The following is a 52,190-nucleotide window of genomic DNA, read 5'->3' on the forward strand; positions in this document are numbered from 1 at the left end:
GAATTAAATTGGAGAGTAGTTTTTTTTTTTTTTTCTGTTTTTTACAGTTGAAGAAAAGGAGAGTAATTATGAGGCTAAAAAGAGAGTTATTATTATTGTTGTCACACAGCAACAGTCTGAGATGGGTAATGGGTTAAATAGAAACAAAAGAGTAGTACTGAAAACTGAAAACTGAAAAGAAAGAAAAAAGAAAATGAGAGTGGTTTCTGAGCTTATGAGAAGGGTGGGGTTTATCGAGGCACGTCTTTTATTTGTGCTGCATGGGTAATATGTAAAGTGGGTACTAAAAGAACAACGACAACAACAATAAAAAATGACAAATGGTAAATGGTAAAAGACGGCTGTGAAAAAGGCCTGGCTACTGCAAAACATAAGTCTGCAAGAACCCATTTGGCAAAGTTTGAGGCTTTTGGATTTCATCGAATTTTGGTGGGATTTTTCAGATCTTTGGAGGGTTTTCTCTGCCTTTTTGTTTTGTTTTTAAATTCTTTTGGGTTTTTTTTTTTTTTCTCTTTTTTTGTTTTTGGGTTTTTGAATTTTTGGGTGTTTGGAGAGAGAGGTGTTGTTGCAGGAGGGCAGACTGCAGAGAGGGAAGGAGCGAAAAGCACGATGGGGAAGTACTCAGACCGCACGTGACCGCTGCGTAGGAAAGAGGGAAAACATAATTTTGGTTTTAGAGAGAGAGAGACAGAGAAACAGAGAGGAATGGACGACTTAGCCCTGATTTTGAGAATAACTCGGTTAATTATTATTATTATTATTATTATTATTATTTCACATGAGAATGAATTGCCTTGGCCAGCAAATCCTTTTTCACCTTTTTGTCTTCTCTAGTAGAAAAGAATAACAACAAAAGTGGCCAACTGGGGGTGTTTTGAATTCGCTTGTTAATCAAATTGAGAAAAAGGAGTCCATTTAAGAATCCAACAGGGAGAGAATAATGAGAATTATATATATATATATATATTTGACTGAAATGTAATAACAATATTTAAATTTTGGATCCATATTAGTAGAAGAACTACAATGAAAGAAAAGTCAAAACATTCATAATTTTGTCAGCAATTGAGTTCGAAGTAGTGAGGGGGCATTAGTTACACAATTTTTAAAGATTATTTGCCATCTCTTTTTTTTTTTTTTGAAATTCTAAGGTAGGATACCGAAAAAAATTACTAGAAAGAGTTAAAAGAATTAACGGATTAAGACATAATAAATATAAACGGTATAATCAGCAAGAAGAAATTTTTTCCTACTCAATTAGAAAGGATTTTTTTTTCTTTTACAATTGTATTTCAGTAGTTTTCCAATGATCTAATCTGTGAGTGTTTAGATTAAAAAATTTACTACGCGTGATAAAAGAAATTATTCCTACTCATAGTTCAGATTGTGAAAAACTAATCTTAGTTAAAACAATAATTTCTACCAACAGGCTAAAACAAAATAGCAGTTTCTACCGCAATTAAAAAAAAAAAAAAAATTTTGGAGAAATGGTACGTGGATATTGGGTTTAGGCTATATCAAGTTTGGGGCTTGTGTTGTAGTTCAAAGTCCATAACCTTTCTTTCAAGAAAGCCCAAATAATGTCATAAAAGGGAAAAATGGAACAATATGCTTTTTTTTTTGAATCTTGAAGAAGAATATTAATATTAAGAAACGTTTCATTCATAAATTTAAATTATAAGATTAAAATTATTTTTAATTTATATATATTTTTTATAAAAAAAATATTAGACAGAGAAACAGAGAGGAATGGACGACTTAGCCCTGATTTTGAGAATAACTCGGTTAATTATTTATTTATTTTTATTTTTTTCACATGAGAATGAATTGCCTTGGCCAGCAAATCCTTTTTCACCTTTTTGTCTTCTCTAGTAGAAAAGAATAACAACAAAAGTGGCCAACTGGGGGTGTTTTGAATTCGCTTGTTAATCAAATTGAGAAAAAGGAGTCCATTTAAGAATCCAACAGGGAGAGAATAATGAGAATTATATATATATATATATATTTGACTGAAATGTAATAACAATATTTAAATTTTGGATCCATATTAGTAGAAGAACTACAATGAAAGAAAAGTCAAAACATTCATAATTTTGTCAGCAATTGAGTTCGAAGTAGTGAGGGGGCATTAGTTACACAATTTTTAAAGATTATTTGCCATCTTTTTTTTATTTTTTTTGAAATTCTAAGGTAGGATACCGAAAAAAATTACTAGAAAGAGTTAAAAGAATTAACGGATTAAGGCATAATAAATATAAACAGTATAATCAGCAAGAAGACAATTTTTCCTACTCAATTAGAAAGGATTTTTTTTTTCTTTTACAATTGTATTTCAGTAGTTTTCCAATGATCTAATCTGTGAGTGTTTAGATTAAAAAATTTACTACGCGTGATAAAAGGAATTATTCCTACTCATAGTTCAGATTGTGAAAAACTAATCTTAGTTAAAACAATAATTTCTACCAACAGGCTAAAACAAAATAGCAGTTTCTACCGCAATTTAAAAAAAAAAAAAATTTTGGAGAAATGGTACGTGGATATTGGGTTTAGGCTATATCAAGTTTGGGGCTTGTGTTGTAGTTCAAAGTCCATAACCTTTCTTTCAAGAAAGCCCAAATAATGTCATAAAAGGGAAAAATGGAACAATATGCTTTTTTTTGTTTGAATCACGAAGAAGAATAGTAAGAGATGTTTGGTTCATAAATTTGAATTATGAGATTATAATTATTTTTAATTTACATATATTTTTTATGAAAAAAAATACTATAACGAATCATAAATAATAATTTAAATCATGATATAAATTATAAATTATGATTCGAATTATAATACGAGTCTGTTAAAGACACACAAGACCGAAGATTGATTTTATGGTTCGGTTTCCTGTGAAAGATGGATAAATAGGAATGGGAATAGTGCAACTTTGGTATCCAAAGTTGGACATTTTTTGTGCTCTGACATGAATTCACAGTGTCGCTGTCATTTCAACCCACACTTTCTTTTTATCTGCGGTCATTCATTCATCCCGATCATGATCAATCCTATGTCTCCACGTCAGCAATAACATGGCCCCACCACAACTGGACCCCAGGCCCCACTTGGGTTTGGTTCCGTACACGAGTGGAAAATCCACGCGCACCTTCGGCTTCGCTCGATCGGCTCGAGCATCGTGAAGCACGCACCACGAGGTGGGCCCACCTCTACCTGCGAAAGAAAAGTAATAAAAAAAGAGAGAATGGTGGGGTCGTTGGGGGTTGGTCAGAAGCGACATATCATTTCAGTCAGATGTATTGCTTGCATGCCGCTCTTTCCCAAAGTACCTACTGCCGCGTGAATTGAAGGATCAACTGTACCATTAGGTGTCGTTTGGGCTCACCTGGGCTGTGCACTTGTTCCACTCTCAAGGCCCAAATTTTAGAGTCCAATCCAGAGCCCGGTTATATTCTTTAGGGGGAAAAAAACATGAGTGCTTTCAAGTATACCAATACACTCTTTTGTATAGTTGTATAGATACAGGGATTAATTGTGTGCTCACACTCTAACCTAATCACACTTTCAGAATCTATTGAGATTATAAGTGAAATGATAATAACACTGACTCAAGATTTTGTCACCTAATATGTTTGGTTAGTAAATTCGTACCATGATTCGAATAATGGTTCGTTACATTATTTTTTCTCACAAAAAATACACGTAAACAGAAAATTATTCTGAATCATGAACCAAACATCCAATAAGTAAATTCAAAGTCACCTCATCTTAAACCATATTTAATAAGCTAATGACAAGTACGATTGCAGTCTCATTACAAATAAATGGGAATTGATCTCGAAATACGGTTACAAACATGATTTTCTTTGTAAATCTCTTTTCTACTAGCAACCTTGGTCAAAAAAAAAAAAAAAAAAAGAGACGTCAAAAGTACGATTTAGCTCTAAAATACGGCATTTAATAGGTGTCAATTGGGATAAGGTTTTTTATATCTAAACGTGCACTTATTTTCACTTTGCCCCTATTCATATGCAATAATCATTCTTCCCTCTTAGTCCTCCACATCCAGCTTTTCCGTCTATTTCTAGCAAGTAACAATAAAGGTATAACAAATAGGGTAACATCAGATGGTTAGATGATTTTAATAACAGTGAAGTGGGGGTTTTGGAGTTTAGGGGGGGGAAAAGGTGAAAATGAATACAAAGTACAAATAAGAGGGTAAGATTCCCTTTACAATGAATATATATATATATATATATATTTAAAAATATAAGAAGACAATCTTTTTCCTTACTAATTATCGTTTTGGTCACCTTCTCCACGACTTGTATTCTAATTTCTCCCTCTATCTCATTTCTTGTTACACATAAAGTCTCTTTTTATTTTTAATTAGCGCGTGATTAGGAAACAAAAATTTAGTGCTAACTGCAGAAGTTATTACAAAAATGTATTACTGACGGATAAGCAAAGTTCAATGATTGGGTTATTATACTAATTTTTTTTTTTTGTTCTTTTCATTCTTGCAGTGAAGTATAAGATTATTGTAATAACCCTTTTATTTTTCTTTTTAAATAGCCTAAACTGGTTTTGTTACGTGTTTGAAAGACCACAGAAATTAAAGGAGAAGGAAAAATATGATGAGTGAATCCGGATTGGATAATCACTTCTAATTTTTCTTTCTTGATCTTAACACTTTTTAGGCGAATTTGGCTAAAATAACCGAGTAAAAAAGTAAAATTAGAAAAATGACTTTTTAATTTTAATTTTATTTAAATAAATTCTTAATTATATAATTAATAGGTATTATTAACAGATGTGGCCTCCTTCCTGAGGCCAAATACCAAATTCGAGCTCTCTTCCTTCTCCTCCCTTCTTCGAGCCCTCACGAACGACCAAGAAGGACCCAAAATCCTCATCTTCCTCTCTCTCCCCCTTCAGAACCTCCAAGATCTCCTCTTCCCTTATGCTGGAGTTTCCAAATTTTGTTCTCCAAAAAGTTCTTCCAATAATTTCTTCTTCTTCAAAGCACTTAATCAAACAAAATATGACAAAAATTTCTTCAATCTTGCGGATCTAGAGCTTTGATAGCTGGGGAGAATGAATGTGAAGAAATCAAAAAAAGTTGCCATGACTGAGCACTTCGTGAGGGAGGAGAAACGAAGCTAGCTTCAGAGAGGGTTTTGGGTTTCTTTTTTTTTTTTTTTTTCGTTTTTCTTTCTTCTCAGAAAGTCATTTTGCAAGTAAAAATTTTTGAATTGTCATTTTATGAGTAAAGTTTTTCTATTAGATTATTTTTATAAAGGCCTCCCTTTTAAGTTGGCACATGATAAGGACATTTTGAATGTCGAACTAATGGATGAGTTCAAGAGAGCGAGAAAATATTAATAATCGCAATGGATTAATTAATAGATAATCATGACATTGAGGGTGACCGGCCATACGTTAACCAATTCAACTACTAGTCTAACTAGAGATGCCCTAAGGCCTTAAATTACTCAAAGAAATTGTACCCAGATTCTCATTCACCAGAAACAACTCAACAAGGTTTGAAATCTCTGAAAATATTCCCTTCTTTTAGTTGTTGAGCTGCCAAATTTCAAAAGTCACACGAAGCCCGTTTGAATTTCTTGATTGATTACTTCTCAAAGATTCTTGATCTTTTTCTCTTTATTCCCAAAGCTTAAATATTACAACACTGCTGTTTTAAAATTATTTTAAATTAAAAATATATTTTTACAACTTCTGTAGCTTAATGATTATGAAAAAAAAGATGATATATTATTTATTGGGTACAAATCAGAATAACATCTCAAATATCCCATTTTCTCATTATTTAGTGTCAAATACAACATTGCCATTACATTCACACTCGAGATGGTCTCAAGGTGCTCTTTTGATTTTAAAGAAATTTATAAATGTTAATATTGTAATGATAAAATGGAAAAAGTAAATAGATCAACTAATAGTAATTAAATGTAAAAATTTAACATATATGTATCAAATTTATCATCAAGTATTCATATATTAATTTAGCACCAGAAATAACATAAAATTATAGAATAATTTTCTTATTCAAATACTAAAATTTAATTTTGACACGTCAATTTAACATTTTATTGGAGATTCTCTAATCCTTAGTTGAGTAGTTCTCAAAGGTTCTTCTTGTAGTTCTCAAAGGTTCTTCTTTTTCTCTTTGTCCCCGAAGCTTAAACATTGTGCTCATAACTTGAAACCAATAATTCCATTCGTCCACGCTCTCTCTCTCTCTCTCTCTCTCTCTCTCTCTCTCTCTCTCTCTCTCTCTCGTGTGAACTAACAATCATCCTCTTCCACAAGCAAGTTTGCTTTACAACACATATATATTAAGTCTTACACGACTTTCAATACGTGTTGCACCACAGTCAAACTTTCGCCAAACCTTTGAAATGAGCAACCTCACTTTTGTTATGTTTATTCTTCTTCTTGAGCTTAGTTTTCATAACGTTTCTTTTTTCTTTCTATATAAAGAATGTTTTGTATGAATCATGCTGCAGAAACTTGATTATTGTTGCCCATTACTATACTAAGAGGCAATTAAGGTAGAGTTAGCAAACATAAAATTATCGATATCAAGGAAAAACAATCAAAATATTTTTGGTATGGCAATTGTAAGTAAGATATATTGTTCATCTTCTCAATTGGTGTTCATGGTAAGGAAGAGGCCTCATGTGGTAAATGGAGGAGGTTTTGTGGCGACAGATTGTAGCCAGAAGGTTGTTTTCAGGGTTGATGGCTGTGGAATTCTTGGCACAAAAGACGAGCTCATTCTGAGAGGTTCCGATGGAGAAGCATTGCTTCTCATTCGTCGAAAGGTATACCTAGATTATTTTCACATGCAAATTAGCTGGAAGAAAATTAAATTTTCAATTGTATATAGATATTTTTAAACATGACGTTTATCAAGGTTAAATTCTTTAATTAGTTTCATATTATTCGATTTTGATATAATTCTAACATAATCCAACATAATCCAACATAAAACGAGCAACGCCAATAAATTGTATTTTATAATTACAGAACCCCTCATGTGCATGTAAACATACATGCATACGTAAATCATAAGCATGTTCTAGGACTTTTGGTCGTCTATGCACATAGTGACGGAGTCAGTTTTTCACTTCAGGGGTGTACACTAAATTTTTTTTAACAAATTATCTTAGTGGGGGCATATAAGAAAATATATTTATTTTAGTAGAGACATATATTATTTCAGTGGATATTTAAATATACAATTTTAAAATTTTTAAAGGTAATCTTTTTTTCAAAAAAATTTGAGTGGGGGCAGGCTCCCGCTCATCTTCAAGTGGCTCCGCCACTATATGCACATAACATAGTGAACTGTACATGCGTCGAGGTATTGAGAATGCTTTAGATGTGAGGCAAAAATTCATGTAAATAATATGCATATAAGTAATCATGTTTTTGCTAATTTACACATATATATGCATGCAGGGAGCGATGGTTGAGGCCTTGAGCATTTACAGGACATGGAAGGGCTACACTTTTGACTACGAAGGAGCAGCAAAACTGGTTTTCAGCTTAAAAGAGCCCAAGTCATGTTTGGCAAGGAGCAATGCCATCAGAATCTGCGTGGAACCAAAGGAAAGAAAGAAGGATTGGGATTTTGAGATCAAGGGCTATTTCCCCGATCGCGATTGTAGCATCGTTGATTCTAGAGGCAATATTGTGGCACAGGTAATGCGTATATGCCATGTTTAGAATTGATCTCGTTTTTGTTTTTCACGTTTTTTGAGAAGAAAAAAATAAAAACGTTTCTAAAACGGCGTTTGACGCACTAAAGACAAAAAATGAAAATAAAAACGATTTTTTAGTTTAGTGTAAAATGAGAGAGAAATAAAAAACGACTTTTAATCATTTTTTATTTTTTGTTTTCATTTTCTCCTCTCTCGAGTAGGGAGAGAGAAATAGAGATATTAATGAGTTTTTTTTACATTAAAAACAATCTTTTAATAAAATTACTAAATATATTTTTAAAAATAATTTATGTCTGAAATTAAAAATATTTTTATTTTTATTTTCATATAAAAAATAAAATTATTTTTAAAATGAGTTCTGAACTCGCAGATTAATTCGGTCGCATTTCATGCTACGAGAAAAAAAAAATAGTTTTTAGCGAGAAAAACTTTAAAGTTATGTAATGATTGAATTTCATAGGTTGGAGCGAAGAAAGAGGTGGACGAGTTAATGGCAAGCAAGGATCTTTACCGTGTAGTGGTAAAACCTGGCATGGATCAAGCTTTTGTTTTCGGAGTCATTGCCACTTTAGACTACGTACATGGCGAATCCACTAGGTGCTAGTTAATTAGTGATCTCTTGATCATCCCAGTCCAATAATTGGGTTTAGTTAAAAATAATAATAATTAAGATGTAATTCGCTAATCATGCTTGTATCTTTCCTTCCTAAGCTTGTAATCATTGATTTAATTAGTGGATAGGATAGCTTAATATTCTCTAGCTCCTACAGTAAGCTTTTGCGGATTAAGATGCTTAAAGTGTAATTGGTTTTCTCTTTTTATGACTTTTAATGTATTCTTATTCTTCAAGACTTTTTCATTATGATTCGTGATTAATATATAATTTGGAAAGGGAAAAAAATAATTAATAGTGAGCACTTAACATGATTTTAATTGTGGCATATTAGTATCTTTGTTTTCATTAATGGAGCATCACTTGCTAGCTAATTGCTAGCTCAACCTATAACAATAACCCATATGTGTTTTATATTCGCCTTTGCTCTGAATTTAATTCAAGCAAAACAAATAAAGATTATTAAGAAAAGTATATGATTTATCATATTGTGCATATCTATTTGTCATTCTAAATTATTGGATGTCTTTGTGGGCTCTTTTTTACTATTTATTAATTGAATATCAATTATTTAGTTTTTAGTGGAATGAAATAAATAATAGTTTTTATCATTTTGAGTGGTATTTTGATTTTTTCCGTATAAGAGACATAACTCATAAAAGAAAGGGTAAATTTCGACCTCGTTCGTTTCGTTGATTCGAGTTTAGAATTCGAGTTGAGATGTGATTTTATGTGAGAGCTTTTTACTGTAGTAAAAAAATTAGATATGACTGTTTGTGAGAGTTTTTTACTGTAATAAAACTCAAATTCTAAACTCGAATCAACGAAACGAACGAGGCATTTTTCATTCTTACTTCTAATTTGTTTGTCACGAACAATTTAACACTCTCAATTACCAACCACAAACTAGTGAGAGATCAAATGGTATATTTGATTTTCGGTTAAAAAAAAAAATGGTATATCCGAACAGAGCTTACGATTTAACAGAGGAAAGAAAAATCTATCTTTGATTAATATGAGGTAAATAATAATATTATTATTATACAGAGAAACAGAAACGAGGAACAAAAATGAAAATTCTTAACCCCAAGAAAAAGAAAAAATTAATAAATAATAATAATAATAAAAATATTCGGTCAAGCACAAGCGCAGGGATTATCGACGATGACGATCTCTTCATCAGCAGCCCTAAAGAAGAAATAACCGACGGATAACCCCAAAACGACGGCGACCAAAACGCCGCCGTTGAACGACATGACGGCCAGCATCAGGAGGTATCCGATCGCCGAGTTGATCCCGAACATCACGGCCGACGCGATTCGTGCCGGACCGAAACCTCGCCGGCCGCCAAGCTTAAAAAGGAGCGGCGCGTCGATCGACGGCGGAGATCGATCGGCGGCGAGGGAGGCTTTGAATCTGATCCGTCTATCCTCCAGGTACTGGTGGAAAGCCGAGACGAGGAAACAGGCTAGTAAGGTGAGGAGATAACTCGTCCATGAATCGGTCTTCCATGAGTCGATGAGGAGAGTCACGGCCTTGCTCCAGTATAAGGTCATGTGCATCATTTTCGATCGGATTTTGAGATCGTGAATTATCAGAGACTGGGGAAAGATGGGATTTTGATTTTCTCTCTCTCTCTCTTTTTTTTTTTTTTTTTTTTTTTTTTGGAGAGTAGAAAAGGAAAGAAAGAGCGACAAAGATAACGTGAAGAAAGGAAGACAAAACTTGAAATTTTCTGCGTTTTTGATCCAATCCAGTTATTATTAATTATTGGGTTTCTACAATGGTAATAATGTGACGTTTACAACGTCCAATTAGACTGCGCTTCGGAGTCTTTATCCAATTAGGCAAAGTATTCTTACACCTAATCTGTTTCTTTATTTTATTTTTCCCTGGACATAAAAAAAAAAAATAATAATAAAAAAAAATAAATAAAACCTGACGAGACTTTCCAAGGGAAGTCTTCAAGGTTGCCTTGTTATGCTTTTTTTTTCTTTTTTTTTTTTAAGGACATACATTGTTATGTTAATTAAGCTAAGTACTATATTATATTCAAGCAAAAAAAATTAAGCTTACAAACATGTGAACTATAGCCATCATGTTTCATGGTTTAATCGGAACTTTTTTAGATGTAGTTTGAATAGAAAATTTAAACAAAATTAATATTTTTTTATGAGAAAATACACTGTAATAAAAAGATTTAAACTCTTATGAACTAAAGGCACCTTATTAATTATTGATGATTGTGGTCAGGCTGTACTTTGGCCGAGCAGTAACATGTCGATCTTTAACTTATTAATAATAAATAAAAAATTTATGTGAGAGGTTATAAAACTTCATAGTAATTGTAATTGTAATAATAAACGTAAATTATGTGAGAGGGTATGGAAAAAGAAATACTCCACCGTTTAAGATAGATTAGAAGATTGAAACTCATTCGAATATATTCTCCTTTTATTCTTTATATTGAGTATTGACGGACCCTCTTTAGAGAAACAAACTCTTAAAAAGATTTTATACTAATACAACTTAGCACGGAAATTCTGAAGCTGTACTCATTTTTGATTAACTAGGCCGTTGCAGAGCATCTAGCAAAAATAGCAGTGTCTTTGGCTTAAAAGATTCTGAAAACGTGCAAAAAAGGGTTATTTCCCCGGAACTCAAATTAGTAAAGAGCTAATTTTATCAGGTTAAAAGGATAAAATATGCACTATCCAACGTCGAAAACATGTACGGGGTGTTAAGAAACTAAACAGAAATATTATCTCCATGAATACCTAGATGGAAAAGTTGAATGCGCAAAAAAAGTGATAAGAAATTCCTCTAGATGAAGAAGCATCAAATTAGTATTCACAATTGTCAAGAGGGAAAAAATTAGAGAGAGTTCAGCAACCATCTACAACCAACATCCAACAAGCACAAGCGTTCAAAAGTTTTTTTAAAGAAGTATCCCCTCTTTCAAACCAGACAAAAAACTTTTATTTCGTATTAATAATATAAAACATGTCGATAATCAGTATTGCTGATAAGGGTTGAGAAAAACGGTTTCAAAAGTTTCTATTTCGTGTTAATAACATAAAAACATGTTGTATAGATCATCGAGCAAAAACATTTTTTTTTCTATGAAAAAATAGAGCCGCAAGACAATGTACAGTGTCCATAATCAGTTTCAAGTCAATACTTCACAACAAAGGAGCAATTTCCTCTTATAGCCTCTCTGAAACCATCTATACAATACGGTGAGAAATCATCAATAGTCACTTCGCTAGTGACCCGAGTGAAACAGCGCCCATTGATGTGCTTACCCTGAAGGAGAGGAATATTACATAGATGATTATGAGACCAACTCCTAACATCTTGTTGGGTCGCATATCATTCTTCGGTAGCACAACGAGTGCCCAAATGAGCCCCAACATGAGAAATCCCATTGTATAAAACAAGCTACCATCTCTAGGAACTATGTATGATTCCGGTCTCTTTGTCCAGGCCCCAAGCAGCATTGAGATCCCTAGACCAACTAGAGTGTTGAACATAGGACCAGCATAGCAACCTGACATTGCTATCTGCACACCGTCTCCTCCATTTATTGCAAGTGCCGTATTCGACAATAAATCACCCATCGAGTTTCCCCATGCCAACACAGTCAATCCAAGGATTGAAGGGTTAATCCCGAAAATTTCACCTAAAGCCACCAGCAAAGCGACAAGCTCATTAGCAACGATGTAGAACCAGACAATACTCATAAAGAATCCACCAAAAACCCATGGAAGTAAAAACTTGCGTGGTGGCTGACCAGCTCTAGTGTATAGATACGCAAGCACGCCGAATACGCCACCCAAAACAATGCCAATGAAATATGCAATTTCTGCACTCAGATTTCCAATGTTTTCTTGGGTGTTCCATAAGAAAGCCAGAAGGATGGGTGCTAATGAAGCACTAGCAACCGCATATGGTTTTGACCACCGCTCCTCCTCAACAATAGGAATAGTTAGTCGTCTGGGGATCGTCAATGGCATCTCCAGCAACAACAATAATTTTGAACAAGAAAAGGAGTTCCGATTTACAGTTTCTTCCTCATCATTCCAACCCCACAAATTCCTATCTGGATTAACCCTCATAGACTGGTTTGAATAAATTGCGACATTTGAAGCCCACATCCACTGGGGTAACTTATTTGGAAGACGTGGTACATCGGTTTCATCCTCAGTTTCAAGTAGCGAAGCATACACAGAATCATCCTCCTCACTTCCCTCAGAAAATATACTTCCTCTAACAGGAAGCAACGGCGTTACAGCATCCAACCTCAATTTCCTGGCGTGTTTCCTCAAAAGCTCATTAGCAGCAACAGCAAATGCATAAACCACATAAATGGAAGCAAATGTTATCGCGCCCCCAACAGAAACTTCACCAACCATCAAGATAATCGCAAGCGACACAATTGTACAAAAAAAGAAACAAATGTCTCTAATGAAGCATCTCTTATCAATTTGAAAACCCTTATCTGCCACACACAGAGATATAGTACCCACAACAATACAAGTAACAAAAACAGCTCCACCCAAGACACTATTAAGACCCACCTCGCCGGCATCCTTTCCAACAAAAGCTGCAATACTTGCAAACACATCGGGAGCTCCATTCCCTAGTGGAAGCAGAGAAACTCCGGCCACTGTCGCCGGCAACTTGAGCAGAGTCGAGAGCTTCTCCAAGGAACAACAAAAGTAGTCCGCCGCAGTATTGCCCAACAGATAGAACAGTGCAGCCATCCAAATTACTAACACTACATATCCCAAAAGGCTAACTTTTTTGCAATCACAGTAAAAGAAAGGAATGTAATTGAAGAAACCACCTGAACTACACTCGGGATGAGCCTTCAAATACTCACAGTGGCTGTTATAACCCTCATGTTTGTACAAGCCAGCACACGATTTGGGATCATCTAGGGCTAAATCACTGGTATTTGATGCACTATTCGAAACAGTTTCGGCAATTCTTCGGCGAATACCCTCAATCCGACCACCATGATCGCGTAAACCCGATCGTCTGTAGCTCAATTGAAAAGGAAATGCCGAACTCGAATTCATCACAAAGCGATTCATCTTGAAACTATCTTGATTATAGAACAAGAAAAACAACGCCAGAGCACAAATTCCATTGAAAGCCCCACGAAATCGGAGGTTTCTCGCACCGGAAATCGCCATTACAATTCAATCAAAGTAATCGAGGGTTTCAAATTCTGAGATTGAAACCCTAATTAATGGAGAACTAGGAGAACAAAACGGAGGCTTTAATTCCTATTGCTCAAAGCAATATTTGAAAAACGACAACCGACACACAAAAGGGTTCACGAGGTTTTGATCATATAAAGCCAAATTCAATCAAGAAAAATATTATCCATCGGAGTTCTGCAAGTACCTTGTAGAGAAAGAGGAGCAGCTTCTCAGCAGCTTCTTTGGATTTGGATTATTTATGATCTTCAAGAATGTCGTACAATCATAAGATTCATAACTCACGCGTAAGAATTGGTAGAGTTTTTTTTTTTTTTTTTAAGGAAAAATATTTTTTGCCAATGCGAAAAATCTCTCTTTTTGGTTTTTCCCAACCAAATTGTCAATGGTTTTTGGTTTGGGTTGAACAAGTGTGTATTTATCTTTTCCAACCTTCATCAGCAAAGTAAACAGAAACAAACAAGAGGGGGAAAAGAAAAACTAATTACCCATCATGTTCGGTGTCGTTTTTGTTTGTGAAGCTTTTCGCTGTCCTTGTTATTATTGTATGTCGTTTTCTGTTGTTGTCCTTTCATTCATTTCTAATTTCTGTAGTGTCAGTTTCTAATTTCGTATCGTTTCCTTCATTTCTCGTGATTTCTTTTGTGCTGCCAATCCATTTTCCTGTCGTTTTTTAGTGTTGTTATTTATTCATTTCATGTCGTTTTATACGTTCTTGTCCTTTTATTGAAGAAAAATCCTAAATCGGCCATGGTACTTTATTATGACTTCAAAACGAATGAAAAATCGACACGAAATTAGAAAGATTTTTCGTTTCGCTATTTCGAATTGAGAATTTAAATTAAAAAATAAAATTTTATAATATGAAAAAGTGAATTAAAATTTTTATGAGAAAAAATATTACAATAAAAATTTGAGATGAAACGAACCAACAAGGCCTACATTAACAAAAAAAAAAAAACAAAAAAAACAACCGGCAAGCAAAGAAAACAACGGTAACATTTATAACGATTAATTGGTTCGAGAATGTCATTTATAACGATTAACTGGTTCGAGAATGTCATTTTGCCTCACAAGTCCAGCATCTTTTTTCTGACTGGTTTAATGCATAAACGACATGTGGTTTTTATCAAAGATCACGTCATACTAACATTCTTCTGAGCAAAAAGTGATATATTAATTTTTTTTAAAGAGCACACCTATTCATCTTTATAAGATTAAAACCAGTAAGTCCCACCAAGTATTTAATGGGATACCTGATACTCACCTATTTATAAATTAGATAAGAATGACTACCATTTTTCTTCTCTAAAATGATAATATGTGCGTCTGGTGAATGAATTCGTGTTATGATTTAGATCATAATTCGTGACTCGTTATAATATTTTTTTTTATAAAAAATATACATAAATTAAAAATAATTTTAAATCATAATTTTAAATTCATGAACTAAACGTCTACTAAAAAACTGACGTAACGTCCACTAAAAAACTGACTATGTACTACCTTCTCATGTTTATTACTACTTCGCTACTCCTCATTTTTTGGTCCTGAAAATCTAAAACCTTAGTCGATTCATCAAATAATCGAGAATCGAGATTCAAGATTAGCTTACTAGCCAAAAAAAGAAAAAGAAAATCATAATTAGCTGGGTCTTGTCTTTTGTGGGCCAAAAGTCACGTGCATAACTGACATGGGGCCCAGTCCATCCTACGTGGCATGCAAATATCCTATTACGCAACGCTACCCGCGCTTTCTGGCCCAACAACTACAAACCACGTAAGATTAGCATTGTCGATCAGTTCATTATCCTTGTTTACCCATATAATAATTATTTTTTTTTTCTCATCATAATATTTTCGTTTCCTTTTTAGTGCAGCTTAGCGAGCAACCCACGTAACCCGTTTCACTTATTTCCTTCCCCCATTTTCTTCACCAAGCATTTCCGTATTCCACTTTCTGATATTCTCTTTCCGATTGAATTTGCAAGGTAATTGCTCTCAAATGGCTGTCTGTAATTTCTTTTTGGCTTTTGCAATTTTTACAGTTTTTTTCTCCGATTTTGTGTTTCGTTAGTTTGATTTTGCGTGGGTTGTTTTCAGAGAATGGTTATCATCAAGAAAGAGTATGAGTTTCTGAAGGAGATCGGTCTGGGATCAGTAAATCTCGGTGGTTATGTTAATGGCGAGTGGAAGGCCAGTGGCCCAGTCATCTCTACTGTCAATCCTTCTAACAACCAGGTTCGCCTCTTTTTTTATCGCCTTATCATTTTCCCAATTCGTTAATTTTTTTTTATGATTCTCTTCGTTGATGATTTTGTTATATGCAAATCCAAAACTGAATGTCGAGTTTTAGATTTCAAGATCATTAGCTTTTTTTTTTTAGTACCATGTTTCTGATTTTTTTTTTTTAATTTTGTTTTTTGTTTTTTGGATTTAGAAAGTTGCTGAAGTGAAGGAAGTTTCAATAGAGGATTATGAAGCGGGACTTCGTGCTTGCAGTGAAGCAGCCAAGACATGGATGAGTGTTAGTTCACTGTTTTTATTTGCTCTTTGATGCAACAACAATTCAAGAGTTATCCCATATTATGTTTTCAGAAGCTATTTCTGGTACCAGTTCTAAGCGTAAAGGATAAAAATAAAACCGAGTCTAGTGTCATCTAAATGTAAAAGTAGTTATAGACTTAGATATTGGGTTGTCTTTTAAAGATGGAACCCAATCTCTTAGAAGTCCGATTTCTACATGGTATCATGAATTGAGTTGAAGACAGGGTATTGGGTTACTTAACTTTATAGGATGACCTTTTAAGATGGAAATTGGAACGCCAAATTCTTAGAAAGTCCAATTTTTACACTACTTAGACAGTTTAAAATTCTTGAGACAGGTTCCTGCACCAAAGAGAGGTGAGATCGTAAGACAGATAGGAGATGCATTCAGAGCTAAGTTGGATTATCTGGGTAGGCTCGTGTCACTTGAGATGGGCAAAATATTACCTGAAGGAATTGGTGAGGTTCAGGTATGGTGATTCTCTTGTTCATTGGCTCAATCTGATATTTATGTTGTATGAATAAACTCTGAGGCGAATCTTAGCGGTTGTTCAAACTTCAATATAGTTAAGTTGGATTTTCCAACTGGTGTCTTAATATAGTAAAATTTTAAGTAACTGTGAGCTTCCCCCCTTTCTTTTCTCCAGGAAGTTATTGATATGTGTGACTATGCTGTCGGGCTGAGCCGACAACTGAATGGTTCAATAATACCTTCAGAACGTGAGTTTGCAGCTCTTTAATTGTATTTTTTATTTATATAAATAGCTTTATGACATTTCTGTTAATAAGTAAATACTGTGTCTTTCGTCCATCCAAGCTTTAACTGTCGATTATCTTTTGTTTACCATTCATTTTGATTGAGTTTAGTCTGAGATGTTAACTGATATATTTATATTTTCTTTCTTGTTTGCAGGTCCAAATCATATGATGTTCGAGGTGCAGTCTTGAAACTGGACCATCAAAATCTTCAAGATAGCACTATAACTTCTTTGATCTGTTTTCTATAACTAACTGCAAATATGCTCAGTTGACCATATCGTGCATGATTTATATGCCAGGTGTGGAACCCACTGGGAATAGTTGGAGTGATCACTGCTTTCAATTTCCCATGTGCTGTTCTTGGTGCGTTCCTATTGTTTCACTCATAAGTTTGCTATACAAACTAAGTTACTCTTATGTTGATCATGTCATGCTTCTATATATGAGACCTTTTTGTTGAGTGTTATTGCAAAGATACTCCCTATTTTCGTTTTGTTTGTTCGTCGTTACAGTGAAACCTTAAAATAAGTGCACTATCATCTGTTGTAGATTGAAAGGTCAACCACGATTTTTATTATATATTATGAGCTAAACACGTGATTGCATCACTAGCTCATCATGGAATTCTGAAGTTTGTTCTGCACGTGGCATGTAGTGCTATACTAGTGATTAATTTCCTGTATTATGATGATGCTCACTTCCAGCTATTCCAATAGTAATATTTCTTTTTGTGGTGCTTTAGGATGGAATGCCTGCCTTGCCTTAGTCTGTGGAAATTGTGTTGTGTGGTACGTTTATTCCTTTAATGCAGTTAAATTTTGCACGCGGTTTGTTTTAATTTTCTGACATGTATTCTTGGTATCAAATCACACCGTACATTTCTTAAGTTTCTTTTTCTGAAAGGGGTTGTGGATTCTGTGCTACATTGCTGCTAAATGTGTTATGTATTGTAGGAAGGGTGCACCAACAACTCCATTGGTAACTATTGCTGTCACAAAACTAGTGGCTGAGGTTCTTGAGAAAAACAACTTGCCCGGTGCAATATTCACTTCATTTTGTGGTGGAGCAGAAATTGGTCAAGCAATAGCCAAAGATACACGGATTCCCCTAGTTTCATTCACTGGAAGTTCAAAGGTATTTTGGCTCATACAAATGTTGTCTTTTGTGTCTTGCGTCTTTTAATTATATAACAAATAAGAACATCACCCATCACAATGGTCTTAAGATTAACTCCATTCCTGTGTACAGGTGGGTTTGAAGGTGCAACAAACTGTTAGCGAGAGGTTCGGTAAAAGCTTACTTGAATTGAGCGGAAACAATGCCATAGTTGTTATGGATGATGCCGACATCGGTCTGGCTGTGCGTTCTATTTTGTTTGCTGCTGTTGGAACCACTGGTCAGCGCTGCACAACATGCCGTAGATTGGTAAAGATTTTTATGTTTACCATTTTTGCATTCTCCATGAAGTTCATTGAAGCTATAAGTACTGAGTATTTGTTTTACTTTTTGTCTGTGCGTGTGTCTGGCCACTAACTACCTGCAGTTTCTTCACGAAAGTATATATCAAAATGTATTAGAGCAATTAGTTGGAGTTTACAAACAAGTCAAAGTTGGAGATCCTTTGGAGAAAGGAACCCTTGTTGGCCCATTGCATACTTGTGCTTCAAGGGAGAATTTTGAGAAGGGGATTTCTGCCATAAAATCTGAGGCATGTTTTCTATGTTTTGTAACTAATTTAAATTCAGAATCTCTCTGTTCTATTTGATTCTAAAATCTTACACAATGTATCACTTATAAGCAGCTTTTGGTTCAATATTATGCAAGCAGGGAGGGAAAATTCTGACCGGTGGATCAGTTATAGAGTCAGCTGGGAACTTTGTACAACCAACAATAGTCGAGATTTCTCCTAGTGCCTCCGTAGTGAAAGAAGAATTGTTCGCTCCGGTTCTGTATGTTATGAAAATTCGGGTAGTTTATACCTCTTTAACATCTTTGTTCACTTTTATTAATGATCTGTTTTTCAGATTTCGCTACAATTTTGTGTTTTATAACTTGCAGAGTCTGGAAGAAGCAATTCACTTGAACAATTCTGTACCGCAAGGGCTGAGTAGTTCAATCTTCACCCGCAGGCCAGAAGCTATTTTCAAATGGATTGGGTGAGTCATGTGTGCCTGAAGATTGAAATTTTCTGACTTTTAAAAAACTTTTTGACATCATCTCTGTTTTGACGCTGATTTGTTTTATTTTATTTTTTTAAATTGCGTCCCCTGGGACTTGAATCCAAGACTCAACACATTTAAAGCAACTCACATACCCACTAAACACTACTTGAGCTAGCCTCAATTGGCTTTCACTCTGATGTAGTTGAATACATCCCAAATACTAAAATCCAGTGGTGGACACTTGACAGTTGGAAATTGGAAATACTTCTATGTTTGTGACCTGAAGTCAAGTTCTCACAGCTAAAGATGAGAGAAGAATCATTTTATTTTACTGAATTTATGATATACAAAAGATTTGAAGCTGTGATGCTCATACATCATTCATTTCAATTTCGTGTAGGCCTCGTGGCAGTGATTGTGGCATAGTGAATGTAAACATCCCAACTAATGGAGCTGAGATTGGCGGCGCCTTCGGTGGAGAAAAGGCAACTGGCGGTGGCCGTGAAGCGGGTAGTGACTCTTGGAAGCAATACATGCGACGTTCAACCTGGTAAATTCTTCTGTTTTAACTGACTAGTTTGCTCGAGTGTCTTGTATCATTTTACTCATTTTACCATTACATGAAAACCTGCAACAATTACTCCAAAATGACTTAAAATCCTTGCGTTTACAGCACAATCAACTATGGAACAGAACTACCACTGGCTCAAGGCATAAACTTTGGCTAATGAATCAAGACATCACGACAAAAACAGTTCATATACCGTCTGAACTGCGATCTAGTCGAGAATTGTCATATCATGCCAACTTGATTGTGTTATGACAATATTGTAATGATGTTGTAGGACTAATCTCCGGTCTCATAAAATAAAAGCAGTTATAATAATTGGAATAAGCTTTTTCGCGTTTCTCTTCTACTTTCTTTTTTGTAACATTTTAGTGGCAAGCTTTGAGACTTATATGCTACTCAGGCAAACGCTGAAATGTGATGCTAGGAAAGCCGCTAATAGCGTACGTGTGACCGATGTGGGGCCATTGAAGACTTGGAAGCTATAATATTTCAACGAGTGAAAAAGCAATGGTCATTTTCTTTGTTATTATGGCTTTAGCACCAAAAAAAGGTCTTTGTTCCGGACTTCTATTATTAAAGTGGCACAGGAAGAATATAATTAAAATAGAAGCAGTGATTTGCTTAGGTCTCGTTCACTTCGCTGATTCAAGTTTAGAATTTGAGTTGAGATGTGATTTTATGTGAGAGTTTTTTACTGTAATAAAAAAGTTAAATGTAATTATTTGTGAAATTTTTTTACTGTAAAATAATTCAAATTTTAAATTTAAATTAACGAAATGAACGAACCTTAGTTCCGCCTCTTGCCATTGGGTTTAATTGTTCATTCTTATGTGAAATAGACCTAAGTAACAAAACGGAACATAGGCCTATGCAACATTGCTCTTTTTCTATTTATTTATTTATTTATTTATTTATTTTGGGTATGCTAGGGACATAGCTAATCTTATCATATAGGTTATCTAATCTTATCATATAGGTCATGGGACCCATCAACGAGATTGACAGATTAGTTCTTATTTATTTGTTTTTTATTTTTTGCAATCACAACGTTTGAAATTTGTTACAATTCTAATTTAATGGCTTTGTTGGGCAGAGGGTAATTAAGAATGTTTAGTTCGCTGATTAAAGGTAATTAAGAATGAATAAATATATAAAAAAGTAATTAAAAAATTTAAAAATTACAAAATTGAGGGTAATTAATAATGTTTAGTTCGCTGATTAAAGGTAATTAATAATGAATAAATATATAAAAAAGTAATTAAAAAATTTAAAAATTACAAAATAAAGATGAAAAAAATTAACAACTCATCAACCCCTCTATCTCTCTCAAAAAAAAAAAAAATTAAAATCCGTTCATTTTATCAATTTAAATTTAAAATTTAAATTTTGAGATTATTTAATTCGTTAATTTGAGTTTTTAATTTAAATTAAAATGCGACTTTATATGAGAATTTTTTACTATAATAAAAAAATTAAATGTAACTTTTTATAAAATTTTTTTATTGTAATAAAACTCAAATTCTAAACTTAAATTAACAAAATAAATGAAACCGTTATTATAATAAAAAATTTTAAAATATAATCATATTTAATTTTTTTAGTATTATAAATTTTTTTTACATCAAATTATATTTTAACGAATTAAAAACTTAAATCAAGTAAATCACTCCAAATAATCTTACAATCAGAATCATAAATTTTCGCTGAGAATCAAAGAAACCCCATCAAAAATAAATTTTCACCACACAAGAATCAAATATTTTCAGACCATCAACACCAAAAAAAAAAAAAAAAAAAAAATCATGGACGCACTGAATTCTGAAAGAGAGGGTTTCTGAATCTTTCAAAGAAACCCCATCAAATCCATGGCGCGGATCTGGAAGCTTCGTTGGGCTTTTTGGGTTTTCCTCGCCAGATGACGCCGTCACAGCAGCCCACTACCCCGCCCCAGCTAGATTTCCGACATCGCAGCGTTGTCCCTGCCGAGGATTTGAGAGGTGAGGGACGAACTAGGTTTGTTGTGGAATTGGGTCCTCGAGCTTGAGAGAGAGATCATGTTCTGGGTTTGGTTTTTGTTTGAATTGAGAAGAGAGAGATCTGAAAACAAGGTTTTCTGGGTTGTTCAGGGAGGGGGAGTTTGGATCCGTTTTCTGGGTTTTTTGGGTTGTTCAAGGATTTTCTTTTTGATTATGATCTACAGATTTTCATTTCTGGGTATTGTTTCGTGATTTTTGCCAGAAAAAAGCGGTTGAAAATATATATATATTTTTTTTATCCCTTGGTTCGTTATCTTTTTATATATCATCGAGTCTCAAGCTCATTATTTGACTAACTGAGGGTTGTTTTTTTATAGTGTGATTTAAGTGTAATTTTTGAGTTGAATTTGAGTTATAATTTGAGTTAAAGTTATAATTTTAATAAAGTTGAGTAAAATTTAATAAAATTAAAATTTAAAAAAACGTGAACTTAAATAAAATTATAATTTGAGTTTAAATTTTTTTTGAATTTTGTTGTAAACAAACAACCCCTGAGAATTCTAACTTTATTTAAATTTTTATATATATATATATATTTGTAAAATTTGATCTAAATTTGAGTTTTAATTTTAATTTTAACTCAAGTTTAAGATTAAAATATGAGGTAAAGTTTTCTCTTTAACTCAAAATTTTAAATTCAAATTTAAGTTAATTAATAATATTTTTTTTATTTTTAAAAATGTCATAATTTTTTTATTTTAATTTTAATTGAGATAATTTTTTTATGTGTTCACAATAAAAAGACGAATAAAATTCTATCAATATATATTATTAAAATTTTATATTAATTTTTATTAAAATATTATATAAATTTAAATTTAAATTTTGACCAATATAAATACAAATTCAAATAAATTTTTAATTTAAAGTACAATTTAAATACAAACTTAAATTACAATATTAATTCAAATTATAACTTAAATTTAATTTAAAATTTACACTCTAACCATTATAACTTTAAAATATAACTGAACAAGCCCTTAATTTTTTGGCTTTTGTTGTTCTTCTCTTCTTTCTTTTTTAGATTTGAGAAAGCCTATGCAATGGGAGGCTGTTTGAGCAAGAAACCCAACAATGAGATTTTTATTTTTATTTTTGTTTTGCTGTACGGGTAAAATTTTGTGAATCTGGGCTTTTGTTGATCGAAGATGAGAGAGAGAAAGAGGGAGAGAGAGGGATGGGGTTCCTGAGTTGTTGATTTTTTTTTAAATATTTTAATTAGTTTTTTTTATATATATTTATTCATTCTTTATTACTTTTTAAGCATTTAATACTCTTAAAAGAGACCTCACGTGCCGATCACATGTCAAAACAGTACACAATTTGACGGCCGTTACTAATTGGATTAGAATTGCAACGGATTTCAAACGAAAGCGATTGCGGGGAAAAAAAAAAAGTTAAGAGACCAACTTGCTAATCTCAAAAAATTGAGGGGGTTTCATACTAAAAAGCCTATTATATATATTCATATATTTAAAAAGTAATATATTCCGAATCAAAAAAATATGAACAACGATTCTGTCATAAATTCGAATGAAATATGCACTAAATTCTAAAATTAGACACTTGTCAAGGTATGCCAATAATCGATAAATGGCACTTTAATAATAAATTCTTCACAATTGACGAAAGTATTCAATCGATTGAGATTCTGGAGCGCAAAAGGCACACCTAACACCGCAAAGACACAAATAGAGCGGACAATCTAACATTAATTTCTCACAACATATTAGGTTAAACTACTTTTGAGAAAGTGCATGCCTCAAAATTCATATGCTATGACCCATAAATTGATGGATTCAGGTTCTTTTTCAAGTCAAACGGCTGACTAGTAACAGTCAGGAATAAAACAACGCCGAAAGACCACCCCCCCCAATACTTATCCCTTGGATTTTGCGATTTGATTATCACCCGTCCTCATTCTTTTTATATTTCTTTCCGAGAATAATGCTCTTTACAATGTCGTTATTAAGCCATAAGTATTGGGATTGTTAAAATACATTTCTGTTTGAATGAAATGGATGGCAAAAAAACATTCATCAGACAGGAAGAAAAAAGGGGGCAAGTAGAAGAGAATTTCTGCCGAGTGGTACTTGCAAGTTACAAACCAACAGGATATGTTGGCAATTTGCCTGTCCCGCATTTAAAGAGAAATAAGCTTATTTGGCCTTGCTTATTGGGACCAATTTTTGTTTTCATGAGCTCAAAGGTTGTTTTTGGGAGAGTTTTGATAGTATTCCAGAAGTTCTTTGGTCATGTAGAAGAGCTTACAGTCAAAGATGAAAAATGTGACTCCTTAAAAAAGAGCTACTTTAAAATGACTTTTAAAACTTGTACTCTAAAATAAAGACTTTGTAGACTTTGTTATTTAATTTTTATTGATTAACTGAAAATTTAAATAATGTTTAGGTCTCATTAAGTATTTTCAAGAACGTGGGGTTCAAATGCTAACTATAAACGTTTAGGTGATGTTTGATAGGTGGATTCATTTTCTGATTTAAATTATAGTTCGTAATTCGTTACAGTATTTTCTCTCATAAAAAATACACATAAATCAAAAATAATTCTAATCACGTGATTCTAATACTAACTATAGTTTTTACTCCTCTTCTTTCACTGTCTAATTACGTAAAACGGGCTTTTTGTCGTACCCGCTATATTCTAGTGTCCAGTCTAGGTTGAAAAGGTTCTGCCCTGATATATCCAGAAACTTCTTTAGACCTCAAGTTCACTGAAGTAGAGAATTTTACTACAGTGAATTTCCACAATGTCAGAGAACTGTAGTTTTTCAGTCTGTTTTCGTTTCCTCTTAAGAATCTTCTCAGCAATTTCATTCTCTGTCATCATCTTTTGTAGAATCCAGTATTCCCTTTTAACCTCTTCCACATCATTGTGTTTGCCTAAAGACCTCTAAATAACCAGCTAATTACACCATTAAACATCAAGGGGGGGAAAAACTCTCTAATATTCCTTTATTCCACCCTTTAACGGTTTCTTTCTTTACTATTGTGCCCCTTAGATACCAAAGAATAATTATAGGCCACATCAACAGCCATCCAGGAAAACTAGCCTGAGAAATTTTGAAGTAAGAAAATTCTCAAAAACAGTACATACCACAAACCAGAATAAAAAACAATTCTGCAGAAAACTCATACTGGATTAGACAAGAAGAAGATCATCCTACAAGAACTTTTGATATGATATAAAAATTATTATATACATTGGGGAGTAAGCAAGTCACAGAGGAACAACAATCTCATGTCAGTTACACGTATGAACCCATTACTTTGACATTAGGATCTAAACTATAAAAATATTCCAGAAGAGCCCCACCTGAAAAATGTCTTTGACATTTGAGGCCCCAGAAGAACGAAACAGACTTCATATTCAGTTCTTCAGCTGGAGATAGAGGATAAGCAGCTACCAGAGCGGATAAGAGTGGGCTCAGGAGAGACCCTTTCGACGATATCAAGAGAGGCGGCGGAACTCGATCGGACGGCGCCGGGGGAGTCAAGGCTCCGGCGGAAGATTCTGCCGATGGCGGAGATGGGGTGGACGTGGTTGGTTTGCGGGGAGGAGGATCTGAAGTTGGAGCAGAAGGAGATGTGGCGGTTGAGGGCTTCCTCGGTGGAGATGAGGCGGTCGGAGCGGAGGAGCTCGTCCTTGACGGCCTCGACGCAGAGGCCGCAAATCCAGCGGCCGTGGAAGCGGTCGCGGACGCGGGAGATGTAGGCGGGAGTGCAGTCCTCGGTGAAGCCGCACGACGCGCATTTCACGCACTCCACATCTAGAGAGACTTTGCAACTAGTACTGCTGGCTGCTGCTGCCCATGATGGTGCTTGGGAATGAGAATCCGAACCTGTTGTTGTTGTGATGGCCATTGATGTTGCTTCTGCTAAACAACATTAAAGTGATGAATTTGCTCTCTTCTCTTGTTTCTCTCTCTAAGAGTAAAAATATAGAGTGGACTCTCTCTCTCTCGCTCTCTCTCTCTCTCTCTCTTCAAACTCTTTCTATCTGGCTTGGCTTCTTTGTTGGATGATGAGAGGAACAGATAAGAGTTATTTAAGGTTTGTAATATAATGTGGGTCCATGTGTGTTTTTGTAATATTTTTTATGGAACGAGATTTTCTGAATGATGTAGTATAGGAAAAATTGTTGGATATGGTGACAAGTAAATTAAAACAAAATTGTGTGGAAGGATATGAAAAGAAAAACTTGTTTTTTTAACTGCTTTTGCCAAGGACTGATCTTACATGTTGTGTAAAGGAAATTTATTGTTATACCTTTATAGAAATAAAATATAAATATTACACTACTTACTTTTGCATGTACATATGGATTCGTTTTGTTTTTGTTGGTTTTTTGAAGAACTTAAGTCTTTATTTTAAACTGTAAGACGATCATATTACAATCATATTAAATTAAAAAAGATATATGAATGTTGAGAACTATGTCCTATTGTAAACCAAAAACAAAATGCAGTAACAGTATCTAGTAGGAAAATGTCAAATCATATAATAAGGACAACAAATAGAAAAGGTATACAAATCAAATGGAACTACTGATTTCAGAAACAGAACACCACAATATTTGTAACCAAAAACTTCTCTTTAATTATAACATAATGGTCTTCAAATTTTCCCCTACAAAATAAGGGAGTTGGAATATCCAAATTTAGTAGCTCAATGCTGAAGGTTGGCGTGGTTTGTAGTAGCCAGATTAAGTTTGCAACCACAACAATACAATTTTGATATAAGTTGATCGTTCACAAAATGTGTGATACCCTTAGATGTACCTTAACACACAAGTATACATATATATATATATAGGGGTTTGGTCATAGGTTTGTGACTATTAAACCAGGGAGAATAATGGGTTTTCATTGATTTGTGTTCTGATGTGTCGTTTTATTGATATTGGGGAAACTTGTGAGATTAGAGGTCATGGTATAACTTCCATTAATCCATTTTGGTAATGTGCCTGAAAAACACCAATCATTGACGGTTTTAGGCTTATATGATTGATGAGGGTCCGGCACGGAAAGCCTACTCCATCCATGAGTAATCACCAATGACAGAAGATGACAAGTTGATGCATTGAACCAAAGGTTGTGTTCAAAGAGTTTCTCTTTGAAATGGAATTTCATTTAAACCAAGTCATGTTATGGAACATTAATTTTCTTTTCTTTTAAGTTTTATGGGAATTGATAATTACAAGTAAATCCCTGTCCGTTATCACCTTTCATGAATTCTTGTGGTCGTAGTTGTAGCATTTTTGGCAGTCCTTCCTCTTTGCTATTGATTAAATGAAAAGGAGGTTGAGAATTACAAATTGAGAAGGTTATCTAAACAAGTTGCGTTTGGTAAAGTTTTCTTTCTCTACAGGCATTGTGAATTGATTAAGGCCAAAGGTGTTATTCACAAATAAAATAGACAAGAAATATTAACATCATAAGACGTTAGAGGAAAATAAATTAATAAACTTAAGTAATGAGAAAGAGTATTGTTGTGATTTTGTTGCTAATAAAGTAAAGAAAAGAAAGAAAATTTATGTGAAGAAAATTCAAAAGTAAAAACAGTAATGTGTCAAGAATCCTTTATGCTTCGTTCACCATTTTAGATTTTGATTCGTAAGATAAAAATATCAAATAAATTAAATCCTTATGTTAAGTCCAAAAATATTATTATTACAAATTATCCAAAATTGACAATATATCAATTTAAAAATATTGCAGTAAAAGACAACTTGCAAAATAATTCAAATAACAAAATAGTGCATGACAGAATTACATAAGAAAAACATGATTGAACTTATATAAAAATTGGCACACAATATTTTGAAAAAATAAATGAAAGATAGATGAGATTTAATTCATTCGAATATTAAACATTACAACATAAGGAATCAAAAGCCAAATTAGATCACTCAACAAAGCTCATCTCTAACATTACCCAAAAGAACTCTAACTTAACTTGCAATACATTCTCACAAGTTTTAGAGAGAAAAATATAAGAATGATGGTAAGACGACATAAAATTAAATGAAAAACTAAACTGAACAACCCAAAGTCTAGGCCAGCCCCTCTATTTATTGTGTTTTAGAGGTTGCCAACAAAATAGGAAAGAAATAACAATAAAATTTTTATTCTGTTTTTAATCCTAAAAGTAAATAAGTAAAAACTAGACATTTCCAATTAAAGTATTTCAAATGAAACTCATGAAATTGTTTAATTTAACCTTAAGTAATTTAACAATGTATTCAAATATCAACAGTAACAAATGTGAATTTTTGTGCATTTATCCTAACCCCTAACTAGTTTATTGCTCGTCCCTAGCATTTCAAGCGTAAAAAATATCATTTCACGAAGAAAATCTAAATCTCAAACAAATAAATCACCCGAGCATTTCAAACAAAACGCCAGAGTCGTGTTTGTGTGCTCCAAACCATAACCTTCTTACCACTAACCATAATACATACAACTTTGAAAAATTCACTAAGTAAAAGTCACAACTCCCTCAACCTCACGGGTGCCGGAAATATTTGAGTTCAAAGGTTCTCTCATGGAGATGGAAATGAATCAGTTAATGCTCAATATGAGAAAGGCAAAGTTTAGGACAAGCAATCAAACGAACATTGATCAATAGATAGGCTAATCAACTGCTCATAATATTCCACTATTCTTACCACTAACCAGCTTTCGAGTTTTCATTCGGGTCAAACAAAAAATTACATAAATGAACAAAGAGCCATAAATGCATAGGAAAATAACTTTTTTTCTTTCTCTTTTTTTTTTTCATTTTTTATGGCAAGTGACAACCTACAATTTTAACAATGAAGTGAAAGGAAATAAATTAAATTTTTGTGCATTTATCCTAACCCCTAACCAGTTTATTGCTCGTCCTAGCATTTCAAGCGTAAAAAAAATCATGTCACGAAGAAAATCTAAATCTCAAACAAATAAATCACCCGAGCATTTCAAACAAAACGCCAGAGTCGTGTTTGTGTGCTCCAAACCATAACCTTCTTACCACTAACCATAATACATACAACTTTAAAAAATTCACTAAGTAAAAGTCACAACTCCCTCAACCTCACGGGTGCCGGAAATATTTGAGTTCAAAGGTTCTCTCATGGAGTTGGAAATGAATCAGTTAATGCTCAATGTGAGAAAGGCAAAGTTTAGGACAAGCAATCAAACAAACATTGATCAATAGATAGGCTAATCAACTGCTCATAATATTCCACTATTCTTACCACTAACCAACTTTTGAGTTTTCATTCGGGCCAAACAGAAAATTACAGAAATGAACAAAGAGCCATAAATGCATAGGAAAATAACTTTTTTTCTTTTTCTTTTTTTTTTTCATTTTTTATGGCAAGTGACAACCTACAATTTTAACAATGAAGTGAAAGGAAATAAATTGAATTTTTGTGCATTTATCCTAAGCCCCAACTAATTTATTGCTCGTCCCTAGTATTTCAAGCGTAAAAAAAATCATGTTACGAAGAAAATCTAAATCTCAAACAAATAAATCACCCGAACATTTCAAACAAAACGCCAGAGTCGTGTTTGTGTGCTCTAAACCATAACCTTCTTACCACTAACCATAATACATACAACTTTGAAAAATTCACTAAGTAAAAGTCACAACTCCCTCAACCTCACGGGTGCCAGAAATATTTGAGTTCAAAGGTTCTCTCATGGAGTTGGAAATGAATCAGTTAATGCTCAATGTGAGAAAGGCAAAGTTTAGGACAAGCAATTAAACGAACATTGATCAATAGATAGGCTAATCAACTGCTCATAATATTCCACCATTCTTACCACTAACCAGCTTTCGAGTTTTCATTTGAGTCAAACAGAAAATTACATAAATGAACAAAGAGCCATAAATGTATAGGAAAATACATTTTTTTCTTTCTCTTTTTTTTTCATTTTTATGGCAAGTGACAACCTGCAATTTTAACAATGAAGTGAATGTAGAAAGGTGTTCTTTTGACAAATAGCTATATAGCATCAGATATGATTACAACCAAACTATAGAATCTGTGAAATGTTGATCTTGCTCTCTTTTTTTTTGGAAAAATAGATAACAAATGAGGCTCTATTACAAAAGATCATTGTTATCTAATCTAAAATTCATCCATCAAGCATATACACCAAGCACACCACAAACCATGTAATGATGTTCTGACAATGATTTTACCAACTCAAAAGATCAATGAAGGTTCATAAGTCGTTTTCTCTACTTTTTAACTCACAAAAAATGAAATACTTAAACTTGAGAATTTTCTCAGTTGACATGCATTAACATCCGTCTTACCACAAGGTTTAGCATGTACAAAAAAGAAACTCTGGAAGTCATTTCTTAGTATCAATACAACAAAAATTGACTCAAACCAATCATTTTGAAATCATACTCAGACAACTTTGCAAAAATTTTAACCCAAATATCAACATGACAAAAATCATTCTTACACATGAATATGCTCACCACCCCTAACCAAAATCTGATAGTATCCTCAGTATTGAAAAATATAGAAATACAAGGTAATAAACACCTGGATGATGAGCATTCCACATATGAGCACAACCTATGCTTCCTGGTATGATTCTCCAAAAACACACAAAAATGTAAAAAGAAACAAAAAACAAAAACAAAACAATTAAAAGAAAATAAAAAATGAAAATATAATACAGGAAGTATGAGCAAACTACTTAGGGCTAGCAAACGGGGGCGTCGAGAATGATCTCTTTGACCTGGTTCACCCGATCTAAGTAATTTTTCAGACGCTGGCCGTTTACTCTAAAGATTCTTCCATTGGTTGGGTCCTCAACCTCGACAGCACCATTGGGAAAGACGCGTTTCACCATAAACGGGTCAGTCCACCGCGACCTTAACTTACTAGGGTGGAGATGCAAAAGGGAACATAAAGATAAACCCGCTGATTCAGCTCAAAGTTCTTCCTCAAGATCTGCTTGTTATGAGCTACTTTCATTTTTACCTTGTAGATCTTAGAATTGTCATAAGCATTATTCCTTAACTCCTCAATTTTAGAAAGCTGGAGCTTCCGATTGATACATGCAGTGCTGAGATAAAAGTTGAAGGCTTTGGTAGCCCAATAAGCCTTATGTTCAAGCTCTACAGGTAGATGACAGGTTTTCTAAAAAATAAGCCGGTAGGGAGATATCCCGAGTTGGGTTTTGTAAGCAGTGCGGTATGCCCAAAGTGCGTCTGAAAGGCACAGAGACTAATCCTTGCAGTCGGGATTAATCTTCTTCTCTAGAATTTGCTTAATCTCCATGTTGGCCAACTCAACTTGGCCATTTGTCTGTGGGTGATAGGCAGTCAAAATTTTATGAACAACATCGTACTTATGCATCAGAGCCTCAAGAAGAATGGTTGCAGAAATGGGTGCTTTAATCACTGATGATGGCACGCGGCGTTCTGAATTGAGATAACACATTTTCCTTTAAGAACTTCACAACAATAGTATTATCATTGTTCCAGCATGCCAAGGCTTTTACCTATTTAGACACATAATCTACAGGGAGGAGTATGTAAAGGTATCCATAAGAAGGTAGAAATTGTCTCATAAAGTCTATCCCCCAGAAGTCAAATATTTCTATCACGAGAATCGAGTTCAAGGGTATCATATTCCTATTCCCCAGCGACGGGACAGAGCACTTAGCTTTTGACACCTCTCATAGGAACGACAGAAATCATTGGTGTCCTTAAACAAAATGGAACAATACATGCCACACTGTAAGATTTTAGCAACAGTCTTCTTCACAGAAAAATGACCGCCATATGCATCGTTGTGGCTTGACGCATCCTGGGGTGCTGGCGTGAGTAGGGGACGGCTGGGGCCCATGGAGAACAGCTGTCACATGCGGAAAAAAGAGTAGGCTGACACGAGACCCACGCGGCTAGAGACTTGGACGCGGAGTAAGAACGCGTGCGCTGGGAGTCCTACGTGCTGGTGATGCGCATGGTGCGAGCTGGTGGAAAGAAATAGGCGTGAACTTCCGCGTTGACTGATGGGGCCCACTTGACTCGGCTCGGCTTAGTTGATGGCGCGGCTGGCTCTCTCTCTCTGGTTGACTTATATGGCTCAACTGATGGACTTACCTCAGCCGGTGGATTCCTTTTATGGCTTTAATTGCATGGCTTCGCATAATTTTTGTTATGTTTTTAGTCCTGAAAGTAAATAAGTAAAAACTAGACATTTTCAATTAAAATATTTCAAATGAAAATCATGAAAATGTTTAATTTAAGCTTTTAAATAATTTAACAATTTATTCAAAAATCAACAGTAGCAAATGTGAATTTTTGTGCGTTTATCACAGTGCTATATTATTGACAGGTTTTCTATTTCAGTCCTCATTCTTACAACTGCAATTTAATTTGTTTCAACATGATTGGCCTAAAAATAATAATAATAAAAAAGAGCCCTTAGTTTTTACTATGGAGAATTTTTTTGGTAAAAACCGTCCATCAGAGAAATTTTCAATAGTATGTATGATATATGAGTGGATACTACAAATTTTTAGTGCAAACACTTTCTGATTAGACCGTAAAAAAATTATTCCATCGGCTAGCTAAAACAACAATTTCTACTTGTAGCAAATAAAACACAATTTATACTGTAAAAATTACCTTCACTGTGGGGCTAATTAGTAATTAGTATCATATTATGTACTAACTTGTCCAAAAATATACAAAAGCCAATAATCTTCAACATGCTTTTATAGAACTATATTGGATATTTGATTATATACAGTCACGTTATCTGTATCAAAAATATATCCTCTACCACAAACCTCACTGAGGCACAACTCTCCAACCCCCAATGGCTTTCAAACCAACTTTGCAAGCATTTTTAAGCTTTGTGTTAGCTTGTTTTCTTGCTTTTGCACTTCAAGTTTTCTTCTTCTCACCAATATCATCACCAAACTCACTTCAACTTCCTCCACCATCTTCTGCTCTTCCTCCAAATAACCAATTACAGGTAAAAAAAAAAAAAATACAATTCGCATTAATTTCTCTTCAAAAGGGTTGGTTCTTAATTTGGTTTTACTACTTGTTTTGAATCTCTTTAGGGAGTGATTAAACTTGGAGAAGGATTTCTCAATGGCCCAGAAGATATTGCTGTTGATTATGAAGAAGGTACAATCTATACAGCTACAAGAGATAGCTGGCTCAGAAGGCTTCACAAAAATGGCTCCTGGGAGAACTGGAAGTTGTTAGAAAGTCACACACTTCTTGGGATTACAAAAGCAAATGAAGGAGGTGATCTTGTTGTATGTGATATTGAAGAGGTAATAATATTAAGGGTCCGTTTAATTTGCTGAGTTTAGTTTTTAATTTAAGTTGAGATGTGACTTTATGTAATAACTTTTTACTGTAATAAAAAGGTTAGATGTGACTGTTTCTAAGAACTTTTTACTGTAGTAAAACTCAAATTTTAAACTCGAATCGTTAGATCCTTAGTCTCAAACGAATATAATGCACAGAGTTCTAGAAAATTTAGCCTTTGGGAGTTTGGCTGATTCTTCATAGTATCAGGAAATTATAATTTAAAAGTTGGTTTTCTGTAATTTTTGCAGGGCTTGCTTAAGGTTGGGGAAACTGGCGTCTCGGTTCTCACTTCTCATGTTAATGGATCCAAGATAAGGTAAGCGAGTATGCATCATGTAGATGTATATGGTCATTTGAGCATGCAGTCTTGTTGGTACTACCAGTCTTTAATGGTTGTACCGTGCAGATAATTTATCACGCGTTAAATGACGAACAAATCAATATGGTCCGTTGAAATTTGAGTTATTTTTAATTAAAAAAAAATTCAACAGTCCGTATCTCTATATATCATACTGCACATGGAAAAATTTTATATGGTACGGTCAGATTTGACTGATTGTAGGACTTATCATGTTTCAAAGGCTATTAAGATTCTGTTATTTGATTTTAGAATTAAAATTTTATTACGGTAAATAAATTTTAAAAACAGTCACATTTAATTTTTTTATTACAATAAAAAAATTTTATATAAAATTACATATTAACTCAAATTAAAAATTTAAATCAATAAATTAAACAGACTCTAAATATTAATAACGTCCAAAAAGTCTTTTATGCATTTGGCTCGAGAATTTTTTATATAAAATTACATATTAACTCAAATTAAAAATTTAAATCAATAAATTAAACAGATTCTAAATATTAATAACGTCCAAAAAGTCTTTTATGCATTTGGCTCGAGAAAAGGAAAAATAAAAAGTTTGGTAGACAAACCCAATTCAGAGAAGCACTCCAAACGTTTATTTGACATGTTTAAGTTATTTTTCACTAAAATTTAAATTTTTGTTTAAATATGTGCACCAAACGAGGTTTTCAACATTTATTGGACAATTTTGCCCTTTGAGTGTTACTTGTCTAATAGCACTCAACAGCCGTGAGTGTACACTACTCAATAACACCACTTGAACAAGCAATCTGTGACACCAAGTCGTTTCACAAACAACAAGTGCTTGTAAGAGTTCAAGTAATTCCATCCAAGAATAGAAAAAGGACAATACAAAACCGCGTGACCACTTTGAGATTATCCTTGTGCAAGCCATGCCAAATTTTTGTGATGGCGACTCAGAACTAAAGGCCATCACATTTTCTTTAGAGGCGTTGTACATATTACCAAACGCACCCTAATATTGTTGTTACTTTCTCGTTAGTGCTTAGCAATAGTAAGCGACGTTCTAAGGGGAATCTTTTTTTTTTGTTGGGGACCGATTGCTACTTCTCTACATCATGGTTTTGTTGGTATTTGAGGTGAAATACGTGGCTGTTGCAATCAAAGTCTTGTACTAGCACAACTTTTTTTTTTCCCCATTTTTGCCCTTCCGCGTGTGGACTTGGGATTTTTTTTTTTGTTCCCGTTTTAAATTTGAGTCTCTCTTCTGTAGAAGCCTAAATTTAGACCTCTTGATCAACTTGGCGTGGCCTGGGGCCAGAGACACAGAAACCCTTTTTGTTTCTATGGAAAAAAAATTTGAGGAAAATTGGCACTGGTCCATTTTGGATTTGGCCCCATGATTAATGTTTTACTAATAATTAGCTTCCATGGAGCTATCAAAATCCGGAGTTTGGACCAGAGGTTTTCTCAGGAAACGAATCTGCCACGGGGTTCATTCCAAGAAACTATTATTGTGCGTGAAATGTAACTTATATACTAAGGTTTCTTGTCAGTGTCCGAGTCATCCAAAATGGACTAGTGCAGGGTCAGTAACCATACCAAGTTTTAACATGTTCGGATAAATGAGCAACTTTTTTATTCATGAAGGAAGATCACGTGGTGTCTTTTTCCCTGCTAAACTGATGTACATGCCACGTTTTTCTTTTCCCTGTGCACTTTTTTGAAGAACGAAAATGCCGACATTGTCACGTACGAGTTTCGGCGTGACATGGGAAACTTTAGCATGTGGCAAAACTAACATAAAATTACAAAGCTTGTCTTCGGTCTTCCATTCATTTTAACAAGACATTTAATTTTATGTAACATTGATTTTGCAGAAGTGTAATATGATATTTAATCTTTATCGTTACACTTTTCTAAAATTATTATTACATAAAATAAATTTTATGTTGCGTTCTTATAACTTTTTTGAAGACAAAAATGTCGGCATTATCAAGTTCGTGAAAATTTAACGCTTAACGAAATTAACATAAAACGTAGAAGTCAAGCATAACAAGACATTTACTTTATGTTACATCGCTTTTGGTGCAATAAGGTACTGTAATATTCTTACACTTTTCTAAAATCACTATTACATAAGGACAAATTTTTTGTTACACTCTAATAACTTTTACATGTTACAGTATATGACCAGTTCTTGAGCCTCTTGCATGAATGCATAGTGCAGTTTTTAGTTTATAAGAGTAGGTCAAAGTTTCGTTAATAAAAAAGAAGGGCACGTATAAATTACAATCTTTTTGTGAGGTAAAACAGTGTAATTAATTGGTTGTTTGGATCAGTTTTGCAGATGATGTAATTGAAGCATCAGATGGTAGTCTGTATTTTAGTGTTGCGAGCACAAAATTTGGACTCCATGATTGGTATCTAGACGTTCTTGAGGCAAAACCTCATGGGCAGCTGCTCAAGTACGACCCATCATCAAAACAGACTTCAATTCTACTTGATGATCTGGCTTTTGCTAATGGTGTTGCTCTCTCTAAGGACCAAGATTACCTGGTGTTCTGTGAAACGTGGAAGTAAGCTTCTTGTTCACAATACTTCTTTTAGCACAAGAAAAACGAAAGCTCTCTGTGGAATCACGATTTTGAATTAAAATTATATCGCGACTATGTTTTTCTTAATTCTATGTCTTTTTTTTTTTTTCCTTTGTTTTTCTCTATTTTATTACATGTTTTATTTTTCTTTTGAATGAATTATGCTGATAGAATTTGATCACTTTTTAAAATTTACAGTCTAAAAATATATAAGTTTATATAGTACCACAGTTGATTTATTTGAGATTTTAAGTTTGAAATATGAATACATTTAAAAGTCAAAACTTGAGGTATTGAAATCTTTTTAAAGTCCAGGGCAGCTATTCCCGCCTGTCTGGACCTAATTTGGCTCCGTCTCTAATTTTCTCTAATCATTATGAGTCACTGTGGGTGCGTTTGGAGCATTGATTCGTATCATGGTTTGGATCATAGTTCGTACACAATATTTTCTTTAAAAAAAAATACACGTAAACTGAAAATAGTTTTGAATCATAATTCTGAACCCATGAATTAAACGTCCACTATGGAGTCCAGTGTAGCTCCACCCTGGCTCACTCTAATCACTGTCTATTACTCATGAATTATGTGTAGTCTTTGTCTCAACTACTCAAACCAACTGTTTTGTTAAACAGATATAGGTGTCGGAAGTATTGGCTTAAGGGAGAGAAAAAAGGGCAAACAGAAATCTTCATTGAAAATCTTCCTGGTGGACCTGATAACATCAATCTTGCCCCTGATGGGTCTTTCTGGATCGCTCTACTTCAGGTAAATATAAAACTCTTGAGCTGTTTGACATGAAAGTTCAAGAAATATGAAATGAAATATATATATATATATATATGACTAGATTATAAATAGGCTTCTATGACCATCTAACCAGAATCACTTGTATGCCACACAGCTGACGCCTAAGGGGCTTGAGTTTGTGCACACTTCTAAGGTGATCAAGAAATTCATAGCAACTTTTCCAAAACTGGTTGACCTAGTTAACGGCGTTAAACGAAAGGCGACGGTAGTGAATGTGGCGGCCGATGGAACGATCACCAGGCATTTTGATGATTCCAAAGGAAAGGTTATGAATTTCGTTACAACAGCTGTTGAATTTGAGGATCATCTCTACTTGGGAAGCCTAAACTCAGACTTCATTGGGAAGTTACCCCTGAAAGCTGCTAATTAGTAACTAGTAATGGATGTCTGTCGTATGTATAAATCAATAAAGCACAGAAAATGGTGCTAAGTACTAACTACTATAGCAACTAGTGAAAAATGAAAAGCATTTTGATGTAGGTGGTTTAGGGGGGTTTGGTTTCAATAAGTGTAGTCGTTTATTGCTCTTTTTTTTTTGGTTTGTGTCGTTAGGCTGCTTATATTGTCGTGTTTATTCATATAAAAAAAATGATAAAAGCATATTTGAGAAGCCTGCAATGGTAACATAAAGCACGGACTTAAGGCATAAATTAGAGCCGGAAAAGACTTGGAACTTTGTGGGAAAACGACAAGAAAACGACAATAACAAGGATAATATGGGAAATTTGTAATGTGGCAATCATATAATAGATTTGTGGAATTAATGCTATGTAGCATGAGAGACTTGGAACTTTGTGGGAAAATGACAGGAAAACGACAATAAAAAGGATAATAAAACGACAATAAAACAACCAAGATCGGAAATGCTCAATAAACGACTTTGAGAGGTGAAACCACAACATTAAACAAACTGGAAAAACCGACATTACTGGAGAAAAGGCAGTAAAAAAGAAACACGTTGACTTAGATACTATAACAATGAAGAACCTATTTAATCGAGGGAAAACGACAGCGATGCCTACAAATTACATGACTGAAAAACGACACGTAGTGAAACGACAATAAACAATAAACTACATTGAATTTAAAAACCACGAGATCTAAACGTTGACTGAAACACTTCAAAAACTCATAAAATAGACAGCAGCGTAGAATGGACAGAGTTACTCGAAAACGATACAAAATGGAAATGAAAATAAAGATACAAACGAGAATGGGTTAAAAATGGACAACCGTCTCAATAAATGATATAGAGGGAAAAACGACATTAACTGGAAGAACGATAATTTAATGAACAAGAAGAGAAAAAACAAAAGAAAAAGGCAATGGCATTGACTGGGAAAAGGACACAATTACAGAAATGACACTAAAACTAACCGGAGAAGTGACGACGACAGATGCGAATGCGATAATAAACAACAGAATTTTACTAGAAAACGACAACTACCTCAATACAGGATATTGACGGCCAAAATAGCATAAGCTAGAAACGACATCAACCTTAAGTTGAAAGAGGAACTACAACAAATATGGAGCTGGCAATCACCACAGGGTGGAGTGGGGCTCAATACCACATTGTTAAAAAAGTTAAAAAAAAAAAAAAACCCAAGAAATAAAAAAGTTATTTTCGAGCATCTTACTCATGGCTTTCCAAGAACTGAAACAAAATTATCTACTATAATTCGTCCAAAAATTGCACTTGGCAAACATCTGAAAAATATGCTCGACTACAGCCAAAAAAATAAAAGGAAAAAACGCACGACGATGGACGGGGAGAAGGGGTTGCAAATTGCCATGCCTTCTGGGAAAAGAGACATTTTCATAGTAGGCTACTAGAAAGAAAATAGTCGCTTCAAAAATCACCGTGTTTTCTTCCTCCATGAATACGAAATCAAAGAAACCAACAAACTCAGAGCTTATTGCAACCTCATCCTCTTCTCAACATCCTTCTCAACTCTATCGGGCGATTGCCTTTTTGACGACCTCGATGGGATGTGTTTTGCCTTTCTGCTGTTGATGAACTCTGAAAATGATGGAATTGGAGACAGTTCTGTGCTAGGGGAAGCACTTTCCATGGGTGAGTCACATGTGGGAGTTTGTGATCCAATGCCAGAGTGAAATTCATCGGTGGTGTTTTCTCTATGACTCTGTTCCACCATAGGAGTTGTAGTGTGAGTTTCTGCTTTTGTTGAAACACTCTGTGATGGGGAACTTGTAGAGGTTCCAAGCCGATCAATTAACTCCACAGTAGTACTGGTTGAAAGCCACCTCACAGTACTTGCCACTTGGGAGTAATAAAACGATTTCCCGGTTTTCCCATATTTGTTGTAACACTCGTTTTCAAGAAAAGTGGCCGATGTTTCCACTTCAAGCCTGGGAGAGTTTAAACAATGAGCAGATCAAATTTCCGATGGCCGAAAAGAGATGTACTATAAATGAAATGAGTTTTCGGCAAAAGAACTTCTGGCATTGAGATCACCATAATTTCATGGTGAAAAAATTTAAAACATGGAGTTATGCACATACTTTATGCTGCCAAGCCGCTGCTGAGCCTGCTTGAGTGCAGTTTGTAGTCTCATTCTGCTTGATTCTCTCAGCGTATCAGATATGGCATTCTTGATTGGTTTTTTGACCTTCATTGAATACAGACAAGGTTAAGTTTTTGCAGGGAAAACAAATTTAAAGTAGGTTCAAAGATCAATTTAGTCCAAATAATATATATGCACCGCAAACACACATCATAGTTGTAACTAATTAGGTAACACGTCAGTTCCACCTTTGTACATGGCCAATGAACCAAGTTCGTTTAGAGTAGTGTATTTTAGTTCCCAATGCTTTGCATCACAAGTCAAATAGAAGGACAGAAAGGCACTCATGCAGTACAGAAATTATAATGCGCAAGCTTCATGGTCCAAAAGCAGCTATAATAGTCATGATTGCCAAAGGTACGTCACTTAATACCTTATTAGTCGTAATTATCAATATAGTTTTTCAATATAATGGGCATATGTGTGGGAACAGCGAATATACCTGGTCATCAGAGGTTTTGGTCTCGTAATATTTTGATTCTGCACGTTGCAAGAAATCCAACCTTTCCTTTAATCCTGAGTTTGTTGGCAATTTTGACTGGGCTAGACTTTTGACAACATCATCACCGTCTGGCAGTAAGAGGGACACAAGAAAATCAAAATTCAGTTCAGTAACTTCTTCGTTCACTGTTTTTTCTTTCTTTTAATGTTCTACCTCCCCACCAACCCCCACCACAGTATACCAAATAAAGCTTCTTGAGAAAAGGGATTACCATCAGAGTCAGATATGGATTCCTCAGAACTACTTGCTTCATCAGCACGATTCCAGAATTCAGAGAAATCGCCTTTGTCAACCATATTGAAGGAGCTGAAACAGAATGTGCATAAAAATTAGCACCTAAGAATTGTGGGTTGCGGTTTTTCAACAAAAGTGTCTCTGCAGATTTCAATGTTAGCTTTCTGTCAAAACAACAATTGATTACTGTTACGGTTTACCTTGTTGCTATGATACCTTTTCTCGTGAGTTCAACCAGTGTCCTCTTTGTTGCAATATTAGGTTCAAAACATGTTTATTTCTTGGGCAATATTTAAACTTTTGGCCTGTTTGATGTTTCAAACCAAAAAAATCTCAAAAATCTAAGTTTATCGCCCCTTCCCCAACTGTTTTCAATGGTTTGAACCAAAACTTAAACCACATTTTTCAAACTTTTCATTTCAAACCAAAAAAATTCAGACCACCATTATTGGAATCTGTTTAAGAAACGGACCCTTACACCTCACCTCTCTGAATTCCACTTGACCATGTAATTCTTGCACTTGAGAATTAGGTAATGGAATTACACTTTTTTAGGGTGTGCCACTTACGATATCACAATCGTTAAAGCGATGACCTAATGTAACACGAGAGACCCTTTAACTAAAAAAGCACTGGGACAGTTTGAAGATTCACCTGCTTATATAAATTTGTGAGGAACTGGCTTTACCCCGAAGAGCACAAGTAGCTGTAAGTTCCTCCAAATGCTTTTTGACAAGGTCCGGATGTTTGCAGGCATCACATGACTTCCTACATAGTGATGCAGGTACCTGTTTTGGACATGTTAGTGCATAACTTTGAGCTTGGAAACACACATTAAGCATCCAAAAGTAGTTGATGACTGTACCTGCTCTCCAAAACTCTCGAGAATCTTTTTCCTACGGCATCCGGAGCCTTCACAATATTCAACCATCTGCATGTATTGTACTCAAGCTTCATAAAATATCAACCATACAAAGAATGGTCCGTTCAAACATGAAATTTATTAAATGTTACCTGATGGAAGTCAGTCAGGGATTTTTTTGACTTTTCTCCCTGTGCGTTTGAAGCCTTTAACTTTTTAGCTTCAGTGTTCCTTAGAATAAATTCCTGAAAAACATAGAATTAACAAGAAACAAAGTCACGTGGAAACCATGGAACTTAGGGTAGTTTGTGGATGACAACGTTTAAGACACTTAACCAACCATTTTTTTGTGATCATCAATTCCATAGTAAAACAAACTTTTGGAGGGTAATTGATCACGACCAGCTCTACCAGACTCTTGATAGAAGGCTTCCATTGACTTTGGAATGTTAAAATGGCAAACAATCCTGACATCCTTTCTATCTATACCCTTAAGAAATTGACCACGAGCAATTAGTGACACATGATATGTGCTTTAACTCCCTAACTTAAAAGGAAAAGTAGTAGAATAAATAGTGACCGAGTTGCATACCATCCTGAAGGAACACCAGTAGTTCAGTTACTGTAGGTACACCGCCACAGCTCCCAACAAAGCATAGAAAGGAAAGCAAGGAATGCATCACAAACCATATAAATTACAAAGAGGAAACAATAAGATAAAAAACCAAGTACATGTTAAGCAAAATCTCTCACCCAACACATAAACAAAGAAAAGAAAACAATAAAGGTATTTGATGCACACCCCAAACTCTGGAAGTAATAAAGTTAAACATTGTCTCACGACGACTTAATCATACAAATTGAGCCCGCAAACAATTAAAACAACATATAAACAGTCCAACATCATCAGCATTGACAATATTCAAGCAGACAATGAAACCTTAACAAAACTCCTTTTCGCATAAAAATCTTGTATACGATCTTACCCAAAAGCCACTGTGGCCACAACAACTTGTATCTTAGAAGAAAGCCAATTCTCTAAAACAGAAGTACGCAATTTATTATTCAAACCTGCATGGTAAGCTTGACAAAAGAAAAAGGAAGAAACATTAGCACATATTAAGTGGTAACCGCTCAAAAAAATTTTGAGGGAAAAATCACATATATACCAGCACAAGAAATGCCACTATTTGATAGATGAGCAGACAAGGCGTCACATGTTGTACGCTCAAGGCAATAAACAATAGCACAAACATCTCCTTCAGATTTGAGCAGGTTAGACAAATCAGCATAGGCGTTATCTAAAAGGTCCTTGTATCGAACTGTAACATAAAAAAAAATCTAGTAAATTACATAAAGAATAATTTCATCTTACATCCAGTTTACTTCTTGAAAATATTAAACTTACAAAAGAACCAGAAGACACATGACACATCCCACCAATCAGAATAAATTGTTTATGAGGGAAAAGGAATCTCAATTGAAAGGGCTTCCCAAAGTTCATTAATCTAATATTTTTACTCTGTTCCTTCTCTTCTATAATTGGAAAGGGAACAGCATACATGGCATTTGTTTACTCGTACCTGATGTGATCTAGATTGGTTCAACAATTGACTAAGGTGCACACCGTCAAACAAAAAATTGACATTCCACAATGAAAGATTGACAAGATGATTGTAAAACATGAATTCAAATTGAGCTCCCATAAAATATGATACGGAGAAAAGGGCCAGAAACATCGAGCAAAATTAACAAAACTAACGGATATTTCTCAATGAAAATTTCCAACACTAGATATGCATAAAGTCAGGGAAGCAGGACACACCTTCATAGTATATATTAGGACGATTGAAAGATGATTTTAGGACGAGAGGGTCATGCAAGCATAAGGACTCTATGACATCCTTCTGAACTCTGCAGGCCAAATCAAAGGAATAATATTTCTCCGTGATTCATAGTTTAAATTTGTACTTTCCAAATAAAATTAAGAGAAAGAACAAAAATCTTCAGAGATATTGTAAGAACGGTACTGCATGGTGCATCAAAAGACTCACTTAGGAACGGCTGTAGCTGTCAAAGCGAGTATTGGTACACCTGGAAGTTGCCTCCTCAAAGATGAAAGCTCACGGTAGCTAGGCCTATTTTATATGACATTCAAAAAGATAAAATATAAAATTAGGTGACAAAGTGTTGACAGTCTATATAATCAAAACTAGGTTGCCCATTTTCCTAAACATTTTTTTTTTTTTAATAACCTAGGGTATCCAGGCCTCTTTGAGCACCTGACTAATCCCTAAGGGTGTGTGTAAACCCTCCTATCCGAACACACAGAGACAAGCTGAGGGAGGTACCCCAAGGGGAATCGAACCCAACACCTCCCACTTGTAAGGTGAGGTCCCGAGCCACTTTAGCTACCCCTTGGGGTTTTTTCCTAAACAAATTAATAACTATATAAAATTTACTAAACTAACAAGATGAGAAGTCTAACATAATAGTTAAACATGTCCAAGATCTTTTTCCCCCCAGAAGGGGTGGGCTTCCATTAAGCCTCACTTCAAAGCGACCCAAGGAAGAACTGACTTTTGGGTTATAGAACGAAAGATATAGTGTTGACACAGTAATACAAACTAAGAGGAATTGATGGGTCAGGTAGTTGCCATATGATTTTGGTTTGCATATAACAGAGGCTCCTTTCTTGGTCTGAAGACAATAAAGTAATAGATGACAGATATTCAACACTAGAACATACTTCCTAGGAGAGATGCATGTTCTATCTGTACTAGGCTTATAGCTAGAAATAGGCTGTATTAATATTACATTTCACAAACCTGAAATCATGGCCCCAAGAAGAGATGCAATGCGCCTGAAATTCTCCAAAAAGAGGTGAACTTAATATGACACGTTAAATTTCCAGCTGAAACACATAACCTAGTTTCCGTACCTCATCTATGGCTAAGAGATTCAACAATCCTCTCATGTAGATCTTTGTCAACTTTGACATAAATGCTGATGTTGCAATCATTTCTGGGGTGACATACAAAAGCCTTAAAGAAGGTTTTCCAGAATCAATGTCTTCGTAGATCTACAATACAAAAAAGAAAGCTCAGTCTTCTCAAATGTGACAAAAAGTCAGCCGTCTTTTACCAGCTTCTAACAAAAAACTAGGAAGTTGCATTAAAGACAACTTAACAAATAAAATACAAACCTTTGTGCAAAATTAACAATTCCTTCATTCTAGATCAACCTCCTCGTAATTTTTTATGACTAGCATTTTAGCTCAAAAGATTTCTAAATGTCCTTGATGTTACTCACAAAAATCAAAACTTTTGCGCAAAAACTTTAACACATAAAATAGGTAGGTAAAGAAACAACAATAAGATACCAAAAGCACCATATTTCACCTTATTTTTTACACTAGATTTTTGGGTTGATGACAGAAATTCAGCAGCAATTCCTTTCTCTTTCAATGCAGCCACTTGATTTTCCTGTTTTCATACAAAATCCCATAATCTGAAACCGCATCCTTAGAATATAGAACCACAACAAACAGTTAGAGTTCCAATATGCTCACCATTAGTGCTGGTTGCGGAATCAAATAACCAAAGGGAGAAATCAGAGGCGCCTCTCATTCATTAAGACCAACATTGACAACAGAAAACAAAAGCAAAGAAACAAAACATGTAACTTAAGTTCCACCCAAAATTCATGAGAAACTAAACGAGTTGAACCAATAAAATTCACCTATCAAAGGACAAACGACGAGCGTTATTCCGGATTTCTTTGCCAGTGAAGGGATTTGATAACACATTGATTTTCCCCCTCCAGTTGGCATCAGACAAAAGCAATCTCTTCCTGTAAATTAAAAAGAATTCCAATTTAATTAAACGCAAAAAAAAAAAAGAAAAAACGGTTTACTTCATTCTCTAAAAAAATAAGGACTACAAAGTTTTCTGCTTTTTTTTTTTTTTCAAGTTTTCCCGTGTTTTCTCGGAAACCAAACGAATCATTCAGTTCCATCACACAAATAAAAAAGAAAAACCAATCATTCAGAAAAATTTACACCGTCGATGAATTAATCAAACAATAAATCGAAATATAGGTCTATTTTTCCAAAAAAAAAAAAAAAAAAGAGCGACAAGTTTTCCACTGCTTCAACTTTTCCCGCGCTTTCTTGGCAACCAAACGAATCACTAACAAAACTTCACACCGCCGATAAAAATGAAATCAACCAAAAAGAAAATCGAATGTAGAATGATGACCTGACAAAACAGCTTCAATGGCGTCCAACTGCTTGCCTCGGAAATCGGCATGGCCGAAATGCCACCTCAAGAGCTTCACCAGAGCTTCTTTGGAGTAAATTTGCTTCTCGGAGCAGACCGGGCTCTGCTGCAATGGCAGAGGCGATTTCTTCATCTTCCACTTCCCACTTTGATCGGAGAAGAGAGCAAAGTTTTTTTTTTCTGATTTCTTTTGAGTTCGTCACATTTCTCTGGTGAAAGGGAAATTTCTCTATTTTCTACCTCTTTTCACATTTCTCTGGTATGTACGATGCGACTTTCGCTCCGATTCGTTTTCGCGCTCTTCTCGGGTCGGTACCTGTAAACGTCGTCGTTTCTGATGTGAACTGTCCGAAATACCCCTGTCGGGATGTGAAATGTCCGAAATACCCGTTTTTAAAGGTCACACGGGGCAATTTCCATATATATTCTTTTTTAGCGAGACCAACAAGGAACGGCGTCGTTCATAGAAGTTCTGTTGGGCATTTCAGTGTTAAAAATTAGGGTTTTGCTCCTTCCTCTCTCTCTCAGAATAGTCAGCAGAATCCAGTCGTAGCTTTTGGTTTTCTGCCTCTGCGAAGTTGAAGCGATAGATTGAGAAGATGGGTCACTCCAATGTCTGGAACTCTCACCCCAAGAACTACGGCCCTGGATCTCGCGCCTGGTTTGTTTTCCTTTCATCTTTTCCTAAACTTTTTTTTCCCTTTCATACCAAAAATTAAAAAAAAATTTTAACCAGTAAATATGCATAGGTTTAGTTGATGTTAATTATGTTTTATTTTGTGGATTGTGTTAATTTGTATTTTGCACTAATAACAATAATAACAATATTTGATTTGTGCATATCAGCCGTGTTTGCGGAAACCCACATGGGTTGATCAGGAAGTACGGCCTCATGTGCTGCAGGCAGTGCTTCCGCAGCAACGCCAAGGAAATTGGTTTCATCAAGGTTTGTTTCTTCTTTGATGAGATTCAAAGCAATGTTATTTATTCACCATAATTGTTAATGTTGTTTTGCTTTAATGTTCTTTAAAATACCTGTGTCTACAGATGCAGTTTGTATTGGCTGTGCTTTTGTCATTGCATAGTTTGTTTTTTCGCGTTTTCGTTTCAAAGCGTATTGTATGTCATTTAAAGAGAATTCATTTGTATTGCAGTCTGATTTTGTAACAAAACTTGGTTTTCTTATAATAGATTTTGAAATGGATGATAGCAAAAACCTCCCCCAAATGCTATAAGCTGCAACTTCCACTTAGGTGTTCAGTAATGCGGCACCTATCTCTCCCAGCCTTACCAAAAATTAAAAGCCCATTAGGTTCATATGTTCAAGTCAGTGATTTTAATTCTGAATTTAAATTTTGTGACAGAATCTATTGATGGGAACTTTTTTAATTCAAATTTTTGTGAGAGATCAAAATCAAAATCATGAGTTTAAGTCGGTGAATCAATGGACCCTAAGTTTTGACAGTATTTGTAAAAATAAGGTGAAACGCAATATTCCGATAAAACAAGTAGGATAGGTGCAACATTCTTGAACACATAGGGTGGTAAAACAAAGGGGAGATTTTTGTTTTTTTTTGTTTTTTTTTTTTTTTGTTATATCCAATATAAAATCCCCAAATGCCTTTCTTTTTTTTTTTTTTTTTTTGAATTAGCTAGGGACATTTTAGTGATGTTTATTTTTATTTTATTTTTGTTATTACCCCATTTGAAATCCCCAAGTGCCTTTGTTTTCGTTGTTGGACGCAACCCTTTGTTTGAACTTTATTATGATGTCTAGATCTGATATTTTTTTTTCTTTCTTATTTTATGTTTTACAGTACCGTTAAAGATTGGAAAGGCCTTTAATGCCAAGCTGCCCTGCATGGACTGGAGCAAAATTGGAGAACACTATACCCTGTCTTTGAACTTTTCTTGCTTTCGAGTGTTTATTAGCGTCTTTTTGTAGTTGAAACAAAATGACTTAAATGTCTACGCTTTGTTAATCTTCACATTGCTACTATTTTCTCACATGGCGGTTGCTTGCTTGTCCAACGTGTGGATCATCAAGTTGGCTCATCTTTGTTGGGAATTTGTATCTCTTACTTTGTCAGTTAAAGAATTCGTAGTTTCTAATTAACAAGCAGTTTTAAGTTTAACTTTCATTCCATTGTTAATTCTAGTTATGCTTATTGCTTGGATTAAGCATTCATCAATATTGAATGTTGCATTACGAGAAGCGACTATGCTAAGACTATCAATAATATGTTTGACGGATCAACTATTATAAGGCTCGGTAAAAATTAAATTTAAATATTTGTAAGAAAAAATATTGTAGTAAAAAGTTTACCAACATAGTCTAAGAGTTGTCCTATAAGGGCAAGGTTTAACATGAGTTCATTTATCGGTGGTTTTTTTTTTTTTTTTTCCTGTTCTTTTTTTCCCCCCTGGGTGGGAGAGATCTTTTATCAATTAAACTGTAGCCAGTTATTTATAAACTGCAGAACCTGTACACTTCACTGAGTTTACCTGAATTTGCCTGTTCCCTAAATTAACTTGAGTTAAAAGAAGAATCATCAATTGCATAATTAACCATGTCCTTAGTTTTAGACCTGAGTTTTGCTGTGACTTTTGCTGTTCCCCAATTTAACTGAGTTCAAGGAGAATCATCAATTGCATAATTATCCAATTTAACTCTTGAGTTTAAGGGGAATCTTCAATTGCATGATTATCCATGCATCTAGTACCAAAAATAGAAGTCAATGGGATGGGCCGCGGGCGTGAGATATGTGCAGGTGCACATTCCGTTTAGTTCATTGATTCGAGTTTTTAATTCGAGTTGAGATGTGACTTTATGTGAGAGCTTTTTACTATAGTAAAAAAGTTAGATGTGACTGTTTAAAAGAGCTTTTTACTATAACAAAACTCAAATTTTAAATTTGAATCGGTGAAATGAACGGGGCCTCAATCATGCATTAGCGAGGAAAAGCAAAAGAAAATTTTTTGCAAAAAAAAAAAAAAAAAAAAAAAAAAAAAAAAAAAAAACGCCCTAACGGCCACTAGGTCAAATAACATGAGGTAGGATGTAGCATGGTTGAAAAAAAGAATCCCAAAACACACGTTCTTCTCAAACTTTTCAAACAAAGACTTATTGAAAATTGAGCGTAGCGTAAGGAAATGCTGACCTCACAATTATTAGAGTTACATAACTGCTAAATAAGATGTTTTCTTGGTGATTGAGGAAGCCCCTCTACTGAGCAGTGTTACCCGTCCACTACTCTCAACACTACCCAGCAGTTTTTTGTACAAAATCCTTTATGTCAAACTCCTCAGTATCCACTTTTGTTATCACACCCTGCTAGGAGAAAAGAAAACAAAGTCGTCAGCTGAAATATTACCAGCTTCATGTTATCCCTTTAGGTACATAGAAATACAGATCAAAGAAAGAGCCCAGACCTTCTCTGTAATGATGCCAGATATCAAATTGGCAGGGGTGACATCAAAAGCTGGGTTCCAAACAGCTATTCCGGATGCAGCAACTTGTTCGCCAAGTCCTCCTCGCGTGTGCAATAATTCTTTTGGGGATCTTTCTTCTATTACAATTTCTTGTCCGGATGAAAGAGACAAGTCGATGGAAGTGAGGGGCGCAGCCACGAAAAATGGGACGTTGTGATGCTTAGCAATCAAGGCAAGACTGTAAGTTCCAATCTTGTTGGCAGTATCACCTGAATTCAGTAGAATACATCAGATGAGCAAAGCTCCCATCACTTTAATTTTGATAAGTAGATAAATCGTCAAGTGCAACGCAGTACCATTTGCAGCAACACGATCTGCTCCGACAACCACAGCGCTCACACGCCCATCTTTCATTAGTGCTGCCGCAGCAGAGTCTGCTATAAGAGTGGCAGGTATGTTGTCGTGCACCAACTCGAATGCTGTGAGTCGCGATCCCTATAATTGGTTATGGAAACAAACTCAGAAACTAATTACAAGATTACACGTTTACTACCTTTTTACTTTTTGCTCGAAATTACTACCAAATTTTTGGCAAAACAGAAACCAAATACAACCTCAATGCCCTAAAAAATGAAGGCAAGGATAAACCAAAAATAGGGAGATTATGCAAGGGATGCTAACTTGGTTAAATGGACGCGTTTCAGTGCAGTAGGCCCTTTTCAACACTCCTTGGGTATGGAGTGCGCGTATCACACCAAGAGCAGTACCAAATCCGGCTGTTGCAAGACTGACAATACAAATTGCATTATTATCAAAAGACAATTAGACAAAATCCAGGTTCTTCTTGAGCCACGTAGAAGAAAGGTGTGTAATAATCTAAGAGCATGTTTAGAGATATACCTGCCAGTATTGCAATGGGTCAATACAGAGAACTTCTTAGAACCATCATCGGCATGCCGATAAAGAAAATCTGCTCCATAGGACCCAATAGCTTTATTGGAAGCAACATCATCTTCGAGCATAATTTCAGCAGCATCTATAAAAGCCTATGGAAATTTAGTAACAATGAATGCATGAGATTTGCATTAATGCTAGGATGAAAACAAAGCAAAAATCTCAATGAAACAAACACGGTTGCTAAAATAATAAGCAAATCGGTACAAAAAAGTCGAAGCACAATGGAAATATCTTACTTGGAATATATTTTTGGCTTCGGAAGCAGTATCAGAAGCCTTTGATATAACTTCTTTAAGTTTCGTTGCAGCATCCGAAAGATTGACAGCAGTTGGTCGGCTGAAGTAGCATTCAAAACATAGACAATAAGGTCTAGGCAACTTTGTTTAAAGGGAATGCAAATAGGTTACAAAAGTGAACAAAGTAAAGTTGTTTATCAGAGTGACAAAGAGGATCAAATAAGCAACATTCAGCACCTTGAGACAAGGTAATCCAATTTCATGATAAGGTAAGAAACTGCGTCGGAAATGGACCCATCAAACGGATCCAAGTTAGACACTTCAACTGCCAAAGAAAGGGCTGCTGCAATTGCAATAGCAGGAGCACCACGGACCACCATATCCTTTATGGCATGCCTGACGATTGAAAACTAAGAATTTACGATCATCCATGAATGAACAAATACTTGGTCTAAATGGAATAATGAAATGAGTTATGAACTTGGTCTTGGGATGATTAGTATTAAATCTACATTACTCTCTAAACTAACGTGCCCTTTAAATTTTAAAATATCTATTTTACTCCTTAAATTATATAAAATCATTCAAAACCACCCCCAAACTAATTTAAATTTCATAAATGCCCCTGAATTGTTAGTTTTATGTCAACTTGACCCCCATTTTTTTTTCACGCTATCATTCTGTTAGTATCATTCCTTTTTCAAAGTACTCAAGCGTTTTTTTTTTTTTTTAAACAAAAGTAAACTTAGCAAATAATATCTTCATCCAATGAATAAGCCCCAACATAGTAGTGTCTTAGCAAAAATGATACGATACGACAGCAAAAGAAATGTCGTTACCATCCGTCAGTGGAGTCCCGAATATCCAAGTACGCAGTTTCCAGAGGAAGCTTTCTCTGTTAAACGACAAAGAAATTAATCCACAAACGCAGAGTTTCGCTCTTTAAGGGGGGGGGGGGGGGGGGGGAAAAAGAAAAATATTCAGAAAAAATGAGAGAAATTCAATACAAAACCTGATCGAGAAGCCGAAGCGAACCCCGCTTGTAGCATATAGCTTGGAGTGTGTTGTCCTGTGAGGAAGCCATGAATTCAACCACCGCCACTGAAAATGGGAAAAAAAATTGTAAAATTTCAAGAAAATGAAAGAGCTGATAAAGAAGATGGTGAAGAGAAAGCTGGGGTTACCCAAAAGATGCTTTTTTTTTTTTCTTTTTGCTTTTTTGCTTTTTTGATTGACAAAAAATAAAAAGGAAAATAGAAAGAAGGTGGAAATAATGAAATATATGCTGCTTCGTTGTCAGCGTCTCTTCTCAAAGTGGACAGACAGGACAGTACACAGTGGGCTCTAAGGTAGAGCTCTATTTGTTGTAATGTCTAAATTACACCTTCGTTATGGCCGTTTAGCGGAGATTTTATTTTTGCTTACGTTTGGTTGAATGATTCGTGATAAATGATAAATCATGTGATTCGAATTATTTTTTATTTATGTGTATTTTTTATGAGAGAAAATATTATAGTAAATTACGAATCATGATTCGAATCAGGGAACGAATCCCTCTACCAAACATCCTCGTCAATCAAAAAAGAGATATAAAACTGTGATTTTTAGTTAGTGTTTAAAATAAATAGGTTAATAGGTCAAAATAATTGTTAAATTTTTTAATAAACAATAAAAATATTATAATTAAGTTTATAATGTCTTAATTAAATTTTAAAGTCTATTCAAAAGTGTTTTTGAAGTAATAGTTTCTGGGTTTGACTATAAGTTTTTATGAAAAATCAAAGCACTGACTTTCAAAAATAACTTTCGGACTTAAGAAACAAGTAACTCTTAAAAAGCTCTGTCAAATAGGCTCCATATCCAAATTACACTGATATCCCCTAGCCTAAATTAAAATTGCAGTACACTGCATACTTTTAATTACAATAACACTCCTTCTTTTGAACTCAATCGAACGCCTCTTAGTTGAAAATTTGGAGAACTCACAGTTGGATGAGGATAATTGAGATGAGTAGTTATACGCTTGGATGAGGATAATTGAAAATTTTATGTCCATCTTAGTTGATCAAGATTTATAGATAATAAAACATAGAAGCTTCTAGCCTGTTTAGTTAATGGATTAGAACCATTTTCGATTTACGTGTGTTTTTTGTGAGGAAAAATACGGTAGCGAACCATGATTTGAATCAGAAAATAAATCCTCCAACCAAACGGGCTCTTCATCTAAAGAGTTCCTAAAATCACAGATGGATCAAAATTTTTACTTTTATTATGATATTTATCCTCATAATGATATTTATTCAAAAATAAGATTAAAAAAAATGAGAAACCCAAAAAGTGGTTG

The 52,190-nt window shown here is 34.6% G+C and overlaps 9 protein-coding genes across 9 annotated transcripts; 4 read left to right on the plus strand and 5 right to left on the minus strand.

Moving 5' to 3' along the window:
• The first annotated feature begins 6,540 nt into the window (after positions 1 to 6,540).
• LOC21410027 (protein LURP-one-related 6) lies at positions 6,541 to 8,390 on the plus strand. The gene is made up of 3 exons (XM_010091871.2): positions 6,541 to 6,842; positions 7,483 to 7,725; positions 8,206 to 8,390. The coding sequence occupies exons 1-3, from the start codon at positions 6,630 to 6,632 to the stop codon at positions 8,347 to 8,349; spliced, it is 600 nt and encodes a 199-aa protein (XP_010090173.1). The 5' UTR covers positions 6,541 to 6,629; the 3' UTR covers positions 8,350 to 8,390.
• A 1,058-nt stretch (positions 8,391 to 9,448) lies between these two features.
• On the minus strand, positions 9,449 to 10,176 carry LOC21410028 (copper transporter 5.1). The gene has a single exon (XM_010091872.2). It carries the CDS (start codon positions 9,921 to 9,923, stop codon positions 9,495 to 9,497), a length of 429 nt encoding a protein of 142 aa, XP_010090174.1. The 5' UTR covers positions 9,924 to 10,176; the 3' UTR covers positions 9,449 to 9,494.
• Positions 10,177 to 11,456: 1,280 nt separating this feature from the next.
• On the minus strand, positions 11,457 to 13,948 carry LOC21410029 (cation/calcium exchanger 4). The gene has a single exon (XM_010091873.2). The coding sequence runs from the start codon at positions 13,557 to 13,559 to the stop codon at positions 11,616 to 11,618; it is 1,944 nt and encodes a 647-aa protein (XP_010090175.1). The 5' UTR covers positions 13,560 to 13,948; the 3' UTR covers positions 11,457 to 11,615.
• A 1,511-nt stretch (positions 13,949 to 15,459) lies between these two features.
• LOC21410030 (aldehyde dehydrogenase family 7 member A1) lies at positions 15,460 to 20,128 on the plus strand. Its single transcript, XM_024161364.1, has 15 exons — positions 15,460 to 15,576; positions 15,689 to 15,826; positions 16,026 to 16,112; positions 16,471 to 16,602; positions 16,780 to 16,852; positions 17,046 to 17,068; positions 17,191 to 17,254; positions 17,634 to 17,679; positions 17,845 to 18,025; positions 18,140 to 18,316; positions 18,435 to 18,599; positions 18,719 to 18,859; positions 18,950 to 19,047; positions 19,454 to 19,603; positions 19,727 to 20,128. The coding sequence occupies exons 2-15, from the start codon at positions 15,692 to 15,694 to the stop codon at positions 19,779 to 19,781; spliced, it is 1,527 nt and encodes a 508-aa protein (XP_024017132.1). The 5' UTR covers positions 15,460 to 15,576; positions 15,689 to 15,691; the 3' UTR covers positions 19,782 to 20,128.
• Positions 20,129 to 24,796: 4,668 nt separating this feature from the next.
• LOC21410031 lies at positions 24,797 to 25,735 on the minus strand. Its single transcript, XM_010091875.2, has one exon. It carries the CDS (start codon positions 25,539 to 25,541, stop codon positions 25,056 to 25,058), a length of 486 nt encoding a protein of 161 aa, XP_010090177.1. The 5' UTR covers positions 25,542 to 25,735; the 3' UTR covers positions 24,797 to 25,055.
• Positions 25,736 to 32,422: 6,687 nt separating this feature from the next.
• LOC21410032 (protein STRICTOSIDINE SYNTHASE-LIKE 4) lies at positions 32,423 to 37,365 on the plus strand. The gene is made up of 6 exons (XM_024161439.1): positions 32,423 to 32,676; positions 32,768 to 32,986; positions 33,275 to 33,342; positions 35,694 to 35,930; positions 36,581 to 36,713; positions 36,850 to 37,365. Exons 1-6 carry the CDS (start codon positions 32,518 to 32,520, stop codon positions 37,123 to 37,125), a joined length of 1,092 nt encoding a protein of 363 aa, XP_024017207.1. The 5' UTR covers positions 32,423 to 32,517; the 3' UTR covers positions 37,126 to 37,365.
• Positions 37,366 to 38,368: 1,003 nt separating this feature from the next.
• Positions 38,369 to 45,428, minus strand: LOC21410033 (ATP-dependent DNA helicase Q-like 3). Its single transcript, XM_024161430.1, has 19 exons — positions 45,201 to 45,428; positions 44,683 to 44,793; positions 44,513 to 44,520; positions 44,343 to 44,426; positions 43,883 to 44,023; positions 43,770 to 43,804; positions 42,996 to 43,079; positions 42,767 to 42,855; positions 42,111 to 42,263; positions 41,928 to 42,024; positions 41,534 to 41,537; positions 41,282 to 41,431; positions 41,094 to 41,186; positions 40,945 to 41,010; positions 40,734 to 40,867; positions 40,057 to 40,151; positions 39,786 to 39,913; positions 39,282 to 39,388; positions 38,369 to 39,128 (listed from the first exon to the last, which is right to left on the minus strand). Exons 1-19 carry the CDS (start codon positions 45,352 to 45,354, stop codon positions 38,672 to 38,674), a joined length of 2,190 nt encoding a protein of 729 aa, XP_024017198.1. The 5' UTR covers positions 45,355 to 45,428; the 3' UTR covers positions 38,369 to 38,671.
• A 242-nt stretch (positions 45,429 to 45,670) lies between these two features.
• Positions 45,671 to 47,121, plus strand: LOC21410034 (40S ribosomal protein S29). Its single transcript, XM_024161455.1, has 3 exons — positions 45,671 to 45,882; positions 46,068 to 46,167; positions 47,039 to 47,121. The coding sequence occupies exons 1-3, from the start codon at positions 45,821 to 45,823 to the stop codon at positions 47,045 to 47,047; spliced, it is 171 nt and encodes a 56-aa protein (XP_024017223.1). The 5' UTR covers positions 45,671 to 45,820; the 3' UTR covers positions 47,048 to 47,121.
• A 1,200-nt stretch (positions 47,122 to 48,321) lies between these two features.
• Positions 48,322 to 51,061, minus strand: LOC21410035 (methylthioribose-1-phosphate isomerase). Its single transcript, XM_010091879.2, has 10 exons — positions 51,031 to 51,061; positions 50,859 to 50,947; positions 50,686 to 50,741; positions 50,084 to 50,242; positions 49,847 to 49,946; positions 49,554 to 49,699; positions 49,335 to 49,440; positions 49,010 to 49,148; positions 48,654 to 48,922; positions 48,322 to 48,552 (listed from the first exon to the last, which is right to left on the minus strand). Exons 2-10 carry the CDS (start codon positions 50,928 to 50,930, stop codon positions 48,484 to 48,486), a joined length of 1,116 nt encoding a protein of 371 aa, XP_010090181.1. The 5' UTR covers positions 50,931 to 50,947; positions 51,031 to 51,061; the 3' UTR covers positions 48,322 to 48,483.
• Between the last annotated feature and the right edge of the window lie 1,129 nt (positions 51,062 to 52,190).

The sequence above is a fragment of the Morus notabilis genome, unplaced genomic scaffold (genome assembly GCF_000414095.1).
Source record: "Morus notabilis unplaced genomic scaffold, ASM41409v2 Scaffold329, whole genome shotgun sequence".
Lineage (NCBI taxonomy): Eukaryota > Viridiplantae > Streptophyta > Magnoliopsida > Rosales > Moraceae > Morus > Morus notabilis.

What these genes read in the sequence shown, in the direction of transcription:
- LOC21410027 (XM_010091871.2), top strand. Translation starts at nt 6,630, where the DNA reads ATGGCAATTGTAAGTAAGATATATTGTTCATCTTCTCAATTGGTGTTC. An exon ending in TGCTTCTCATTCGTCGAAAG is followed by an intron (nt 6,843 to 7,482) that starts GTATACCTAGAT and finishes ATATGCATGCAG; the next exon opens with GGAGCGATGGTTGAGGCCTT. An exon ending in GAGGCAATATTGTGGCACAG is followed by an intron (nt 7,726 to 8,205) that starts GTAATGCGTATA and finishes TGAATTTCATAG; the next exon opens with GTTGGAGCGAAGAAAGAGGT.
- LOC21410028 (XM_010091872.2), bottom strand. Translation starts at nt 9,923, where the DNA reads ATGATGCACATGACCTTATACTGGAGCAAGGCCGTGACTCTCCTCATC.
- LOC21410029 (XM_010091873.2), bottom strand. Translation starts at nt 13,559, where the DNA reads ATGGCGATTTCCGGTGCGAGAAACCTCCGATTTCGTGGGGCTTTCAAT.
- LOC21410030 (XM_024161364.1), top strand. Translation starts at nt 15,692, where the DNA reads ATGGTTATCATCAAGAAAGAGTATGAGTTTCTGAAGGAGATCGGTCTG. An exon ending in TGTATGTTATGAAAATTCGG is followed by an intron (nt 18,860 to 18,949) that starts GTAGTTTATACC and finishes TATAACTTGCAG; the next exon opens with AGTCTGGAAGAAGCAATTCA. An exon ending in GCTATTTTCAAATGGATTGG is followed by an intron (nt 19,048 to 19,453) that starts GTGAGTCATGTG and finishes AATTTCGTGTAG; the next exon opens with GCCTCGTGGCAGTGATTGTG.
- LOC21410031 (XM_010091875.2), bottom strand. Translation starts at nt 25,541, where the DNA reads ATGGCCATCACAACAACAACAGGTTCGGATTCTCATTCCCAAGCACCA.
- LOC21410032 (XM_024161439.1), top strand. Translation starts at nt 32,518, where the DNA reads ATGGCTTTCAAACCAACTTTGCAAGCATTTTTAAGCTTTGTGTTAGCT. An exon ending in GTTAATGGATCCAAGATAAG is followed by an intron (nt 33,343 to 35,693) that starts GTAAGCGAGTAT and finishes TGTTTGGATCAG; the next exon opens with TTTTGCAGATGATGTAATTG. An exon ending in GTGTTCTGTGAAACGTGGAA is followed by an intron (nt 35,931 to 36,580) that starts GTAAGCTTCTTG and finishes TTTGTTAAACAG; the next exon opens with ATATAGGTGTCGGAAGTATT.
- LOC21410033 (XM_024161430.1), bottom strand. Translation starts at nt 45,354, where the DNA reads ATGAAGAAATCGCCTCTGCCATTGCAGCAGAGCCCGGTCTGCTCCGAG. An exon ending in ATCCATATCTGACTCTGATG is followed by an intron (nt 39,914 to 40,056) that starts GTAATCCCTTTT and finishes TCTTACTGCCAG; the next exon opens with ACGGTGATGATGTTGTCAAA. An exon ending in CCAAAACCTCTGATGACCAG is followed by an intron (nt 39,389 to 39,785) that starts GTATATTCGCTG and finishes TATTCAATGAAG; the next exon opens with GTCAAAAAACCAATCAAGAA.
- LOC21410034 (XM_024161455.1), top strand. Translation starts at nt 45,821, where the DNA reads ATGGGTCACTCCAATGTCTGGAACTCTCACCCCAAGAACTACGGCCCT. An exon ending in GGCCCTGGATCTCGCGCCTG is followed by an intron (nt 45,883 to 46,067) that starts GTTTGTTTTCCT and finishes TGTGCATATCAG; the next exon opens with CCGTGTTTGCGGAAACCCAC.
- LOC21410035 (XM_010091879.2), bottom strand. Translation starts at nt 50,930, where the DNA reads ATGGCTTCCTCACAGGACAACACACTCCAAGCTATATGCTACAAGCGG. An exon ending in ACCCATTGCAATACTGGCAG is followed by an intron (nt 49,441 to 49,553) that starts GTATATCTCTAA and finishes TTGTATTGTCAG; the next exon opens with TCTTGCAACAGCCGGATTTG. An exon ending in CTGGCATCATTACAGAGAAG is followed by an intron (nt 48,553 to 48,653) that starts GTCTGGGCTCTT and finishes TTCTCCTAGCAG; the next exon opens with GGTGTGATAACAAAAGTGGA.